Source organism: Physella acuta, unplaced genomic scaffold (genome assembly GCF_028476545.2).
Source record: "Physella acuta isolate Inbredline_101_S28 unplaced genomic scaffold, ASM2847654v3 ptg000087l, whole genome shotgun sequence".
In the NCBI taxonomy this organism is placed as follows: domain Eukaryota; kingdom Metazoa; phylum Mollusca; class Gastropoda; family Physidae; genus Physella; species Physella acuta.
In genome coordinates this window covers 569,039-641,127 of record NW_026731607.1, presented here as the reverse complement: position 1 = coordinate 641,127, position 72,089 = coordinate 569,039, and the positions used below count along the sequence as shown (strand labels likewise).

Here is a 72,089-nt window from a genome sequence, read left to right as displayed (position 1 = left end):
ATATGATATAAAAGGGTTACTGTATTTTGTAAACAACATCAGAATAACAAAAGGGTAAACAAGAAGTCTGCGAGTAAAAGAATTAAAATATATTGAAACTTAAGGGGAATGTCAAAGTAGGGTGAAACACGATTCACCAGGTTTTCATTGTTCGCAGAAACTTTCCTCGCCGGTGTGGGAGGTATCTTGATGGCACTGGCTGTTCTGTAATTTTTAAACAGAGCAGGTTTTGTGAATTATAGTCTGGAATTGGCCTGTTTGAGGACCAGTGTGAAGGCAACTGTATTGTTTATTACAAATTTGTTTTTCATGAGCTTGGACAGGCACGCGGTGCTGATGTCTTTGAGAGAAATTGCTGCAAACAGCTGACCAAGGTACGACCTGCGAAGTGACATTTTCTCACCTTCTTCTGTTCCATCGTCCACCTTCTTACAAAGTGAATTATAAAGTCCAGAATCTGCCTGATCCACACGTAATTTCCTGATACATTTATCTGGCTCAGGTGTGAGGTACGAGTCATCTGAATACGACCATTTTAAAATTGAACTAACGACAAAATCTTCGACAATACGAAAGTTTTTTAAAAGGTCTTTGAAATCTTCGAATGGAAATTCCATGAAGACGTCTGATCCGACTACCCTTGGGTAATTTTTCACGACGAACTTTTTGACTTTGGCTAATACACCAAACGAATTTAAAAGCTTTGCTGCTGCATAAATCCTGCAGTAGTTTTTCAACGTTAAGTTTTCACTTACGAATATCTGACAGACCGAATCTAAAAATTCGATCTGCAGTTGATTGGATGCACGCCACATTTCAACCATGTTTTCTTCGTCTAAAACAAGTGTTCCTTTGTAAATAACATCCAGTATAAGACCAAATATTTCTGGTGAGATGCCTTCTATGGTACAACATGATTCAGATTTTTCTTTAATATCTGATCTCAAGAGAGCCTCAAAGAAACCAGAACCGGAACTTAGGACAAACTTGTGACAACTGAATTGGAAGTCGCCAACTTTGACCGTAAAATCGGTATAATTTTCCATGTTCTTTTCAAAACATCTAAAGATGTCTCTTCCTATTTGCGCGTTGTAATGGCGAGCTTTGGATGTACTCTTATACATGATGGTTTTAGATTTTATTTTTCTGCAAAAATTGAACAGTGTTTTAAATTTTCATTTCTGTCTACTCATACGTCATTGGCTAAAATGGAAAAAAAACTTTAAAACAACATTAAATTTTAATTTCTGGAAGTGTGTCTGTATATATATATATATATATATATATATATATATATATATATATATATATATATATATATATATATATATATATATATAGCGTACCCGCCCCTCTCGCGTTGCCGCGGGGATAGAAGAAAGTTTGACGAAATATATTAGAAGGATTTCACCAACGCGTTACCAATCAAATGTTCTTAGACGCGTGACCTTCTTTTCTAAAAATGAGTTATTTAAAAGTAAACAAGGCACGCTCTTGGATCATAAATATCAGGTCACGGGATTACCTACCGCATGAAAACCTTGAGTGTACATTAATCACTCACCTAAATAATATGGTAGAACATACTTCGGTGACCGCTCATGTGTCAAAGACGTAGAGGCCCGCTCTCAGGAGCCCCCCCCCCCCCCCCCCGATTACACACACTACTGCATAGGTGCGGCGTACGACCCCTTTCTCCTTAAAACTAACAGGCGCCATCGTGCCAAATAGCATCCTGTTACAATGATCAGATTGCGTCATTCACTAAAGTGACACAAATGAACAGCATTTGTTCTTTTACACGTAAAAAATTATTTGACGCGTTTTAAACATCAGTGTGACTGATTCAACATGTTAGCGTTACAAATGTTATATTCTTAGATGCTCGATCTCAATTTCTGTTTGGATTATTTAAAAATAGATGCTAATTACATCATTGGCAAAATTGTGAGCCTTTGGGGGCCGAAACAAACATTTTATTTGCAGCCTAATCGGATTCTACCAATGAGCCAGAGGGCACGCCTGATTCAATTTAGTAAGCGTTTGTAACGCCCCATCCTATCCATTGTCTAGACATTGTTTAGACCGAACGTATTCACCATAGCGCTCACGGGAAAGACCAGGGCGCCAAATTGCACCCTCCCGTGGCGCCGCCCTTGCAAAGTTAAAAATTATTTTTTAAACAGAACACTTCCCGAGAGCGTTCTTATCAACTCCCTAGATTCTCATGGCTATTGGGAGAACGCTGTCAAACCAAAATAGACTTTTATTTTTATATGTCGTATTATGTGCGCCAGCCCTCGAATTTGAAAAGGTTTTTTTAGCGCAGAAACTTTTCCAGGAATATTCTCAACATCTTCCCAAAATTTCATGGTGATCGAGTGAACAGTGTCACGGCAATTCACTTTTATTATTTTTATATACAGTATATAAAGAAAAATCGCACTCTCCCGTGGCGTCGCCCTTGTGAAATTAAAAATGATTTTTATACAGAACCGTTTCCCAAAGTGTTCTAATGAACTCACCAAAGTTTGATGGCGATCAGATGAATGGTGTCAAACCAAAATCGACTTAATTTGTATATATCGTATATAGAGAAAAAACAAATCGCGCCCTGGCGGGGCGCCAGCCCTGCGAGTTTGATTTTTTTTTCCCGCAGAAACCTCCCACGGAAAATTCTCAACAGCTTCCCAAAGTTTCATCGCGATGTGATAAGAGGTGTGTAATGCATAAAGGACACACACACAGACAGACAGACAGACACATACATTGCATTATATATATATATATATATATATATATATATATATATATATATATATATATATATATATATATATATATTTATATATATATGATACTTGAAAAATAAATCATACATGGAAGAGCTTCTTAATTCCAATTACAAAACCAGGGCTGTATTGAATAAATTTCAACAGCCAAAATATGCACATAAGCTTAAAAAGATAGACTACAGATAATAAGACGAATATTCGATGCGCGGACCTTTGACCACAGGTGCTTTGACCAAAGAGGGTTTGACCATAGGTGGGGCTTTGTCCACAACTAGGCTTTGTCCACAGCGGGGCTTTGACCATCACGGTAATTTGACCAGAGGGGCTCCTTAAATTAAGGATACGTGTCAACTAGTTATGCGCCATTGAGGCCATTCACTCCGATTTCAGCCTGCTTTTCTTTTTGGATTTGCTTTCATAGCCTTTGTCCAATACATTTGTTAAAAATATTAGAATTATAATAATAGTATAAAAAGCTGAAACAACATTTAGAAAAATGTCCAAATCAAATCTGGTTCATTTTCATCACCAGGGAATTGTTTTTTAACGGAAACAAACTGGCATTAACTAGGTCATGTTAGTATTTAATATACGAAATACATATTTACAAATAAAAAAGTTGGGCCAATAGAAGTTAAGAGGGGTTTGTGGGTAATAAAAAGTCAATAAAAGTTTGTCTTTCATAATTTGTGATTAGTAGAGTAGAATATGTGAATAATGTAACTTGAAATGCAGACTAAAAGCAAAAAAAAAAATTAGAAGATTTAGATTTGCTAATGTATCGATCTTAATTTTTTTTAAAATGTCAAATTACCATTTCTTATTTATTATGTTTCAATTTTAATTTGTTTTATCAGTTGTATTGCTAATGGACTCCAGCAAGTTGGCGAGAATCCTTAAGTAATGTTGTTGACATGGAATAAAAATGTGCATTTTTAGATTTAGGTCTATAAAAATAATGAAAATAGAAATTTAAGACTAAAATTAATTCAGAAATTTAATATTTATAGAATCAATGCAAAAAAGTTGCAGATACAGAGAACATGAAAATAATTTGTTGAGTTTAAGGGTACATTTCTATTTATTTTCATCAAAACTAAGTTATTTCCCGATGTTTCACTTTCGCAAGACAAACATTGATTGGCTGTACAGGAACTCCGTAATCGATTTCTGACAGCCCCACTTTATATTTTTTTTATACATAACTCTGCAGATCAAGTTTTAAAATAACAATGAAAATTTAAACCCTATGACCTAGTTTATCTTTTTTTTAGCTTACAATGTGTACACTAAAATTTATGGCGGCCTAAAAGTGAAAACCAAATTGATTTGGCTTTTTTTTAGTTAGTTACCGAAAATATTAAAAACATCAAATACATCAAATCTTTAGTAAAGTCCGAAAAAAAACCAGACAGACAGGATTTTATAACCATATTAATTATAACTACACCGCGCAAGATTTTTAAATTAATTTATCTGCCTATCAAAAACCTTAGAGACTTTTCTCGCTGACGTCCATTAGAAAAATTGATAATTTTTTGGGTATAAGTTAGTTCAGCCGTCTTGCCATTTGTCATCGTATTACAAGAGTCATGTTTTCTTATGTAAGCTGAACAGTACTCACATTTTATTTTGTTTTATTAGCAACAATAACTTAAATAATGCTGGATAGTTACAAAAATTGTATGGGACAGTAAATGTTTATTAAACGCATTTCTTAGTCGCCATAAGTAAAAACAAACATGTTCATTTCCAATTGCACCAAATTGTAATGTGCAGCGTTTGGGAATACCCGAATATTTGGCAAATATTCATAATTGTTAAATAAACCGGGATTGATAGCCCCTAAACTTTTTCGAATCTAATATATAAAGCTCAATTCTGTGTGTAACTAACATGTAATAAGTTTGTTTGTCGTTGACATACTTCTATGGATTTAAGTGTTCGACTATTTACCGTGCTCACAGTCTAAATTTATGAGTTAAAAAAATTACTGTTGAAAGTGTTGGGAAATAATTTTCATTTTTCAAACTGATAGTAATAATTGTCGGCATGTTCATTAAACACAATTTTTAAAAATTATCATCTTTTACAAAAATTCTAATTATGTCTGAAAATTATTTAAATTTAGTCCTTTAGCACTTACTTCCCTTTGATAAATTAGGAAAGGTTACTATAGTCTTTAAGTGAATCGAATCCGGGCGTCCTCTGGTGCCCAGACAGGGTGCTATTTGGGGCCCCGGGCCTCCCGTGTTCGGTTTTGCGCCTACGTTTGTTTAAGTGAGTGCAAAAGACTATGAATAAGTTGGGGTTCTATAGTCGTTTATTAAGCTGAAACAGGCGATTCCGCCCCGGGCTAGACTGTGAGCACTTTGCGTTTATGTACGCGTTAGTGTTTTCTTTGTGTTTAGGTTGGGTTTGCGTTAGTGGTTGCGTTTTGGTTCGTTTTTGCTCTTTCTTTTTTGTTTTTGTTTGCTTTTTCATTTGTGTTTTTTTCTTTGGGTTTGTGTTTGTGTTTGGTTTTGCGTTTGGATTTGGATTGTTTTCGCTTGCTTTTTCGTTGTTTTTTTCTTTGTGATCGTATTGATGTTTGTGGTTGTGGTTGTGGTTGTGGTTGGGTTTGTTGTTAGGTTTTTGTTTTCGTTTGCTTTTTTGTTTGTTTTTTCTTTGTGTTTGTATTGGTGTTTGTGGTTTTGGTTTTGGTTGGTTGTGGTTTGGGTGGGCAATACCGGGTTTATGATGATTAATAAACACACAGGTTATGGTCTTTAACAGAAAGGTTTTTCACAGAAGCCAGACGAGGGCCTGGCCGGGACGGCTAGTCTAATACATAAAGTTCAATTCTGTATGTTTGTTTGTAACATGTTTGTAATCAAAGATTACAAAGGAATATAAGAAAAAACGAAAAATCGATACTTCCATGGATTTAAGTGTTAGATTGTTATAGTGCATATGGTCTAAATTTATGAGTTAAAAATTACTTTATTCCTTTGATTTGGAAAACAGTTATTTTCCTTTAAAAAAAACATTAAATCGGGGGGAGAAAGAGTTTACTTTTTATTACTTTGTTTTGGAAGAAAAATAATTATATAATTAGCAAGGAATGATTAAGTGCAATGTCGTTGGTATTTTTACTACTGCCTTTTATTTATTCCATACACTGAACATACTGTTTACTAATTACTTTTTTAAAATCAATAACAGTTAATAAGCCAGGTCCTACAAATCCTATTTGTTTAATTCTTTCCATTTTCGTAAAAGCTTGGAGTATTATAATTTTGTTCACTAAATTGAAACAGGCGCGTCCACTGGCGCCCCTCCACGGTTCGACTTGGCGCCCTGGGCTATCACGTGAGCGCTATGGTGCATAATTTCGTTTTAAACAGTGCGATAGACTATGAATAAGAAAGGTTTCTATAATCTTTAAGTGAATCAAAGCCGGGCGTCCTCCGGCTCCCCGACAAGGTGCTATTTGGCGCCACGAGCCTTCCCATGTTCGCTTTGGTAATTACGTTCGCGTGAGTTCAAAAGACTGTGAATAAGTTGTGTACTATAGTCGTTTACTAAGTTGAATCAGGCGTTTACGCCGCACGTCGTCATTGTGCGATTTGGCACCCCGGGCTAGACTGTGGACACTGAGTTTATATTTGCGTTTGTGTTTTCTTTTGGATTTGGGTTTGGTTTATTTTGGTTTGCTTTTTTCTTTGCGTTTGTGTTTTCTTTGTATTTGTGATTGTGTTTGTGTTTGCGTTTGCGTTTGCGTTTGTTTTTGTTTTCGTTTGTATTTGTGTTAGTGTTATGTTCGCGTTGTTGTTTTTTTTGGTGTGTTTTGGTTTTGTTTAGTTGTGTTTGGGTTTGTGTTTGCGTTTGGAATTGTTTTCGTTTGCTTTTTTGTTTGCATTAGTGTTTGCGTTTTCTTTGTGTTTGTGTTTGGGTTGGTCTTTGCGTTTATTTTTGTGTTTTCGTTTGTGTTTGTTTTGCGTTAGTGTTATGCTTGCGTTTTTTTGTGTATTTTGGTTGGTTGTGGTTAGGGTGGACAATGCTGGGTAAATGCTGATTACTAAACACACAAGTTATGGTCCTTTACAGATACGTTTTTCAGAGATGCCAGTGCAGGGCTGGCCGGGACGTCTAAGATTCTTATATAAAACAACAGGGGATGGTAATTCCATTTTAAATACTTAAACTTTTTAAAATAGAATAAAGTGTCGTAGAAAAAAAGAATTGCGCACCAAGTGAACGCCAAATAAAGATGTGCATAATAGTGCGCAATATTATTAGTACTTTATAATTTTACATGCGTTTTTTTTTAAATCAGAAATAGCGTATATTTGTACTTCAGTTCGAAGAAAATTACTCAAAATTTGACAGAAGTTAGAGAATTAGATCTTTTACTTACATGTGGTATTTCATTTATCTATCTGAAATAGTACTCAAGTTATAGGCTTTTGAATAATTAAAAGTAGAGAAAGTACCACTTCCGGTTATTGGAAATCGCTCAAAAGTTGAAACGAATCTACGATTTTGATAAAACACTTATATATTATATTTCATCAACCTAGCTGTAACGGTACTCAAGTTATCGTGTTTACACACAGACACACACAGACACACGCACAGGCACACGCACAGACACACAGACATATTGACAAGATTGCAAAATTATGTTTTTCTTTAGAAGTGATGTGTAAAACGGCGAGATTTGTAATAAATCTCGATTTTTTTTTTTGCACGATTACAAGATTTTCTCTGTACTTCGTATATAAAAACAATTGAATATTCTATGGTCCTCCAAAAGAAAGCTTCCCTGAAAATTTCAGCGCGCTAACTAACTGGGAAGTGCCAGAAATTTCGATCGCAAGATTTGATTGGAAAAACAAACAAACAAACAAACAGAGAAAGCAAGTTAAAGAAAACGTGGGAAAAAACTTTTTAATAACAAGCTTTGAGTACTAATGCACTAATAAGTAGAAAATACATGAGTTTTTTTTTAAATATATAGTAATATAATACACTACTATTTATATAACTTTAAAGAAAACCGTGGGTCATTATATTATCTATTGGATATTTTTACTAATATTTAGGAAGCGACCCACGCTTTTCTTTATAGAAAAATGAAAAATTAGAATAAATTAAAAATAAATCAACACAAAATGTTACAATCCAAACAATTAAACCAGAAAATTATTTTCTATTAGAAGTTTTCAACAACAACAAAATATCATCACCGCAAATATAGAAAATACTCTGAATACGATTGAGAAAATATCATTCAAGCAACACAACCAATCATTAAGGAGCAATTCCCAAGTTATAGGAAATAAAACATTCAGAAAGACAACGCTTTGTTTAGATGGAAACCAATGTGCCGCTCTTCAACGATTATGACCTTGTTTAGTATCCGCTAATGTATGTGGCTGGTGAGTTATTTAATTATTATTTTTATTACAAAAAGGTGAATGTCACTTTTGGTGTTCCTTTTCGGGATTGGTGTAGTTTCTAGTTAAGTAGTCCGCTATTATGGCGCTGATATGATTAGGATTTTAATATGGTTTATAGTTTCTTTGTCTTGTTTATATTTTGATGTTATTTATGCAAACTTTGTTTTGGGGTGTGGCTCCACTTTTCTTTATGTCCTGAATGTTAGTTATTGTTGTATTAGGGACTATTTTCTTGTGCGTTAAGTTTCCCTTTTAAACCTTACGGTCTATAGGGCAAGTGAAGTAGAGTTCACTTGTTTCTGTGACCTCGGCATATGAAGAGATAGTGTGGTAAGCACTATGCCAGCCGCCTTTACTTTCCCTAACGTCAGTTAGATACCCATCATAGTTAAGTGGACTCAGGGACGGTCTACTGGCTAGAACCCTGATTTGAACTCGAAACTTACGGGTTAGCAGTCCAGCTCTCTGCCGCTAGACCACTCCGTCCCACATGTGCGTAGTATTGGTTTTTAGTTGGTGAATGTAGTGTGTTGGCAGGGAGGTACATTCTGCGGGAATGTCGAAGCCAGTGTGTTGAAGTGTTTCTGTGTCACATGTCTGTTGTGTATGGACAGTAGACCGAAATTTGGTGTTTTGTTCCGTTGAGTTCTGTTTTGTTAAGTTTTATATGTCTTGGGAGTTTTTGTTTTGTCTAGTTTTTTTTTTAATTTAGGCTATATATTTCCATTAAATTTTGGCTCCATATTTTTGTTAAATAAATTTTATTAAATTGTTATAGTTTTTTGTTTTATTTTAGCGTAGACTAAAGTTAGGGTTAACCACCTTGGGTTTTTACCACAGTTGCATTGACCCGGAAAGTTTATTTAGGTAAGCCTAGGGAAGGGTAGTTTAGTAGTCATCTCCCCCAACAGGGCTTACATTTTGGTAGCACGAGTGGGGTAGTTAACAAATTTTTGTTTGAGACAATTTTTCTTCATCTAAATCAATCAACAGATGCAGTCACTAATTTCCTGCTCACTAACATTCGGCTAAACCCGGGGTCTTTTAATAAAATAATTTGCTTTTGATTGAAGGCATTCAAAAATGGAACGTATTTATTTCATATAACTTTAGTACTATTTCAGATAGATAAATGAAATTTCACATGTAAGTAAACGATCTAATTCTCTACCTTCTGTTAAATTTTGAGTAATTTCCGTTGACCGGAAGTAGTAATTTACGCTACTTCCGATTTCTCAAAAAACTAATGTAAATTTTTAAAGTACTAATAATATTGCGCGCTATTGTGCACTTTTTTATTTGGCGTTCACTAGTTCACTTGGCGTGCAATTATTTTGTCTACGAGATTTTATTCTATTTTTAAAACTTTAAGTATTTAAAATGGATTAAAAATCATGTCAATAGCCCGAGTTCCCATCCCCTGTTGTTTTATATAAGAATATTCGAGAAAGTTTAGGGGAGATCACTCCCGGTTTATTTGAGTACATTTTGATAATTAATTATGAAAATAATATTTATGTCACTCCACATCGAAAATCTGCGATTTCCTAGAAATCCTAAAAAAACTGGCCATGTGCCCTGACGGTACTTATAAGTCCACTTGTAAACATCGATCGAATACAAAGACAATTTGATTAAAATTGTATAACTAGAAGCAAAACGCGTTTGCCTGACTATTGAAGGTGCCAATAAAAAATATTTGGGTTTGAAAACTTGAAAAATAAGGTAAAACACAGGGAGTTCAGGAATGTGTGTGAGAGCTGTACAGTACAATTGTGAACTACCGATACAACAAGACACCGAAAATGGGGCCACACCAGAAATTTTCAAAAAACACCGATCCCTCCAACTACCAGAGACTCAGGTGAGATAATACTATTAATTACATCAATAATTTTAAAAATTCGTATTAAATTAAAAATAATACAGGCACTTAATTAAAGTGGTATTTATAAGTACCGTCAGTAGATAAAGGGTTAAGTCAATTTAACCGGAAACGAAAAATGACATTAAAAACGGATTTTTATCCAGAATCGGTAATTTCATAGGATTTAAGCTTGATCTCTACGTAGTTACTGCATATTGATACTAATGTTACCGTTATTGAATAAATAAATAAATAAATAAATAAAAGATACCCCAACTAATCTCAATCATGACAAAAGTCGTATTTAGAGTCTCTTTTAGGCGACTCTACTCTATTTCAAGTACCCCAACCCCACTCCGGTGAGGAAAAAGTCTGAAAGAAACACTGGTCGCATTTGTTGATCATACAAACTAAAAGAAGAACCTGGGAGGGGCTTCGCCCCAACCGGACTAGATGCATGAAAGAAACTGTGCACGCATATACAACAATCTCAATGTGACGTCAAATTTCGTTTTCGTTTTACGATGAAAGTTTTTATTTTGCTTGTGTTTTCTCTATAGCTTTCTTGTCAGATACATAGATACACAGATAGATTGACAGACAGCGAAACTATTAGTATAGATTATATATATATATATACTAGCCGTCCCGGCCAGGCCCTGCTCTGGCTTCTGTGAAAAACCTTTCTGTTAAAGACCATTACCTGTGTGTTTAGTAATCATCATAAACCCGGCATTGCCCACCCAAACCACAACCAACCAAAACCAAAACAACAAAACGCAAACATAACGCTAACACAATTACAAATACAAACGAAAACAAAAACCTAACAACAAACCCAACCACAAACACCAATACAAACACAAAGAAAAAACAAACAAAAAAGCAAACGAAAACAAAAACCTAACAACAAACCCAACCACAACCACAAACACCAATACCGACACAAAAAAAACAACGAAAAAGCAAACGAAAACCAACCAAATCCAAACGCAAAACCAACCAAAAACACAAATACAAACCCAAAGAAAAAAACACAAACAAAAACGAAAAAAGAAAGAACAAAAACGAACCAAATCAAAACGCAACCACTAAGGCAAACCCACCTAAAACACAAAGAAAACACTAACGCGAACAATAACGCCCGGGGCGGAATCACCTGTTTTAGCTTAATGAACGACTATAGTACCCCAACTTATTCATAGTCTTTTGCACTCACTTAAACGAACGCGCCTGTTTCAATTTAATGAACAATTATAATACTCCAAGCTTATCCGTAAAATATCTACAACATTTGCACTTGATCAATCCCCGCTAATTATGTAATTATTTTTTTTCCCAACACCAAAACAAAGTAATAAAAAGTAAATTCATTTCCACTAATGCAATGGTTTTATAAAGGGAAGTAATTGTGTTTTCCTAATTTATGAAAGGGAAGTAAGTGCTATAGGACTAAATAAAGACATAATTAGAATTTTTGTAAAAGATGATATTTTTTTAAAACTTGTGTTTAATGAACATGCCGACAATTATTACTATAATTTGAAAAATGAAAATTATTTCCCAACACTTTCAATAGTAATTTTTTAACTCATAAATTTAGACAAATGCGCACGATAATTGTCTAACACTTAAATCCATCTAAGACCACGACAAACATAAGCGTTACATACAGAACTGAGCTTTTTATATTAGATATATATATATATATATATATATATATATATATATATATATATATATATATATATATATATATAATATTACTCTTTATCTCTAAAGCTAGTATACTTAAAACGTTTACTGCTGATCTCTACATACAGGTTTTAGATAAAAAGTCTCATAATCATACACATTTTTTACAGTGTAAATTTTAATGTTATGAATTTCAGTCACACAAGCATAGATTAGACGATGTATACAACACACGAACTTGCTGATTTCTACGTCAATGAGTTTTTGCTATATATATCTAATATCTAATTTCATAATTTTACATAAGTTTTTATATATTTGATAATGATAAACAAAATAATAACAGTATTCATTAAATGACGTTTTTATATTGTTAGAAAGTAAAGTCGACAATTCACGGGTGCAAATAATGTTTTTAAACCATTCAGCTTTTAGACAATCTTGCATAAAGCATTTAATGAAACAAAATAAATAAACACAATGCACAGAGCTGCAATTAGTTGAAATTTAACGTATAATTTCTCAATGCACATTTAACTTCGTGTGTCCAGTTAAACAAAGAAGGACACACATAAAGATCATTAGTAAATTGTAGGTCTGAGTTAAGCCATTTGTCAACACTCACAATTGAGAGAATGTGACTTTACCAAGCCAGTAAATATTGAATCAATTGTTGAATATCTATTTATCAAAATCATCAAGATTTTTTAAAATCAATTAAAGCATTTAATCTTAGTGATTGTTTTTTAAGTAGAATGAAGTCCAGTTCAAAACTTTGGTGAGGCAAAAAAAAATGTGTGGGTTTATGTTGATGTTTGCTACAGTACCGAGGCATGCGATTTTAAAAAATAATACAATGTTCTAATATAATTTAATAGGGTTACTGTATTTTTAAACAATCTGAGAATAACAAAAGGGTAAACAAAAAGGCTGCAAGTAAAAGTATTAAAATATATTGAAACTTAGGGGGAATGTCAAAGTATAGTGAAACACGATTCACCGGGTTTTCATTGTTCGCAGAAACTTTCCTCGACGGTGTGGGAGGTGTCTTACTGGCACTGGCTGTTCTGTAATTTTTAAACAGAGCAGGTTTTGTGAGTTCTAGCCTGGAAGCGGCCTGTTTGAGGACCAGTGTGAAGGCAACTTTATTGTTTATTACAAATATGTTGTTCATAAGCTTGGACAGGCATGCGGTGCTGACGTGTGTGAGAGAAATTACTGCAAACAGCTGACCAAGGTACAATCTGCGAAGTATCATTTTCTCATCTTCTTCTGTTCCAACGTTCATCTTCTTACAAAGTGCATTATAAAGTCCAGTATCCGCCTCATCTACATGTAATTTCCTGAGGTACATGTCATCTGAATACGACCATTTTAAAATTGAACTTAAGACAAAATCTTCGACAATACGAAAGTCTTTTAAAAGGTCTTTGAAATCTTCGAAATGAATTTCCATGAAGGCGTCCGATCCGACAAACATTGGGTAATTATTAATAATAAATTGTTTGACTTTGGTTAAAACAACTAACGAATCCAAAAGTTTAGCGTCTTCATAGATTCCCCAGTAGTTTTGTAATGTTATATTTTGCTTTATAAATTTTTCACATCTCGAAATTAAAAAATGGATCTGCAGTTGATTGGATGCATGCCACATGTCAAGCATGTTTTCTTCTTCTAATACATCTGTCCCTTTATAAAGAACATCCAGTATAAGACCAAATATTTCTGGTGAGATGCCTTCTATGGTACAACATGATTCAGATTTTTCTTTCATATCTGATCTCAAGAGAGCCTCAAAGAAACCAGAGCAGGAACTTAGGACAAACTTGTGACAACTGAATTTGAAGTCGCCAACGTTGACCGTAAAATCGGTAAAATTGTCCTTGTTTTTTTCAAAACCTCTAAAGATGACTTGTCCTAATTTCGCGGGGTAAAGGAGAGCAGTGGATGTACTTTTATACATGGTGGTTTTAGATTTCATTTTTCAAAAATAAATAATTTTCGGGGTTTAAGTTAGTTCAGCCATCTTGCCATTGGTCATCGTATTGTTAGAGTCATGTTTTATTATGTAAGCTGAACAGTACTCACAGTTTACTTTGTTTTATTAGCAACAATTACTTAAATAATGCTAAATTGATACAAAAATTGTATATGACAGTAAAGGTTTATCAAACTTATATTTTAGTCTTCAGAAGTAAAAACAAACATATTCAGTTCCGATTGCAGCAAATTGTATTGTGCGGCGTTTGGGAATACCCGAATATTTGGCAAATATTAATAAATGTTTTAAAAAAACACATCTTAACATATTTATTTTACTTTTACTTTATTGTAAACGAAGTATTGAATTTAAAAAAAACGCTTTAATATCAAGCTTTTACGTACTAATGCACTAAAAAGTAGAAAATAAATGAGTTTCTTTAAATATATATTAATATAATACACAACTATTTATATAACTATAAAGAAAAGCGTGGGTCAATATATTATCTATTGGATACGTTTACTAATATTTAGGAAGCGACCCACGCTTTTCTTTATAGTAATATAAATAGTAGTGTGTTATATTATGTAACAGACTGTATTATTGGGTATGATTATTATATTGTATTTTAACATAAAGTTGCATGAATGTAGAGTACCTGGCTAACGGAAGGACTGTCTTAGCGAATCGTCATGTTTTTTTCCATGCTTTTGTGAGATCGCGCACTGACGTAAGGGGAGAGAATGTAAGGTATAAAGGGGGAGCGCAGGGTAAACTAAGTGTGCTTGCCTGTGTCTGTGTAGTATGATGTAAGATGTCACCACGTCAATTTGTTTCTTGTTTCTAGACTGTAATATGACTGACATTTCTTCTACTATGGATTATCGTTATTATTCTTGTGGATCTGTGTAAATAAAGTTTAAAGTTAAAATGTACTGTTTATCGTGTTCCTGAATGAAAGAACCCACAATAACGACCGTATTGTCATATCAACAAAATACGAGTTGTTACATGTAGCTTCTAGTTCTTGTATCATATTTCTTAACCTCCTTGTACTTTTGAGTTCAAGTATATCTTCTTTATAGTTTGACTCTAATTTTGTAAGTAAATCTTCTTTAGGTACGTACCCACTAATGTTGCTTATTTCGTTGACTGATTCTTTTATCATCATTAGTTTTCTGTGATACAATGGACTAATTTTATCTTGATTCTTGACATCCTCCGATGGACTTATTAGATCACCTTGACTGCCATTCTCCGATGGACTTTTTTCTCGTTGACTGACTTTCTCTAATGGACTTACGATATAACTTTTAATACTATTCCTGCGTACCTGCGTTTGAGTCAATAAAGAGTCAATCTTGAGACATTCTAATGTATCTGTCACCTTGAAATCATAATTATGTTCACCCACTATTTTATCCTTTGGTTTTAATTCTTCTTCTTTCTTAGATTATAGTTCTCTCACTACTTTTTCATGTGCTGTATATTTAAAGCAACTCATTTATTTTCTACTTTTTAGTGCATTGGTACATAAAAGCCTGTTATTATAACGTTTTTTTATGAAAACATTTTTTAGTTCTTTACATGTTATTTCACAATAGAGCTACATGACTAAAAATCATTGCCCGCCTATTGAACGTGATGACGCGCTAATGAACATGATGACGCGTGTAGAGTAGTTAGATAGAACTGCCTACTAATTCGGACACAATTTTAATTAATTCATTGAAAAAATTATTAGGCACCCAATTAAGTCAAATTTAATGTCACGATGCATTGTCTTTATGTCTTAACCAACAAACTAATTACAAACCGTATCTGTCAGTTACAAGTGCCTGCAATTTCGCTCGGCCGTTTCGAATTAGACAGACAGACTGACGACAGACAGAGGAGGTGAGTTTAATAAAAGCTTGTAATAAAGTATGAGAAATGTGTAAAAACATCGAAATCGAAATGTTAGGGGTTGCACACTTGAGTAGGAAAAATTTAGTGTATCGTCGTATATCTGTATGTTTTTGTGCATTTGAACACAAAACCGTAGTGCCTATTTAATTAGTTTAATAAAATGTCGTATATATATATATATATATATATATATATATATATATATATATATATAGGCCTATATATATATATATATATAGGCCTATATATATATATATATATATATATATATATATATATATTAGTATTTTGTAGCCTATATATATATATATATATATATATATATATATATATATATATATATATATATATATATATAATATATATTGTCCTGTAGGTGGTGCTTATTCTGCATCCGGTTGTACACCACATTCTTATAAAGTGTAGCCTATGTTATTTCTCGAATATATATTTCTTTTGGTCAATGCATCTGTAATAGAGTCATTTGAATTTATTTTTATATAAGTATGTACGAGAAAGTTCAGGAGAGCTCACTCGCGCTTTGTTTGACTTCTACCGACGTATGTTTGTTTGTTTGTTATAGATGTTCTGACACAATGGACACGTACAGTCTAATAGAGTAATAATATTTTTTCAATTATGGCAAGCGATAACATTATAGTTACATTTGTAAAAAATAAAAAAAATAAAAATCTTTTTTCTATGAGATTCTTAAAAGTTTAAGTAATTAAAGATCATGGCAATATCCCAAGTTATATAAGAATATTCGAGAAAGTTTAGGGGAGATCACTCCCGGTTTATTTTAAAATAGAATATAATCTCGTAGAAAAAAGAAATGCACACCAAGATAACGCTAAATAAATTTGCATAATACTGCGCAATATTAGTAGTACGTTAAAAATTTACATGCGTTTTTTGAGAAATCGGAAATAGCGTAAATAAGTACTTCCAGTCAACGGAAATTACATAACATTTGGCAGAAGGTAGAGAATTAGATCTTTTACTTACATATTCAAATTTCATTTACCTACCTGAAATAGTACTCAAGTTATTGGCTTTTGAAAAATTCAAAGTAGAAAAAGTACCACTTCCGGTTATCGGAAATCGCTCAAAAGTTGATACGGATATACGATTTTGATAAAATACTTATATATGAAATTTCATCAACCTAGCTGTAACGGTACTTAAGTTATCGTGTTTACACACGGACACACACACACACACACACACACACATACGGACAAGATTGCAAAATTATGTTTTTCCGTATCAGTGAGATGTAAAACGTCGAGATTTGCAAAAATCTCGATTTTTTTTGCACGATTACAAGACTTTCTCTATACATCGTTTATACGAGAAAGTAAAAAAAAAAGCGGAAAATACTTATTAATTAATAAGAAAGTTTGAATTTATTTGTGTGTATCAAAGTTAGGGTACTTAAAGGAAAATATTTAGAACAGAAATGATCACACAATAAAGTGATAGATGAAACTGCTCTTGGTATCTTAATATGAGATAGATGAAAGACAAAATTTCTCACCCCATACGTAACCCAAACATAATTAATAATTGCTGAAAAAACAGTTGACTCAGAGGTCCAAATATTGATTCTGCTGCCAAAAAAAATCAAACTAAACACGAAACCAACAAAAAATGTTACAATCAAAACAAGTAAACCAGAAAATTACTTTCCATTAGAAGTTTTCAACAACAAAAAAATATCATAACCGCAAATACAGAAAATACTCTGAATACGATTGAGAAAATATCATTCAAGCAATCATTCAGCTTTTAGACAATCTTGCATAAAGCATTCAATAAAACAAAATAAATAACCACAATGCACAGAGCTGCAATGAGTTGAAATTAAACTTATAATTTCTCAATGCAAATTTACTTCGTGTGTCTAGGTAAACAAAGAAGGACAGCATAAAGATCATTAGTAAATGTGTTGTTTACATGGCGGTAGGTCCGAGTGGAGCCATTTGTCAACTCACAATTAGGGAATGAGAGTTTACCAAGCCAGTATATATTTAATCAAGTATTGAAAATCAATTAAAGTATTTAATCCAAGTAAATGTTTTTTAACTAGAATGAAGTCCAAATCAAAACTTTGGTGAGGCAAAGAATGTTTGTGGGCTTATGTTGATGTTTGCTAAAGTACCCAGAAATGCGATGTTAAAAACAAAATACAATGTAGGCCTACTAAAATGATCTAATTGTTACTTTTTTTTTTTTTTGTTAACAACCTCAGAAAAACAAAAGTGTAAAGCAGAAGGCTGCGAATAAAAGAATTAAAATATATTGAAAGTTAAGGGGAATGTCAAAGTATAGCGAGAGAAAATTCAACAGGTTTTGATAGTTCTCAGAAACTATCCTCGCCGGTGCGGGAGGTGTCTTGGTGGCACTGGCTGTTCTGTAATTTTTAAACAGAGCTGGTTTTGTGAATTCTAGTCTGGACGCGGCCTGTTTGTTCACCAGTGTGATGGCGTCTTTATTGTCTATTACAAATGTGTTGTTCAAAAGCTTGGACAGGCACGCAGTGCTGATGTCTTTGAGTGAAATAGCTGAAAACAGCTGACCAAGGTACAACCTGCGAAGTGACATTTTCTCATCTTCTTCTGTTCCAACGTCCACCTTCTTACAAAGTGCATTATGAAGTCCAATATCCACACGCAATAAACCGATACATTTTTCTGGCTCAGGTGTGAGGTACGAGTCATCTGAATACGCCCATTTTAAAACTGAGTTCACAACAAAATCTCCGACAATACGAAAGTGTTTTAAAAGGTCTTTGAACTCTTCGAAAGGAATTTCCATGAAGTCTTCGGATCCTACAACCTTTGGATAGTTGTTCACGATGAACTTTTTGACTTTGGTTAATACACCAAACGAATTTAAAAGCTTTGCTGCTTCATAAATGCTCCAGTAGTTTTGCAACGTTATGTTTTCATTTACAAATTTCTGACAAGCCGAAACTAAAAATTTGATCTGCAGTTGATTTGATGCATGCCACATTTCAACCATGTTTTCTTCATCTAAAACATCCGTTCCTTTGTAAATAACATCCAGTATAAGACCAAATATTTCTGGTGAGATGCCTTCTATGGTACAGCTTGATTCAGATTTTTCTCTCATATCTGTCCTCATGAGAGCCTCAAAGAAACCAGAGCAGGAACTTAAGACAAACTTGTGACAACTGAACTGGAAGTCGCTCACGTTGACTGTAAAGTCAGTAAATATGTCCATGTTTTTTTCAAAACATTTAAAGATTTCTTTTCCCATTTGCGCGTCGTAATTGTGAGCGGTTGATATACTTTTATACATGGCGGTTGTAGATGATTTTTTATTTTTCTGCAAAAATTTTAGTGTTTTAAATTTTCAATTTTGCCTCCTCAAACGTCATTCGCACAAACGTAAAAATTTTACAACAACATTAAAACATAATTTCTGTAAGAATATATATATATATATATATATATATATATATATATATATATATATATATATATATATATATATATATATATATATATATATATATATGCTATTGGAAATATGGATTCGAGAACCTGTAAATTCGAAATCAAAACCTGGACTTTAATGGATTTCGTATGTCTGTTAACAGAGCAGAATTAAAATAATAGTAATAGATTTGGTAACTAAAACAAAATAAATGACAAAACAATCAGGTTTAGTTTCGTCCCTGCGCGATAGTTTAAAAAATAGGAATTTTAATTAAGAAATAAATATTTACAAATAAAAACGGTGGGCCAATATAACGTTGAAGGGGGCTCATTGGTAAGAAAAGGTTAAGTTTGCCGTACATATGTCATTCGTTGAGTAACATATGTGTATTTCTGTAAATTAATTAAAGCTAACACATTCTTAAGATTTTAGATTTGCAAATTTATCAAAATTAATATTTAAAATGGCAAAATATCATTTCTTATTTTTTTCTGTATAAATTTAAATTATATATACATTGTAGATCTGGATCTAGATCTATGGCTAATCAGAAAAATTAATATTCTTTACGTCTAGGTCTAAGTCAGGGGTCGGCAACCTACCGCTTGCTAGCCGCATGCGGCTCTTATGGTGTTTAGTTGCGGCTCTTCAGCTCCATGCACAAATATTAATAATTATTTTATTTTATTTCCAAAACTCATAAAAATATTGTCCTGCAACAATCGGTAATAAAAAAAATATATATAGTATGATATTTGTTTTGGATTATATATATAAACCACTAAACAGATATACTATTGACATAAAAATGTTAGTAGCTCTTTAAAAACCGGGTAATGTTGTGAATTGAAACTTTCGGCTCTTTCGTCACAAAAGGTTGCCGAACCCTGGTCTAAGTCAATTAAGCCGTCTTGCAATTGGTCATCGTATTGTAAGAGTCAAGTTTTATTATGTAAGCTGAAAAGTACTCACAGTTTACTTTGTTTTATTATCACCAATTAATTAAATAATGCTGAATAGTTACGAAATTGTATAGGACAGTAAAGGTCTATCTAACTAATTTCTTAGTAGCCAGAAATAAAAACAAACATGTTCATTTCCGATTGCACCAAATTTTAATTTGCGGCGCCGGGAATACCCGAATATTTGGCATATTATTATTTTAATAATTAATTTAAAAAAAACACCGTGTCAAACGTTGTTCTTTTATTTTACTTTATTGTATGCGCAGTATAGATAATGTATTTGAAACGTATAAAAACATCGAAATCAAATTGTCCAAAAAAATCTAGGGGCTGCACACCTGAGTCTTAAATAATAATCATTAAAAAAGTTAAAAAAAACCCACGTTTTCTGATTGAACTAAAAGTAGAAAATAAATGCTATACATCACAATAGTGCAAGCGACCACTCTACTATAAGCGATGAAAAACGTGGGGCGCCGAAGTAAAAGTTATATTACTATTGATTAGATAATACTATTGACTTTTATTAGGGAGCTTGTAGAGAGTCAACAGTATTAGAAACTGTAAGAAAATCACGGCGCCCCACGTTTTTGATCGCTTATAGTAGAGTGATCGCTTGCATTATTGTGATGTATAGCATTTATTTTCTACTTTTTAGTTCAATCAGAAAACGTGGGTTTTTTAAAACTTTTTTAATGATTATTATTTTCTACTTTTTAGTCTTTGTCTGTTTGTTTGCATTAAAATCTTGCTATCGATTTTATCTTTTCACTTTTTTTGGGTAAACGAAGACAACTCGTAAAAAGACAACTCGTAAAAAACACGTTGTGTGAATACGTTACTGACTAGAACACATAGATTTGAACCCGTGTCGAGTGGGATAGCAATCGTGTGCCCAACCACTCGACCATATCGTCTCCCTCATACTGGCCACCAGTTGTTACGGTTGTTTGTACACAAACACCGCGTGAACACTACTCAGTAAGCAAAGAGGGAGAGTACCGAACCTTGTTTTCATCAAATTACAGTTACTGGGTTATGTCCCTTTTCCCCCACGTTTTTACTACAATTATATAGCGCTCTAAAATGCTCAATAAAATGTTTCCATGGATCAATTTAGTAATAATAACAATTGAATATTCTATTGTCATCCAAAACAAAGCTTCACTGAAAATTTCAGCGCGCTAGCTAACTGGGAAGTGCCAGAAATTTCGATCGCAAGATTTGATTGAAAAAACAGAGACGAAAGCAAGTTAAAGAAAACGTGGGAAAATGTAGTGTATCGTTTTTACATCTCTCTGTATTTATACATTTGAAAAAAAAAACAACTTGAGGGCCTTTTTGTTAAGGTTTTTGAAATGCCGTGTATATATATATATATATATATATATATATATATATATATATATATATATATATATATATATATATATATATATATATATATATATATATATATATATATAAATGGTCAAGCATGAAACGGATAGCTTATCGACATTTATAAATGAAATCAGGTTGTACATTATTTACTTATCACCCTAGGCTTTAGATAAGAATAAGCAATCATCTTCGTTCAGCAAGCGACTGAGGCTAACCTAAACTATCCGAGTCTAAATTTAGAAAAAAATAATTATATCTGTTTATAAACCGTTTGGCATTTACTGTATTTAAAATAATTTTAAATTAACCACAGTATCGAAATAAATAGCCTTAATTTTATTTATTGATTTTCTTTGATGAAATTATTGGAACGACTAGAACAGTTATGTTTTAAATAATGAGTTCAAAACATGTGATTGTTTTTTTATATCCGTCATCAACATTTTAAATTCAATTTTTTTTTTGCAATGGAACAGAGCCCCTGTACACTACCAAGAGACGCCCCTTGAAAATGTCATAGCAAGCCTAAATCAATTACAGATGTATAAATTAACATACTTTTTGGACATGGTGATTCATGGGGAAGTTTTCTATCCGGCTAGCTTTCCACTTACGGGACACTTGTAGAAAGATTCGAAAGTTTATTTATAACTATTTAAAACGCGAAGTATATATTTTTGTAAATGTTCGAGTGACAAAAGCATTGAAAATGCTGTTAAACTTTCTTCATAAAATGAAACTCAAGCTACATATTGCAGAAAAGGAGCTTAACAATGTATTTTTGTCATACCCTAATGGTATTTTTTAGATGCGTGGCGTGAAAACCAAATATATAAATAAAGACTTCCAGATACGGATCTGGGTCCTACAAATTACATGTCTGATGTCTGATGTCTGATGTCTGATGTCTGATGTCTGATGTCTGATGTCTGATGTCTGATGTCTGATGTCTGATGTCTGATGTCTGATGTCTGATGTCTGATGTCTGATGTCTGATGTCTGATGTCTGATGTCTGATGTCTGATGTCTGATGTCTGATGTCTGATGTCTGATGTCTGATGTCTGATGTCTGATGTCTGATGTCTGATGTCTGATGTCTGATGTCTGATGTCTGATGTCTGATGTCTGATGTCTGATGTCTGATGTCTGATGTCTGATGTCTGATGTCTGATGTCTAATGTCTGATGTCTGATGTCTGATGTCTGATATCTGATGTCTGATGTCTGCACAAAAGAATGTAAAACATTAATTAACATAATCGGCCTTTAAAAAGATTTGCTTGGCAATGAAATGGTAAAAAAGTCTTAGTTATTATTGACACGAGATATATTCCGCGACTTTTCGAAGGCAGCCCTGGTAAAAGAGAAAGGGAGAAAGGCGGAGGGGAGGTGATGGTACCCTATTTAAGATGCCTGGGCAATATGTGGGACTGGGCTAGATTTTGTTTACAGAAGCATTGAGGGCATCAGAGCACTGGACTGGCAAGGCGATGCGAAAGAGCCAACCTTGATACCCAACATCTAAAGGTCTGAAATGGTGTAATATACTAGGTTTTCAAAGACTCGTCCTGTATGCATACAACAGAACAACAATTTAATTCAGGTGTTTAGCAAAGCCATTTAGAAATAGTCAATGAAGTAACATATTTCAGGCAAATATTAGAAAATGCTCTTATTTATCTTCAACGGTATTAACCAATCATTTCTTTCCATCAATACAATATGCGGCGACTGAGGACCAAAACTATTAATGTACTCAACACGCCAAATATATTGATCATCAAGCCAAACCTCAACGTTTCAAAACATTGCATTCAAATTATACGGGGAGGCGTGGTCTAACGATAGAGAGCTTGGCAGCAAACCCAAAAGTCTCGATTGCGAATCCGGGTTCAAATCAGTAGAACGTCCCTGAATCCACCCAGATATGATGGGTACCTAGCTGACGTTTGTGAAACAAAGGCGGCTGGGCGTAGTGCTGACCACACTGTATGCCGAAGTCATTAAAACTGATGGACTCTACTTCATCTGCACTATATTAGTCACAAAAGGGAAAACGAGTGAGAGAGAGAGAGAGAGAGATTATTTTAAAAAGACTATGGCTTAGTAAATAAAAACTATATTTACATTACATTTTTCGCTGAGGTGGTTATGATTAGATAGATCCTTTTTTTACTTATTGGTAGAAACGTGCGATGACTTATTTTCATTTCCATTACTGGACTGTGTAGAACCGGTAGAATTATTGAAAGATTTTGTTTACATCATGTCAATGTTATATATTATTTTAGAATGATAAAGTTGCTTATCGGGACTAGGCGCTACACAAGGCAGGCGAAGTAGAGTTTACCTGTTTCTGTGTCCTCGGTATATGAAGAAATAGTGTGGTCAGAGCCATGCCCGACCGATTTTTTTTTAAAATAACAAAAACATGTTTTCTGAGACTTGGCGGGACACTGGGCAGGTAAAGTAGAGTTGGGTAGGTGTAGAATTCACTTGTGACACCAATCAGAGGCGTAGTGAGGTGGGGCGGGGGGACATATGTCCCAGGGCGCCGACCATAGGGGGGCGCCAAATCGAAAGTTTGAGGGGGGGGGTGCAAACCAAAAGTTCGAGGGGGTGCAAATCGAAAGTTTGAGAGGGGGTGCAAACCAAAAGTTCGAGGGGGGGTCGCAAATCGAAAGTTTGTCCCCGGGCGCCGGGAAGGGTCGCTACGCCTCTGACACCAATATATGAAGGGATAGTTTTCAGACCCATGCTTAGCCGAAGTAGGTGTTTTTAAAAGACAAAAACGTCTGAGGGGTGTGACGGACGTCTTTATTAATGTGGGGTCTGTTTTTTTATGACGATAAGTTACAGAAGTGATGTCATTTATGTAATCAATCAAGGTAATGAATGTTGTAATATATAACCACCTAGAATTGATTAAAACAAGGTGGGGGCGAAGTGGAGGTTGAGGCTAAATTAAATTTTCTAATCTAATTTTAAAACACGTCTGCTCATTTTTTTTACAATGACCATAAGCAATAGATAACACTCAAGCAATTAATTAAGCAAAGATTCTTTTCTTATGTGTTTGAAGCTTTGCCTGTATATCTTTCTCTAGAAAGTTTTTATTTATCGATGTTTTAAAACATTTTGATCTGCTTATCAGTGTATGTATTCACATGTAATAGCATCTATTTGTTTAAAGGTTGGATAAAATGGTTTGTGGGCTGGACGTTGAGCTGTAGTTGTAAGCTTAGTTATAACTATAAGTTGATTTTTTAAATTTTATGTTGACGTATAATTGTAAGTTAAGTTGTAATAATTGTAAATTGAGGAGTAAACGTTTGTAAAAGTAAATTACATGAACCACAATGAAATAAAGCAGTTGATAAGATGATTCTTGATAAATGACAAGCAGGACTTACACGTGACATGATGGGCACTGACAGATCACATAGTGGACACCAGTTGGATACTGACAAGTTGGATACTGACTAGTTCGATACTGAACAGTTGGACACTGACCAGTTAGATACTGACCAGTTGGGTACTGACTAGTTGGACACTGACCAGTTGGACACTGACCAGTTGGACACTGACCAGTTCGATACTGACCAGTAGGATACTGACCAACTGGATACTGACCAGTTGGGTACTGACTAGTTGGACACTGACCAGTTGGACACTGACTAGTTAGATACTGACCAGTTGGATACTGACCAGTTGGATACTGACCAGTTGGATACTGACCAGTTGGATGCTGACCAGCTGGATACTGACCAGTTGGATACTGACCAGTAGGACACTGACAAGTTGGACACTGACCAGTTCGATACTGACCAGTTGGATACTGACCAGTTGGACACTGACCAGTTGGACACTGACCAGATCGATACTGACCAGTTGGATACTGACCAGTTGGACACTGACCAGTTGGACACTGACTAGTTAGATACTGACCAGTTGGATACTGACCAGTTGGATACTGACCAGTTGGATACTGACCAGTTGGATGCTGACCAGCTGGATACTGACCAGTTGGATACTGACCAGTAGGACACTGACAAGTTGGACACTGACCAGTTGGATACTGACCAGTTGGACACAGACCAGTTGGATACTGACCAGTTGGATACTGACCAGTTGGATACTGACCAGTTGGACACTGACTAGTTGGATGCTGACCAGTTGGATACTGACCAGTTGGATACTGACCAGTAGGACACTGACAAGTTGGATACTGACCAGTTGGATACTGACCAGTTGGACACTGACCAGTTGGACACTGACAAGTTGGATACTGACCAGTTGGATGCTGACCAGTTGGATACTGACCAGTTGGATACTGACCAGTAGGACACTGACAAGTTGGACACTGACCAGTTGGATACTGACCAGTTGGATACTGACCAGTTGGATACTGACTAGTTGGCTACTGACCAGTTGGATACTGACCAGTTGGATACTGACAAGTTGGATACTGACAAGTTGGACACTGACCAGTTGGATACTGACCAGTTGGCTACTGACCAGTTGGCTACTGACCAGTTGGCTACTGACCAGTTGGATACTGACCAGTTGGATTGACCAGTTGGACACTGACCAGTTGGACACTGACCAGTTTAACGCTGACAAGTTGGACACTGACCAGTTGGATACTGACCAGGTAGACACTGACCAGTTGGACACTGACCAGTTGGCTATTGACCAGTTGGATACTGACCAGTTTAACGCTGACAAGTTGGACACTGACCAGTTGGATACTGACCAGGTAGACACTGACCAGTTGGATACTGACCAGTTGGACACTGACCAGTTGGACACTGACTAGTTAGATACTGACCAGTTGGATACTGACCAGTTGGATACTGACCAGTTGGGTACTGGCCAGTTGGATACTGACTAGTTGGGTACTGACCAGGTAGACACTGACTAGTTACAAGAGAATGACATTTAGCTAATTTTAGATTTTTATTATAATTTAATTTTTTTTTACTGTGTTTGCTTAGGGTTTCAGTTAGATTCAGTCTTTAAGAAAAATATGTTGATCAAATGACAAAACTAGAACGAAAGAAAATTAGCTCGTCTACCACGTCATATTAAAAACCCACTAAAGTCTCATTTGAACAACAGACTGACAAAACCCACTTGTAATGAGATTTTAATCAGTTCCTTTTTCACCAGTGCTGTGCTAATGAGAAAACGCAAGGGTCTCTCTTCATGGCTTAAAACGTCTATTTTTATACAACGCTTTGCTTTAAGATCCTGTTGGGAAATATGTATTTTAAAATGATCGTTTCTAGTTGAAAAAAAAGGAAATAAACAACTATAGTCCTACACATTTAAGCTCTTGACAACGGTATGTAAGGGAAAACGATGTTATGTTGTTTGTACATCCACGTGAGGACCAGGTTGTATACATATTATGTTGAAACAAATCACCCATGTGAAGCAACATAATGGCAAACAACACTAAAACCTGTTAGCATTCATAATCATAATTTCTACGCACTTGCACTAAACAATTCAGTCAGACAGGACAGGATTAGGTATTGGCAACATGCCAGTCTCTCACTGACAGAAACAGAACCTAAGGCCACAGAAACAGAATATAGGTCACTGAAAAGGACAACAGATGACCGTACATATAATAAATATCTAAATGTTGAATTTACAAGACTTACAAGAGGTTTACAAATGTAGCACAGACAAGGATGTGTATTGGTACATGGTCCACTCCACTTACTGCCTTGTTGATAACGCCCACTGAGTTAGGCTGTAAGAAAAACCGTTTTAAACGTCAGCGGTCATTTCTTAGAATTGATCAACCGTGTACAACAGACTTAGGTAAGGTTTGTCATGTATTCACGGCAGCAGGTTTTGTATTACTCATTTTTCTAATTTGCTTATAAAAAACATAAATTATAGTATATATTATTTCAAAGTGTTGGACAGTGATGATATCAATTTTGCATTTAAAATTTCGATTGAAATCTATGGAGAATTCAGCAATTTATTTTAATATAAATTTTAAATTGATACGAGGTCTTTGTGTTTACAGAGCCAATTATTAAAACTAGGATCAACTTACACGTAAGCGGATATAAAAGAGCCTGAAAAAAATGCAATTGATGTTTGCGACACATGTTATGGACTAAACAGTAGTGTACGCAGGGGGGGGGGGAGGATGGGAGAGACGCCGCTCCCCCTCTGCGCATTTTCAGCAAAGTGGCGCCTTTTTGGAAACTTTTAAACTCAAAGAAACACTGATATTTGTTGAAAAAAAAATATTTTTTATTTTAGTTTACTAGATCTAGACATATATTATTTTTGAATAATTGAATTTGTTTATAAAAAAAAACAAATAACAGCTCAATTTAAACTAACACTGGTCGCACAGTTAATTATTCGCTTAGCTCAGCCAGTGGCGTAGACGAGGGGGGGGTGGGTGGGGTTTTTTGTTTTCTTTTTTTTTCTGTTTGTTGTTCTTTTTTTGTTTGGTTTTTTTTTTTTTTTTTTATTTTTTTTGTTTTTGTTTTTTTTTTTTTTTTTTTTTTATTCTTTTTTTTTATCTTTTTTTATATTTTTTTTTTATTTATTTTTTTTTTTTTTTTTGTTTTTATTTTTTTTTTTTTTTTGTTTTTTTTCTATTATCTTTTTTTTTTTTATTTAATCTTTATTTTTTTTTTTTTTTTCTTGATATTTTTCTATTTTACGTTATGTTTTTTTTTTTTTTTATTTTTCTTTTTTTATCTTATTTTTTTTTTGTATTTAAAGGGGGGGGTTACAACCCCACCCCCACCCCCCCCCCCACGATACTTTGTTAATTCCATGGAGGTCGATACTTTGTTAGTTCCGTGGGGGGGAGGGGCGATAATTTGTTAGTTCCGTGTTGGGGGGTCGATAATTTGTTAGTTCCGTGGGGGTCGATAACAGGTTAGTTTAGTGTGTGGGGGGCTGTTAGTTCCCAATGTTGGGCTTATTGTAACGTGGGAACTTGCATGGCGAGGGGACATAGATTTAAACACAGGCCGGTCAGAGATTCGTTGGTCGGGCTAGTCAGAGATTCGTTGGTCGGGCCAGTCAGAGATTCGTTGGTCGGGTCAGTCAGAGATTCGTTGGTCGGGCCAATCAGAGATTCGTTGGTCGGGCCAGTCAGAGATTCGTTAGTCGGGTCAGTCAGAGATTCGTTGGTCGGGCCAGTCAGAGATTCGTTGGTCGGGCCAGTCAGAGATTCGTTGGTCGGGCTAGTAAGAGATTCGTTGGTCAGGCCAATCAGAGATTCGTTGGTCGGGCCAGTCAGAGATTCGTTGTTTGGGCCAGTCAGAGATTTGTTGGTCGGGCTAGTAAGAGATTCGTTGGTCGGGCCAGTCAGAGATTCGTTGTTTGGGCCAGTCAGAGATTTGTTGGTCGGGCCAGTCAGAGATTTGTTGGTAAAGCTTAGTTTTGCTAAACTGAAGAGTCCCGCATTTAAACACCCGTGCACATGAGGCTCGATGTAGGCTGTCGCTTGACCTACTTCTGTTTACCGTCGTCATTGAAATGATGGCTGTCGAAAACGACATTCGTTGTCATTTCAGAAATATATTTTTATAAACGTTATTTCTGCGTATTATATTTAATATAGATATCTAGATCTACTAGAATCTAGATCTATGTGAAAACCCTACAGTCATAGTACTGTACTTTTGTAATAGTGAATCTAGATCTATAGATGCATTGTGTTGTCAGAAACATAAACTAAATATGTAACTAAATATGTGACACTCTCATCCTATAGATTACAATTTATTGCAGAAATTAATGCTCTTTTATTTCAAGTCTTTAAATAGTAGGCAGTATTTAGGCAGTAATGTTTTTATAAGCACCTCATTTAAAATTGCTAGGAAACAAAAAACGATTTAATAATATCTTAGGTCTATTAACCTGTAGCCTGATCAATGATAAAATGAAACTTAAAAATCCTAACATAATCAGGGCTTAATATCATTCAGTTGCTAAGTTGATGCAATAGGAATTAACATTATTACAATTAATATATTTCTTTAATTAACTTCCCATGCAATCCTATAACTGTTACCTACATTTCCAGATAGATCTAGATACAAACTTTTCTCCCCTGTGTTGCAAACATTTGACCTGTTCAGGTTACATCACAATTATAAGAAACATGTTGTGTTCTTCTTTAATTGTTTATAATTCATCATAAATATTGTCATTTTGTAGTTCTATGCTAAACAGTTCCATCATAAATATCATTCTGTACTTCTATGCTTATGACAGTTCCATCATAAATGTTGTCATTCTGTAGTTCTATGCTAAACAGTTCCATCATAAATGTCATTCTGTAGTTCTATGCTAATGACAGTTCCATCATAAAGGTTGTCATTCTGTAGTTCTATGCTTAACAGTACCATCATAAATGTTGTCATTCTGTAGTTCTATGCTAATGACAGTTCCATCATAAATGTCATTCTGTAGTTCTATGCAAATGAGAGTTCCATCATAAATGTTGTCATTCTGTAGTTCTATGCTAATGACAGTTCCATCATAAATGTCATTCTGTAGTTCTATGCAAATGAGAGTTCCATCATAAATGTTGTCATTCTGTAGTTCTATGCTAATGACAGTTCCATCATAAATGTCATTCTGTAGTTCTATGCAAATGAGAGTTCCATCATAAATGTTGTCATTCTGTAGTTCTATGCTAATGACAGTTCCATCATAAATGTCATTCTGTAGTTCTATGCAAATGAGAGTTCAATCATAAATATTGTCATTCTGTAGTTCTATGCTTATGACAGTTCCATCATAAATAATGTCATTCTGTAGTTCTATGCTTATGACAGTTCCATCATAAATAATGTCATTCTGTAGTTCTATGCTAATGACAGTTTCACTATAATTTGATTTCTCTCTCCAGAGCCTGAAGGATCTTCCATAGTGGTGTGTGCTGTCAGATGTCTTAAAGTCAAGTGGGGAGTTCAAAGGTCAGTTTCACTCTATTATGTATTGGTCTAAGAATGTATTTAATCTTAGTCTTCTAACGCTGATCCTCATGCTGAATTCTGTTTTCCATATCATTGACCAGTGGCTATTGTTTTGTAGTTTTGTTACCATAGAGTTTTATTCACCACTCAAAAATTCAAGTGCCCCACCCATTAATTACCATATAAATTTATTTCTTTGAAAAGGTCAAAATATTGTTAACTAAACAGATTGACTGACATCTGCTAAATGTGATGTGAAGGTCAAGGTTATTTCAATCAAACAGCTGCCACAGATGACCATAAGACTACAGTAAAGGCCAGTAGAGATCTGTCAAATCAAGTTACAGGTAAGTTTGTTAATTATCTTTTAACTTAATCAAGCGCACAGCCATGGTTTAGCGCTGATGTAGACAATGTGTCAAATCTTTGTGTTGTGGTTTATTTAACAGGAATTAACTTGGATAGTCTAGATGACCACAACAGTATGGCCAGTGGAGAGGATAGTCTAGATGACCACAACAGTATGGCCAGTGTAGAGGATAGTCTAGATAACCACAACAGTATGGCAAGTGGAGAGGATAGTCTAGATGACGACAACAGTAAGGCCAGTGGAGAGGATAATCTAGATGACCACAACAGTATGACCAGTGGAGAGGATAGTCCAAATGACCACAACAAAATGGCCAGTAGAGAGGATAGTCCAAATGACCACAACAGTATGGCCAGTGGAGAGGATAGTCTAGATGACCACAACAGTATGACCAGTGGAGGAGACCTCTCAACATATTTTACAGGTAATGTCCATTTGTTTTGGGAAAAAATTGTTCCTAATGCTTCCAATTTTTTTTGCTGATGAAGTCTTTATGTTGGAACATTCTGTAGTTTGAAATGTTTACTGGATGAGTATCTTAAGATGGTGATGGTTGAGATGGTTGTGACAGTTGGAGGTTGAAGATAGTTTTTCATGTTTGTCAAAGTTTAACAGCTAATGAAATGTTTACAGTAATAAAATTGTTTTGTTTACCTGTACAGGTACACATGAAGTACAAGAATGTCTTGAAGGTCAAGGTGAGGCAGATCTACTCAAACATATGAAAAAGTGCAAGAAAAATCCTGGCCATAAATATTTTGTACCTGTAAATCAGTTAAGTCTTGAACATTTTCCTTCTGGTTACCATGACAACGAAGTGTGTGAACTCACAAAAGCCCTGGCTGACCTAACTGTCAGGGTAGCCGTTAAGTTGACCAGTCCAGACAGACCAGAGTTTGTACCAGGCACTAAAGATCTATATCCTTGCTACAAGACCAGGGGACAGAACTCACTGAGGACAGGGACTGGGAGGGTGAAGTGGGTGATCAAGTACACAGAGGGGATGGACCAGACATTTGAGACCTACAGAACTTGTCCATGTCCTGAATGTGACCACTCGGACACACCCAGCAAAGTGTGGTGTGAGGTTGGTGTGGTGACAGCCAGACATGTGGTTTTTGATGTGAGTGAGGCGAGACAGTCCACATGTAGGTTGTGGTTTGATGATGATAAAAGTCCAGTGGTCAAGATTTATGGGTGGAAGGTGGATGGGTCATACACTGAGAGAGACGTGTGTAGGTTGTTTTGTGTGACACATGACGTAGATGTAGGTGATAAACTGGAGGAGAGCATGGGGCGGTTTGATGGTCTACATTATAAAGTAAGGAACAAATACAAGAGTCGTATAGATGTGGACAAGCTGACCATTATAGTGTCACATCCTCATGGCTGTTCTAAGAAGGTCTCTGTAGGTCACTGGGTACACAGGCAGGTGGTAAGGGGTGACTCCACCAGGTACACGTACACTACGTGTACCTGTCCAGGTGGCAGTGGGGCTTGGGTCTACAGACTAGGTTGGAACTGGTCAAACCATCCCCACAGTGGAGCTAACCCTGGTGGATTAAATTATAGTGGGGTGTGGCTGGAATTGTAGTTGTCTGCTCTTGTGTAGAATGTAAACAAACATGGCGTCTGTTGAATGTCTGGTCTTAAAATATTTCTTGTCTATATTGTAGAACTTTTAATTAATTATCTCGTTATTTTTATCATAGAAAAAGTTTTTGATTGATTGGGATGGCGAAAAAAATGTCTTATATTTCTTGTAAATATAAACATAAATAAAGTTTTAAATCAACTCGTTTTCTTTTTTATTTTTGTTTGAATTTTGGGTCTAGCGACTCTCAATATTGCCGCCAAAGTTTGGAACTAACGACTCTCAATATCGACGCTAAAATTTGGAACTAGCGACTCTCAATATTGACGCTAAAGACTTTAGCGTCAATAGTAAAGTTTGGAACTAGCGACTCTCAATATTGACGCTAAAGTTAGGATCTAGCGACTCTCAATATTGACGCTAAAGTTTGAATCTAGCGACTCGATATTGTCGCTAAAGTTATATCTAGCAACTCTCAATATTGACGCTAAAGTTTATAACTAGCGACTCTTAATATTGTCGCTAAAGTTTGGATCTATAAAATGTATTAGTGAATTGTAAATGAGTTAATTTTCACATCTTTTAATTGTTTCAATAGCAACCTGAACTTCTTGAAACATCTTTCAGCTATTTTGGTCTATAAAGAAAATTATATCAACATATGGATACTTTAAAAACCATTGAACATATTAAACAAAAACATTTTTTTTATGTCGTGTCTGTTGTAAAACAGACATGAAAGCTTGAACCAACGAGTAGGTGGGTTAAAACCGTGCTGTTAGCGGTCAAAGGGAAGTAACAATTAAAATAGAAAACATCTTTAAGAAACATGAATAATGTACCATTAAATAATTTAAAATAGTGTCCATGTAATTTTGTTTTCTGTCACACATAGTCAAATATCTAATTTTTATCAAATAAAGTAATATATCTAATTGTTACTACACAACAGAGGCGTCGTGAGGCGGGGGTGCAGACCGCACCGTGTGACACCAATTGGGGGCTGACACCAAGACAAAAACTTTGCGAAATAAATAGAAGAAAAATGATTGATTATTTTAAAAATGTTTCACGTTTTAAATTGACAAGTTGTGGGGGGGGGGGGGGCACATAAAATGTTGCATTGTTCGTTTTGAATTAAAATAATGTGTTTACAAGTTCACGCGTTTTGGCTAAATGGGAGAGAGGGGGGGGGGCTCACACTAAATGTATTATATATATATATATATATTTTATATATAGCTCATAATTTTTCTAATTTCGATGGGGGGGGGGGGTGGCACCAAGAGGTGCCGCACCGGGTGACAACCGACCAAACGAAGCCACTGAATTCACATTGACTTATAACACTCAACAAGACATCATATCCATGTGAATTTGTTGCATGTGCTTTATTTTGTTTTTAACTTACTTTATATCAATGTATGTAAATAGATCTTAAAAGCATATATATATATATATATATATATATATATATATATATATATATATATATATATATATATATATATATATATATATAGTGTCTTGTTTGTGATACTTACTCTTCCTCTGGTTTTACACTAAATGTTCAAAAAGTGCAGCCTATGTTATTTCTAGAATCTATTAGAATCTATATTTCTATCTATCCATGCTACTGGAAATGTCATCCAAATTTTCTGTTATATAAGAATGTACGAAAAAGTTCAAGGGGAGTTTACTCCCGCTTTGTTTAACTTTCACCGATGTTTTTTTCGTTTATAGTAGGCCTACATGTTCTGACACAATTGTCCCAAACTTTCTAGTTTCCCATGATATCACAGAAAAACTATTTATATTTTTTAAACTAATTTACTGAATTATAAATATAAAAACAAATACACTGAATTTTAAAAAAAAACGATAGTGTTACTATTGAATAGCATGGTTGGATGTTTGAGCTTGTGATTACTAACTCTAATGCCTTGAGTTCGTATTTGGGCTTAAATCCTCAGATTTTTAAGTTCCGCTCAGTACTTCATTCGCGTTAGGTAAAGTAAATGAGAATAGTGCTAAACGATTTATCTCTTTAAATGCCGGTGTAAACGAAGAGAGTAAACTCTACTTCAGCTGTCCGGCAGAACGTCCGGTTTTAAAGAGTAAATTTACTTTTTACCATACTAGTGTTACAATAATGCCTACTATCACTTGCGGAACTAGTAACACCCCCCCCCCCCCCCCCCCCCCCCAAACACACACACACCTACTCTGCTGAAGAAAACACGACGACACGAATACAATCACAACAACTACACAAAAACATTCTCTCCTTTTGTAAATGTAACTTATGCATATAATGCCCTCAAGGCTGCTAAACCGAAAAGTCTCGAGTTCGAACCCTCAGGCAGATGAGGCTCGTTAGCTGGGGACAGCCACTCTTCTAGGAGAGACAACTCCAAAATCAAACAACTGCTGCCTTGTAGTTTGTTCTTGGTTGGACAAAGGCTATGGAAGCAAATGCAAAAAGAAAAGCAGGCTGAAATCGGAGTCAATGAATGGCGCATAACCAGTTGACACGTATCCTTAATTGTGTTGGAGGGGGATCCCTTCAGACACTAAAATTAAGAACGAAGAAGAAAAAGAAGCCCTTTGGAAAACACATTTTCAAAATAAGAAAATATATTAGCATTAGATTTGATGGCTTATAAGTACTATATATTATTTCAAACTTTCATAAAATGAATTAAAGTAAAGTATCAAAAACTATTTTACTTAAATCTTTATTATAATGATCACATTTTATCCGCAAGTTATCATTTAATTAGTAAAATAACACACTTATAAAAACAATATCAAAATTTTGGACCAAGATTGCATAGTCCCAACATACATGTTTTCGTTGATCAACCTTATGGACATGGACGTACTCTTTAGTGCCAAGTTACATCCGATGTTCTCTGATCCATGCAAGCATACAGTCAATGAGATGGATCACAGTCAAAATGTTCTCACTTCTTTGTTTAAAAGTGAACCGTTTGTTCTTTAAATGTGTTCACTTTATGGTTAAAATTTGTTTACTTCTTTATTTAAATGTGTTAACTTCTTTCTTTAAATATGTTCACTTCTTTGTTTAAATGTGTTCAGTTCTTTCTTCAAATGTGTTCAGTTTTTTCTTTAAATGTGTTCACTTCAAGGTTAAAATGTGTTCAATTCTTGATTCAACATCGTGTACTAAAATTATATATTATCCTATATTGCACAATTCAATTTTTATGCTATTGTTTATATCACTGCTAGTATTATCATAAAACCAAAGACATTGTTTGCGACTAAACGTGATTGCTATCCTAAAATGGCAGCTTATTACACAGTTCTATGTATACATATAAACGAAACTATATTAAAATGAGCAGCGGAATCAAGTAATACTATCAAAATGGGTTGCTTTTCCGGCAGCGTAAATGCATCAGTTAAAGTGTAATTAAAAAACAGAACTAAAGTGAAACTTACAACGAATCAACCTACCCATGATTGAACAAATTAACACCAAACATGCTATGTTTAATAAAACAATGAAAATCCATAGTAAGGTTGTTTTTTTTCAAAATGGGGAGAAAAAACTAAATGTCTTTATATGTTGTTACTTATCTTTAGGGCTAAAGAGACTGGTGTTTCAATATGGAGTAATAGTAAGATGTGGGTATGAAAATTTGATTACGTTATGGGGGATGTGTCTGTTGTGGTGGTTGTTGCTGTTGTTGTTGTTGTGATTGTTGTGGCCGTTATGGTGGTTGTGTTTGTTATGGTTATTGTGGTTGTTGTGATTGTTGTGGTTGGGGTTGTTGTGGTTGTTGTGGTAGTTGTGGTTGTGGTTGTTGTGGTTGTGTTGGTTGTTGTGGTTGTTGTAGTTGGGGTGATTGTAGTTGTTGCTGTTGCTGTTGTAGTTATTGTACTTATTGTGGTTGGTGTGGTTACTGTGGTTTTTTTTTAGTTCTTGTGGTTTTTGTGGTTTTTGTTGATCTTATGGTTGTTGTAGTTGTAAATTTTGTGGCTGTTGTGATTATTGTGGCTGTTGTGGTTGTTGTGGGATTTCTGATTTTTGTGGTTTTTGTGGTTCTTGTGGATTTTATGGTAGATGTGGTTGTTGAGGTTCTTGTGAATGTTGTGGTTGTTGTGGTTGATGTTGTGAATGTTGTGGTTGTTGTGAATGGTGTGTATAGAGTGGTTGTCAGCAGACAGTTAAACTATAAATTGCACTGTCGGTAGGTTACATTAATAGTCACCTTTAAAATTAAACAAATAAATTAATAAGCGATCATAAGGCCTAGTAAACAATAACATCCAAATTCCAATCCACTGAGAGTAAGTCTGACGACTGATTTTACAAGTTTGTATGCAGTTTGATAATATCCATCAACTGATTTCGGTTGATTTTTTTTTTTGCTAGTACTAAAAGCAGAGTAAGGTAGAATTATGGGGGGGGGGGGGCAATTTATCTTCGGAACTTGATGAATCTAAATCCAGATTCATTTTTTATAATCAATATTTTCTTTCTCTTGCTTAATGTGACAAAATGATATTCGTTTGTTTCTTTGTCACTAAATCTTGTAGCAGCGGCCTTGTTTACTATAGGTTGCTCTTCTGTCATGTCATTTATCTTATAAGGAAATTTAAGTAGTGGTTGTGTGATATAATCCAAATCATCTTTATGACTTGGTTGTGGGATTTTGATCGGTTTTAATTTTCTTTCTGGAGTAAATCTTGAAGCGACGACCTTGTTTACACGAGTTATGGCATATACATTCGCCAAGACAAATTTGTTGTTCATAAGTTTGTTCAAACATTCGTTGCTTGCTCTCTCGAGAGGAACTAAAGCAAATAAAGGTGCAAGGTATGATCTTCGACGTGCTTCCATAAACTTGTCACTTTTCGAAATGTTTCCTTTTCTACAAATTGACTTTAGCTGGCAATTATCTGACTCAGTGTTTGGTGCTTTGATAAAATATTTTGGCTCATGTAGAAGGTAAAAATCATCTGCATGTGCCCATTTTAAAACTGACTCTACGATAATATCGGCTGAAATGGACCAATTGTGATTTAAAATGTATTTAAAATCGTCAAAAGAAAGGTGCATGAAATCGTTTGATTCAACAATTTTCTCAAAATTGTTCACTATAAACTCTTTTACTTTAGTTGTGACGTCAATAGAATCCAGCAGCTTAGCATCACTAAGTATATCCCAGTAGTTTTCTAAATTTACTCTTTCTTTCACAAAGTTTGAACATAATGAAACTAAAAATTTGATCTGCAGTTGGTTTGATGCGTGCCACATGTCAAGCATGTTTTCCATGTCTAAAACATCCTTCCCTTTATAAATAACATCAAGTATGAGACCAAATATTTCTGGTGAGATGCCCTCTATGGTACAGCTTGATTCAGATTTTTCTCTCATATCTGTCCTCATGAGAGCCTCAAAGAAACCAGAGCAGGAACTTAGGACAAACTTGTGACAGTTGAACTTGGTGTCGCCAACGTTGACTGTAAAGTCGGTAAAGTTGTCCTTGTTTTTATCAAAACATCTGCAGACTTCCTCAGCTACGTGCAAGTCATCGTCTTTGTGATAGTCAGCTACAGAACTACGATCGGAATGAAACATTGTAGCTATGGATGTTGGTTTTCTGAGGAAAACAACGAGAAATTTAAAAAATATTTAAGACATCTCATGCGAAACAAAACGTTTTATATAAGAAAGAAAATGAGTTTTTCTTTCTTATTTTCAGTGCATTTAAAATCTTGTTATACATGTTGTTAATTTGGTTTTGTTTTTTATATAAAGTCGCTCTACTGCTTTATTAAGTTTATGCATTTGTGGTAACTCGCGTTTAGTAGGCGTTTGGAACTCTCTAATAAGAATTACACAAACAGTTGTGTCGTAGACTAGAAAACCATTTGATGTCATCTTGTGTGTGAGAAAAATATTTTATAGTTAGTTATACATTATTTAAACAAAGTGTAGAAGAAAATGGAGACGACTGACTGACTGAGTTCAATGTCTCCGATGCTTAATGTTGATATTTTTTAATTTTTTTGTTCAAAACAACCGATTTTTTTTTTCTTAAACTTAAACCTGGAAAGAATCAAAAATGCAATATGTTAATAATTAATACAACAAATGTTGCAAATTATGAAAAGAATGTGAAACATTCGGGAATATGTTTCTATTGCAAACTTGGCCAAATTATTTTTAAATCAAAATAATTACTTCCCAGTCAATGTGTTATTAAGTATATAGTGTGCTACTGCTATTATAAATACTATATTTAAAAAATGTCACTGCGCAAGTGCAGTATTTCCTTGTGATTTAAATGTATGATAGCTTAATTTAGCAGCAGGGTTAGTTTCAGTAGCGTACACAGGGGGGGGGAGCAGGGGGAGCGGCCGCTCCCCCTCTGGCCATTTTCAGCAAAGTGGCGCCTTTTTGGAACTTTTTAAACTCAAAGTTTTAAACAATGATATTTCTTAAAAAAATATTTTTGGTCGGCACATCTATGTAAATCACAAGATTTCTTTTCATGCAGCAATTAAGCATTATTGTACTAGTCTAGTAGTGTCTACGTTTACAACACGTATTAACAGCTGCATCCGTTTGCCATTCTAAAAATAACCATTATGATGCATTGCAATGTTTAAAAAACCTCTACGGGTAGTACCACATGGCAAGAGGGGTGTTAAGTTTAAGGCAACTGTATAATGTATTTCCGTACGAATAATTGAAGTAGAAAATGTTATACATAAAACTTAACACATAATTACTTTATATATACAGTTTGAATCGTGTGATTATTTGTTTTAATTACAATACAGAAACAAATACAACTAATGTGGCACCTCTATTTAAATTTACTTATGAGCAAAGTGCGTAGTGGTGGGGAAATTTTGACAAGGTAAACAACGTCATCACGATGAAGTAGTAGTATTCTTGCAGTTTGGGCGATAGTGATTACGATTTCAAATTATATGAAACAGTTACAACCCCCTCCCCCATGGACCCCTCTGTAAAAAAATATTGTCATAATACCACTGCTACTTATTTAAATCTATTTCTGTAAAATATATATTCGTGTAATATATATTTGTGTAATATATATGTATGTTTAGAACAGTCATCTAGAAACTGACTGAGTTGGTTATCTCCCCCCCCCCACCTCACCAGCACAAATTGTGTAGAGCGACATTAATGTCACACCTAGGTATACACTGGGTTGGATAATCGACCTAAAGTGAGCGGACAGTGGTGAATGAAGTTGAACCCCCCCTCCAACCTACCCCGAACTGATCTGTTAAGTATATGTAGAAAAAAACGTAATGATGTACCTAATTGCCATGCCGCCAGAAAATTAGCTTTTTAAACGTAAAACTCTGTGAATATTGTTTTTTTCAATTACCAGTAAAAAGGTTTGTGATCAATACAGTGATCTAACCCATACCTACCACTATGTTAAAAAAATTATCTTTAAAGAACACAAAGAAGCAGTAGTTAATTAAAAATATATGATCTGAACTAATAGACCGATATATAGTAAAATGTAGGCTGTTATTCCGAATGTTTTCTATTATATCGAAATGCGTGGTTTTATACTAACTATGATTTTAAAAACTTTCATTATGCTGAATACTTTAGCATTTATGATGACGATATATTAAATTCTGATTATAGACAAAAACATTTTGTAAACACGAATAGTGTTAAACAATTTCATTATATTCTAAAGTAATTATTTATTTGTTTTGACATTTATAATTAAATGTGTAGATATATACATATTTATATTAAGAGAGTGATGATTTCCCATATTTCACTTGTCTTAAATAATTTCCCAGGAATTATTATGTAAGAATTTTTTTTACAAGAATTCCAAAACAGATTGTGTTACGTTCATTGTTTTTGGTTGTAGTGTTTGTATTATATTTTTAATATTTTTTTTTAGATTGATACAATATTTTTTGTCGGCCTAATTGTGTGTTTTTTCTTTTTCTTCAGAGTGCTACTTTCAATTGATTTTACATCATAGCAAAGTAATGACATACAGCTAGTAATTATATATATATATATATATATATATATATATATATATATATATATATATATATATATATATATATATATATATATATCTATAATATAAGCGGGCTGTGTCTGTCCTTCCTTCCGTCCGCCATCGCTATAGATTTTGGAACCATAAAAGTAAACATCGCACCATTTAGTGCTTTGCAGTGCATCGCATTGTCTTACTATAAGTATTAGAGTAGGGTCTGTTTATATAACGACATAGAGCTATTTTATAATTTCCACTGTTTGTACAATTTTGCATAACGTAAAGAGAATATTAAATACACGCACATTGCTAAAACATATTAAAAGGATCAATGTCAAATATCGTTTTCGTTAATATTCCTAGAAAAAGTGGATACATTTTTATAACATAATAACTGTAGGTTAGAAAAATCTAATTAAACTGTTTAGTAATTTTGCCAAGGGAGGTATTTTAAAAAATAAATTGAACTCACGCTAAAAATGTGAATGCAGAATCTGCAAGAAGGAATAATTGTTGGAATAATATAATTAGCAAAATGTGAATGCAAATTATGCAGACGTGTAAGAGTACATTATTGTTGGAATATTATAATTAGCATTGATTGATAAAAGGCTATTTTTTATTTATTTTATTCACTGAATGTAATGTTTACTACTTATAATTTTTAATCAACTAATAAGCACTATTATAGACGCGTCATCACGTTCATTTGGTGCGAAATGGTTTTAGTTATGAAACTAATGTAAATTTTTAAAATTTAAAGTACTGGGAAAAAAATGCGTGAATTGATAAAGTGATATAATATGGTAGGTAAAACACGGATATTTTAAATACTGCTGGGGGTTTTATAGGAGAGGCGTAGAGAGAGGGGGGGGGGGAACATATGTCCCCGGTTGCCGACCTAAGGGGGCGCCAAAGTGGGTTGGAAAAAATTGCGGGGGGGGGGGTGGTGGAAATCGAAAGTTTGAGGGCGGTGGGAGGGTGCAAATCGAAAGTTTGAGGGGGGTGCAAATCAACAGTTTGAGCGGGGGGAATTTCAAACAAAAGTGGTGGAAATCGAAGGTCTGAACGGGGGGGGGGGTGAAAATCGAAAGTTTAAGGGGGTGGGGTGGAAATTGGAATTTTGAGGAGAGGGGGTGCAAATCGTCAGTTTGAGGGGGTTTGGGGAGTCAAATCGAAAGTTTTTCCCCGGGCGCCGGAAAGGGTCGCTACGCCTCTGTTTTGTAGTCATTCACTGTGTCAGACGCGTTCGGCGGCGCTCGGAAAGGGCGCGATTTGGCGCTACGGGCTAGACTGTGAGCAATGCCTTTATGATTGCACTTAAATTGTGTTTATGTTATGAGTGTTATGTTTGTTTTTTTCGTTTGTTTGTTTTTTTGCGTTCGTTTATGTTGTGTTTAGTTTTGTTCTGTTCCCAAGTTGGTACATTTAAAAAAGATTTACCGTGGCGGAGCACGGGATGCAGCTATTATATAATATAAGCGGGCTGTGTCTGTCCTTCCTTCCTTCCTTCCGTCCGTCCGTCATCGCTATAGATTTTGGGACTATAAAAGTAAACTACGCACCATGCTGTGCTTTTCAGTGCACCGCAGTATCTTATTACAAGTAATAGAGTAGGGTTTGTTTATATAACGGCATAGAGCTATTTTATAATTGCCACAGTTTTTACTTTTTTGCATAATGTCAAGAGAATATTAAATACACGCACATTGCTAAAACATATTAAAAGGATCAATGTCAAATATCGTTTTCGTTAATATTCCTAGAAAAAGTGGATACATTTCAATAACATAATAACTGTAGGTTAGAAAAATCTAATTAAACGGTTTAGTAATTTTGCCAAGGGAGGTAATTTAAAAATACATTGAACTCACGCTAAAAATGTAAATGCAAAATCTGCAAGACGGAAAAATTGTTGGAATAATATAATTAGCAAAATGTGAATGCAAATTATGCAGACGTGTAAGAGTACATTATTGTTGGAGTGTTATAATTAGTATTGATTGATAAAAGGCTATATTTTATTGATTTAATTCACTGAATGTACTGTTTACTAATTATAATTTTTAATCAACTATTCTCCATTACTATATTAAGTCATCACGTTCATTAGGTGCGCAATGGTTTTAGTCATGAAACTTTATTGTAAATTTTACAAAGTACTAAAAAAATGAATTAATTTATAATGTGCAATATGGTCTGTAAAACACGGATTTTCTAAATAATTCCTTTAATTTATTTTATACCCTGAACGTATTATTTACTAATTATTATTCTATCTTTCGGTTTGCGGACAAGCTGGGGATTTTATAGCAGAGGGGTTGCAAGAGGGGGGGGGCATATGTCCCCTGGCGCCGATCTTAGGGGGCGCCAAAATGTGTTGGTAAAAACAAATTGAAAATTTGCGGGGGAGCTATTGTTTAAGGGAGTGGGGTGGAAATCGAAAGTTTGAGGGGAAGGGGTGCAAATCAAAAGTTTGAGGGGGGGGGGGGGGGTTAGGAAATCGAAAGTTTGTCCCGGGCGCCGGGAAGGGTCGCTACGCCTCATTAACTGTGTCAGACGCGTCCGCCGGCGCTCGGAAAGGGCGCGATTTGGCGCTACGGGCTAGACTGTGAGCAATATGCCTTTATGATTGCATTTAAGGTGTGTTTATGTTATGAGTGTTGTGTTTGTTTTTTCGTTTGTGTTTTTTTTTGCGTTCGTTTGTGTTGTGTTTTGTTTTGTTCTGTTCCCAAGTTGGTACATTTAAAAAAGATTTACCGTGGCGGAGCACGGGATGCAGCTAGTATATATATATATATATATATATATATATATATATATATATATATATATATATATATATATATATATATATATATATATATATATATATATATATATATATATATTTGTATATATAATACACGTATATAGAACGTGTTAAAAATTCGGCGCCTTTTTTTGCTCTTTTCGCTCCCCCTACAACGAAAACCTGGATACGACTCTTGTTAGTTTGTTTATGTCTTCATTACTATGTGAAAGTCCAAGTTGCTTTTGCCTTTTTAAATTTTCTTTATCCACAAAAAATAGGTTCAAAAAAGCCAAATTTGTTAAATCTGTAGTAAAATCCGACAAAAACAAACAATTACAATTTTAGGATCATATTTTTTGTAATAACATTTAACATCGTACGCAGTTTCTTAAATATTTAATGCAACATTCGAGACTTTACATTTAAATAAGTAGATCTAGATTCTGGATCTATATCTAAATCTAAAAAGTCTAAATTCACACTAAAAGCGACACATGATGTTTTACTCAAACTCTACTTATTAACTAACAAAATGATTTATTTGTTTTTGTGCGCATTTGTAATGCTATAAATCTACCTTTCTTAAACAAAGTTCAGAAATCAAAAAAAATTCAAGTATGTAGATGACATTTGTTGTTAGTTAGTCTCGGGCGTCAACAACAGTATGTTCAACTAAAAGTTTGCACAAAAACTTAAAGAACGCTGTATTGGGAATCCCCGAAGTAATGTTATTATTAGATTACGACATCATTTAAAGCACAGCTCAATGTGTATAGAACGCAGATACTAACATAGTCGTGTGTAAGAAACAGATCTCCAATGACTAAACGACAATATTTTTTGCTAAATGGGTATTATTTATTGACAGTATAGAGTGAAAAATGGTACGGCGGTAGAGAGCTAGTCAGCTTAAGTCAGTAGAATGTCAAAAGAACGTCCCGAATCCACCGAGCTCTTATAAATAGGCCTAACTAACTCACGTTAGTGAAAATAAAGGCGGCTGGGCAAAATGCTGACCACACTATCTCTTTATATGCCGAGGTCACAGAAACAGATGAACTCGACTTCATCTGCCCCATGGGAACGAACGGGAAAAGATGATGATGGTGATTGATTAATATATACTATGGGAATATTAGCTTGAGGGTCTCAAGTAGGCAAATAAATTCCACGGAGGAACGATGGATTTCAAATTGTCACATCCGTTATTATAACGCAAACTTTTGATTTTCCACTAACTGATTTATTCTTATACGATGTCTTTGAACTATGCACGTTACGCTTCTAAAGGCTATACTATCAAACGAGATAATTCTCAGTGGAGTGATTAATAAATTCAATAATCCTGTGTCATATTTTAAAACAAAAGTGAGTATAAAACGTTCTGAGTGAAATTGTATGACTTTACAACTTATCGAATTATATGGTATTAGTAAGAATTTAGGTATTTTTTTTTAAAATTCAAACAAACCAAAATATTACGGTCTATTCAGGTCTCGGCACGATAATGTGATATAAACTAAACATACTAGCCTTAACTAGGTCATATTGAAATTCAAGAAAAGAAACAAAAATATTTACAAATAGATACGTTGATTAAAGAGAACGAAAAAAATGGTTTCTGCGTAATAGATAGCCAACCACAGTTTGTCTCACAAGTATGATACGTAAAGTAAATATATGTACATGTAACTAGACATGTCTCATTAGGCTAAAAAAAAATGATCAACTTCATTAACTTTTCTAATTTGTCAACATTAGTTTTTTTATTATCATTTTGTTATTTGTTGTTGATTTGGGTGTAGTTAATTTCTTTATAAATTGCATGACAAATCAGAAAAACAAGGTAATTAAAAAGTGTAGTGACAATTTTAGCGCAATTTCCTTGTTATCTAAAAATAGCTCTGTCGTAGCGTAAATCAAGAGCAGGGTTAGTAAAACCATTGGTTAGTTATTAAAACGTTTTTTATTAATTTTTTTTTCAGTATTTTACATGTTTTATTTACAATAGAGTTACATGACTAAAAACCATTGCGCGCCTAGCTACTGAACGTGATGACGCAGCCATTGAACGTAATGGCGCAGCTATTGAACGTGATGACGCGTGTGGTGTGGTTGGATAAACATGCCTACTAATTCGGTCAAAATTTTAATTAATTAAAAAAAAATTTTGTGACCAAACGAAAGGATATTTTTGAAAACTTTCTTCGGCAATATTGTTCTAAATTATGGCAGAAATCGATTGGTAAATGTTTCAAGTCGCTAAGTCGTCTGGTTGCCGAGATATGGGCCAAAAACTGCATTTTTTTCGAGGTTTTTTTTTTGCATTTCCGGGAAATCCATGAAAGAAACCCGGAATTTGTTTGGCCCACTATCATCCCGGTAACTTGCTTAACATAATTGCTTTGGAACTAGTCCTCGATATTGCTTCGTTGAGGAGGAGATACGACTTAAAGCTGCGGACACACATTCATACATTCATACATTCACTCATCCAGAAATGACGAGTTAATAAACGCAATTCTCCAGAATGGAAATTGCGCTAAAAACTATAAATATGCAGGAGAGTGGCTAACACTTTAGATGGATTTTTTTTTCAAATATGTTTTCCCCAACAACTTTAGATATCTCTATACCTCCCTAAGACATTGTATAGGAGTTTCCTTTGTGGAAGCCTCGCCCTCCACCTCAATTGATCAAGTATTTACAATATACTTGTCATAGACTGTGACTAATTAAAACTAAAACAAAAAAATAAATCTAGACGAGGCACCGTGTATTATTTATAAACAGCTGTATAAATTGGCTTGTATCAACACATACTCCCAGAAACTCAAACACCCACTAATTAATTGCTGTGGCCTTGTTCACCAAACACAGTGTTGCATAATAACCCTTTCCCCCCCCCCCAACCCCCCCCCCCCCCCCGGTTTCTAACCCCTCCTTCACTGGAATGTTTGCTAGGCAGGCAGGGCAATACTATGTTGGAGGCTCATAGCAATAGATTGACATAGATATTACAGAGGTGCTGTTTTATTGGACCAGATGAGCTATACTGTTTTAGAGGCTCATAGCCATAATGACATAGATATTACAGAATTGCTGTTTTATTGTACCAGATGAGCTATAGGCCTACTGTTTTAGAGGCTCATAGCCAAAGAATGACATAGATATTACAGAGGTGCTGTTTTATTGTACCAGATGAGCTATACTGTGTTAGAGGCTAATTTCAATTACACTGGAATTGTTACATTGATACCAAATGAACAATACAATTTGTCTGTAGAGCCTATTCCTTCATTCTTATTGTAAAGTTGAACGGTATTTCCTCCAACACAATTCAGTAATACTTGTCATAGACGCCGTTGACTCCAATTTCAGCCTGCTTTTCTTGTGTAGTGCCTACACTACTAACCACGTCAACTATTTTAAGGAAAAAAGTCACGTCACTTTTCACTTAGCTCTATGATAATACATCCAACTTTTACCTTTATGTTCAACCTTAGCATCAAACTTATCTCAAAACTAATATGATGTTAGATTTGAACCGGCGGGTAGTCCTTAAAGGACGTCATGAGATGTAATCGATTTTAATTTTAGCCCCAAGCTCTCTCCCAAGTGACCACACACACAAGAAGTTAACGACAATAAATTATATGATGAATTTTTCTAATATCTTTTTTCAATGAAATTCAAAATGTATACTGTCGGATATCTTACGCTCCCACCCCCCCCCCTCTCCTTTCCCTCTGTCTTCCCACGTAATATGACGTCACAAAATTCAGCTACCTCCCCACGCAGCGTGTCGCCACAACACTCAGCTCCGTCCCCTCGCAATATGTCGTCACACAAGTTAAACCCCCCCCCCCCTTTCTCCTTAGTAGCATGACCTCATTTGTCGACGGCTCGCATACACGATTCAACAAAGGGCAGCAAATGTAGATTTGTAAACACAAAGCTAGCAAAAAGCCAAGGTTTGCCTTAACACATTCTATATTTTTTTTTTCTTTTAAATGCAAACATTCACCATTTAGTCACACATCAAATACAGACGTATACCAAGCATAGAAATATGCCTTTGAAGAAATCCACCCCCCATCCCCTCAACATCCCCAAAATAATCAATCCCTCTCCCCTCAACCTCCCCGCAGTAATCAAACCCCCTCCCCTCAACCTCCCCAAGTAATCTCCCGTTCCCTCAACCTTCACGCAGTTATCCCCCCTCTCAACCTCCCCGCAGTAACCAGCCCCTCCCCTCAACCTCCCTGCAGTAACCACCCCCTCCCCTCAACCTCCATGCAGTAACCACCCCTCCCCTCAACCCCCCAGTAATCCCCCTCCCCTCAACCTCCCCGCTGTACTCCCCCTCCCTTCAACCTTCCACCACCACACGAGTTCCTGTCATGCGGATGTTTGTTATTACAGATGTGTATATCATAGGTATGCTGGTACAGTTAATCCCATATATAATGACAGCAAAATACGACACAACGTATTTAGCCTTACCAGTGGCTTATCCCTTGTTGTATCAACATACCTTAACAATAAGCCTACAAATCTCCGGACGTCTTAATCCTAATATTGGGGTTACAGGAAAGTAAACAATGCAAATGGATATTGCCAAGCCAGTGACCTTCAGTAGATTAGCATGAGCAGACCCGGTAATACTCTACGCTCCATGCAGTGTTTCTTTCTGACTTTTTTCCGGGGGTGGGCAATTGATATTTTAGGAGGGGGGGATGACTAAATTTTTCTGGAGGTGGGGAGGGGGTTTAATTAAAGTATATATGTTTTATGAAAAATTCCATTTCGTTCGGGATTGGGGGGGGGGGAAGAGAGGCGGGGGGGGACTTTATTCGCCCCCCCCTCCGAAGAGATGCCTCAAAGTAACTCTGGCTCTATGTTATGTATATATATATATATATATATATATAATATATATATATGTGTGTGTGTATATAGGCATATATATTTAGCCTGTATATGTCTATACAGCCTATACATCTACATATCTCTGCCACTAATGTCAGATATAAACGATCGAGATGAATGTTGTGTAGGCCACGCTGAATAGGTAGAGAAAAACACTTAAGCTTCAGTGTCTTATCTTTAAGATAAATTCCAAATAACTCGTAGTGATGCCTTTGTTCAAAGGCAGAATGAACAATAATTATTTTGGAATGGAGTTCCTATCTGCTAAATTAAGTGACATCAAAATATTCCTTCTTCCCTATTAATACACACACACGCACACCATCCATCTATTCGTTCTCTTTAAGTCCACATAACGGCTTTCATTGTTCTAGTCTATATTTTAATCTTTTTTATTATATAAAAAAATACCCCGTTTTTTTACCATCTTGTCAGAAGATGGATGCGTTCATTTTTTTTCTCCCTTTCTAACACTTCCTAACTTTTCCTTTTTAGCTGAATGGCACTTCAACATTTCCTAAACTCAGCACAATTCCTTCTAAAGCCATTGAGATTTTCCTGTGTTATTGTTCTATTTTCTTTCTATACGTTCGCATTTTACCAGCACAATTCCTTCTTAAGCCATTGAGATTTTCCTGTGTTATTGTTCTATTTTTTTTCTATACGTTCGCATTTTACCATCCTACGCTTTTGTCACGAACTCTCATTTCAGCCTCGGCTACCCACCATTAATCAATTTCCTCCATTCAGCAGGGATTTGCCATTTTCGTGTGTGTTGATTAGTACTCCTGCTGAGTACTCCCATTCGTGTTTTGTTTTTCTTTCTCTCTACCGTCATCCCACCCAGAGGCGTAATGACGGAGGGGGGGGGGGCGGGGGGGGGGGGGTTACATATGTCCCCGGGCGTCGAACTTAGGGGGCGCCAAAATGGGTTGGAAAAACAAATTAAAATCTCATTTTAGCTCCAGTTTTGCATTATAAATATAAAAAAAAAATGGGCGGGGGGTTGCAAATTGAAAGTTTGAGGGGGGGGGGGGGGGGGTACGAAACCAAAGTTTGAGGGGGTGGGGGTGCAAATTGAACATTGAAAGTTTGTCCCCGGGCGCCAGGAAGGGTCGCTACGCCTATGCTCCCATCACACGCGTTAAGAGAGGCACTAGCCCCTCTATTGATGACAAAAGTTGCCAGATAAATGACAGGTTTTTATTTTAATTTAAATTCCAATTTGCTATTTACTACATTGAAGCAGACTCTAGGTATACGACATTATAAAGATATGAACGTTTTTAAAAAGTGAAATATGTTAACAACAACTGGTAATTAAATTCTAACTAGTGGGAAAAAACTAATATGTACGGCTTTGTTATTTGAGTAAATGAAACGAGCATTTTTTAAAAATCCCCTTGTGAAAACTCGCATTCAAGTTGAACTATCATAAAATTATCTTATCTATAAATATCCCCCCCCCCCCGAGGTGTTTAGTTACTCTCCTCCCCCGTGTAGCCACATGAAAAAAAAAACTAACAACGAAAGAATAAAATGTATCAGATAAAGGGGTCATGCTTATATTGCATTACGCGTAAGGGTGGGTGTTTTTATAATTTAGGTAGGGGTTAATATGTTATTAATAAATTGCTTTTTATTTTCTTGAATCTCATTGGTACAAAATGTCTGCTTGTGAACATGATTAGATGGGGGTCATCCATAAATGACGTCACGCTTTTTTTGACGATTTTTACTCCCCCTCCTCTCCGTCACACGTCGTCACAAAAAGCCAGACCCCCCCCCTAAAATGACGTCACACCGCAGCCTACAACCCCCTTCAAAATTGCTGTTGAATTTTTCTTAAAACATCGATATTTTTCCAAAATCTTATCAGAACTCTGTCAACATAGAGTAATTTGAAATATTCCTATTACAATTTATTGAAACCGTTTTCTAAAACGCGAAATAACGGCTAAAACTCGTTTTCTAACATTGCAATTTTATAATGCAAAAAGTGACGTCACACCATCTGACCCCCCCCTCCCCCTCATCATACACCATCACAAAAATATTACGGACCCCCCTCCCCCCTACGAGTGTGACGTCATTTATGGACGACCCTATGAGTAAGTAAATGTTAATGATTATATGTTCTCTATGCGTTGGCACCTAATAAAGTATAAAGCGTTACAATACGTTGAATAAAGATGTAACAGCGCTTCTGTGTGTTGTGATATGTGTAGGGGTGGGGGCAGGGCCGGCGCTACCTATAAAGCGAACTAGGCGGTCGTCTAGGGCGCCATTTTTATGGGGGGGGGCGCAAAAGGTTCAATCGCTATTATCAAACAGTACCTAATAATTAATAACTTTTATAAAGGAGTAGCGATCTATTTCGGCACCCAGAACAAACTCTCAAATTCGCACCCACCCCAAAATTAGGTCTATATAGGCCTATATTTATTCGCGATGGTGGAAATGGAACTAGTCCTCGATGTTGCTTCGTTGAGGAGGAGATACGACTTAAAGCTGCGGACACACATTCATACATTCATTCATACATCCAGAAATGACGGGTTAATAAACGCAATTCTCCAGAATGGAAAGTGCGCTAAATATGCTTGTACAAACCACTTTGTAATTTGTTTGTTTTATAAAGATCAATACATTATTAATGATTTCAGCCATCTTGCGATTTCTAATTATATTTTAATAGTCATAGTTTGTTTTTATAATAAAAACCACACTCAGTATACATAGTCTTTTTATCAACACTTACTTATGTGACGCTCAATAGTTAAAACAATTTAAATTCATAAGTTGATTCCAACTTTGTCTTATGTCGCCATTGATAAAAACAAACACGTTCATTTCCGATTGCACCAAATTTCAATACGCAGCGTTGGGAATACACAAATATATGGAGTATGTAAATAATAGAGCCCCCAGAGTAAAAAAAATAGATTCATACACCATTCGAAACTATTCTAAAACATATTGAGATAAAACGAGACTAATAAGCCCTATTAAAATTTTAAAAATATTGCACGTGTTTTACAATAAAGGACAGTGACTGGTAAAAAGCGCCCCGACCTTTGCAAATGAGGGAGGTGGGGGCGTCCCAACCCACAATGCCGTCCCAACCCACAGTGTAACTTAAGATGTAGGAAAAAGTTCAGGGAGATCACTCCCGCATTATTTACATTTTACCGACGTAACTACGCCTGTCTGTGATTTTGATGAAATAGTTGCCAGCGCACTTGCGTCTGATAACAACACACAGAAAAAAAAATTTAATTGTTTTATCTGATAGGACATTTATTTTACCATTAATATAAAACGACTATACTCAATGATAAAATGCATCTAAGATAGTGTTACTGTGAAACGGCGTGGCTGGACGGCAGAGCGTAAAAATGTTAACCCTAATGTCTTGAGTTCGTATTCTGGGTTTAATTAATCAGGACATTCTGCTCTGATCGGTACATAATTCACGTTAGGGGAAAGGAAAAAGCGATTAGGCATGATGCTAAACACGTTATCTCATTTCATGAAAACATAAACTCTACTCCAACTGCTGAGCGGACTGTTAGGTTGGAAACTTTGTAGTCTTATCTGACTACATTTTAAGTTTCCATGCCGGTTGTGATGTAACATAAATAGCAAGTATTTAACTATCGTCGATTGCAAGCTAACGATTCATTTTAAACAAAGTCCAAGCTTTACACAAGACGTCGGTTATCTAAGAAGGAAATATAAAATATTAAACATTTCAAAGTGATGATTGACACTAACTTGTGAATGATTTTATCGTAAACGAAAATGATTTCATTGGGTTTGAATTCCGGCCTATTAATTTTGTTAATAGCTTCGTATGATTTTAGAAATATAAGTAATAGATTGAGGAGATGTTTGTGTCAATAATAACTTTTTAGTTATGATCTATGAATCAGAGTTATATTATGTAATCCGTGAAAACAATGTTTGGAGAAACATATCATGATACACGTCGTTGTAATAAGATTTTTTATTGTCAGTTTACACGCGATGTTATGTGAATCGTGCAAACATACAGTCAATGATGTAGATCACACTCAAGCATAGAGTCAATAATGTAGATCACATTCAAGCATAAAGTCAATGATGTAGATCACGTAAGCATACAGTAAATGGTGTAGATCACACAGAAGCATACAGTCAATGATGTACATCACACTGAAGCATACAGTCATTGATGTAGATCACAATCAAAATGTGTTCACTTCAGTGTTGATCAATTCCTTATATCAGATACGCTTATTTCATTGGGCGTTGTGTATCCTTTAAATCAGTTCTATAGCACTTAAAAACAAATACTAATCTTTTATGGCGAAACTTGATTGACGGCCTAACTATGACAGCTTATTAAATAATCATGTTTACAAATTTCATGAAACAAATCTACAAATTTTGGGCCATAAACTTAATTGAATAATATAAAAAGTGTGAATTTGTGTGTGTTTACATATGCGTTTTTTTTGTCTGTGAATATATAGGTTTTTAATTACAGTAAAGGCAGTGGTCAAGTTTCTATTTTAACTGTGCCGTTAGTCAACTTAGCTTGAGAAATACTTATGAGTGGTTCCAAATACGTTTGTACATGTTTACTATAAAAAAATTCTACGTTGTAGTTTTCAAAAAGGAAAACAATCAAATTATTGTTTTTAAAAATATAAAATCAAATGTTTAGGCCTAATGATACTTGTGCTTTAGAAAGTAATTGCAATGGGTAGCATTTTTTTAAATATCGATAGGTTTAGGGGTAGATGGGGGGTAGTTTGTGTATGGCAGCAGAGAAACTTGTTGTATTATAAACAGCACAGTTAGTATGTTAATTTAACACTTTAGCAGCACTGAAAACCAAAAGAGAAATTCAAAATGTACAGAACAAATATGAAGAATAGAAATCCATCAGCTGTCTTAAAACGTTGATTCGCCGTTTTGGATTCTACGTTAAGAATTTTTGTTTTTGTGGCGACTTCTCTAATAGATGCGACCCTGGTTATTTGAGTTATGGCACCAAAATTTGCCAAGACAAATTTATTGTTCAAAAGTTTGATCAGGCACTCCGTGGAAGTGTGTTTCAGTGGAACTCGAGCAAACAACTGACCAAGGTATGACCTGCGGAGTGTTATGTTATCCTGGTCATATGTCGAAGCAATCTCTTTCCCATGTGACGTGCTGGAACATTTATTAGAAGAACTAGTCAGATGAGAGTCATCTGAACACGTCCATTTTAAAACTGCCTGCACGACATAATCAGTTCTAAGACACCAATCGTGTTTTAAAATATATTTCAAATCATCAAAAGAAAGTTGCATCAAGACGTCTGATTCAGCAATCTTCTGAAAATTATCCACCATAAACTCTTTAGTTTTCTTCAAAACGACGACAGAATCCAACAGCTTAGCTTCAATAAATATTTGCCAGAAATTTTGTAAATTTATTTTATCTTTCACAACTTTTTCACAATCCGAAATTAAAAATGTGATTTCCAGTAGAGTAGACGCGTGCCACATTTCAACCATGTTTTCTTCAGTTAAAACATGCTTCCCTTTATAAAAAACATCCAGTATAAGACCAAATATTTCTGGCGTTATTCCGTGTATGATACAACTTGATTCTGATTTTGATCTCTTATCTGTCCTCATGAGAGCCTCAAAGAAACCAGAGCAGGAACTTAAGACAAACTTGTGACAGTTGAACTTGGTGTTGCCAACGTTGACGGTAAAGTCTGTGTAGTTGTCCTTGTTTTCATCGAAACATCTGCAGACTTCCTTAGCTACGTGTAGGGCGTCGTCCTTATGATAGTCAACTACAGAATGACGATCGAACAAAAACATGGCTGGTTGTAGAGTAGAATTTAGATTTCTGAAAACACAAAAACAAGGAATTATTAAAATGTTTTTGCTATTGCTAAGAATACTAAGAGAAAGGAAACAAAAATTTTAATTTTAATGAGTTCGCTGTAGTTATATAATGATATATAATAATACTTAAATACAAGTTTAGTTTTTTTTGTTTTTTAGTTATTTTTTTATTTCTAAAACTGAAGTATTTGCGACTATCATTCGGTGTAATTTAGCTTAAAAGTTGAGTCCCAATCATTTTTACTTCTATTTTCAATTAAAACAATTAAAGTCAAACATTTGTTTGTAAACGAATGTCGTTGGTGACATAATTATATACATAGTAGAATAGTCAGAAAAATAGTTATTTACATAGTATTCATCACAATTTGTGCAGTAAATAAACCGGGAGTGATCTCCCCTAATTGTTCTCGAATATTCTTATATAAAACAACAGGGGATGGGAACTCGGGATATAGTTAAGATTTTTAATCCATTTTAAATACTTAAACTTTTTAAAACAGAATCTCATAAAAAAAAGAATTGCGCACCAAGCGAACGCCGAATAAAGATGTGTATAATAGAGCGGAATATTATTAGTACTTTTTAAATTCACATGCTTTTTTTAAGAAATCGAAAAAAGTGAAAATTACTTCTTCTGGTCAACGGAAAGGCAGAGAATTAGATCTTTCACTTATATGTGAAATTTCCTTTAGCTATCTGAAATAGTACTCAAGTTATAGGCTTTTAAAAAAATTGAAAGTAGAAAAAGTTTCTGTTTCGTTTATCGGAAATCGCTCAAATGTTGATACGGATCTACAAAGTTGATATAATATCTATATATGAAATTTCATCAACCCAGCTGTAATGGTACTCAAGTTATCGTGTTTACAGACACACACAGACACACAGACACACATACACACACAGACATACGGACAAGATTGCAAAACTATGTATTTCCGACTCATGTTGCACGATTACAATAATTCGTAGATAGGAGAAAGTAAAAAATGCAAAAGGAAAAGGAAAACATAAAATAACAAGCGAATAGACGTTGGTGTGGGGGTGAATGGGGGGAGGGTGGGAGCGTGTAAGAATCCTCCAAAGGTACTTTTTTTTTAAATTTCTTTTTTTTTTATTTTATTTTTTTTTTCGCCTCAGACATGTAATTTACAGCGTCTATTGGCCGTGCATGTTCGCTTTAGTTTTACAGTTTTCATCATCGGCTTGTGAGGACTGATACAGCTTAACAATAGTAATACTTCTTTCTTACTTGTAGCCAACTTTCATTCATTTGAGATGGTTTACTTATACATAGATCTAATACAAAACGTCTATATATATATATATATATATATATATATATATATATATATATATATATATATATATATATATATATATATATATGTATATATATATTATACGTGTCGATTTCCACTTTTCGTATGGCGTGGAATTTGTACATGGTACAGTAGTACTTTTCATTTATTTTATAAGTCAATCATACGGAGTCTGATTTTTTTTGTGTGTTCTATTTTTTTTAATCAAAGCCTATAAGTCAAATGGGTACAAATAAGATTGATATCTCCGATTATTGTTGTTGACATGAATAAAAAAATCATGTTATTATGATATTCACTTTATAACTATGATATTCTCTTTATGTCTTGGGAGATGTCAAAATTAATAGCCGAGGATAGGAAGAAATGGAAGGAAATGGTGGAGGCCCTATGCTCCATAAGGAGCAAAGAGGACTAAGTCAAGTAAGTCTTTATAACTGCGCTAAAAAAACGAAAGTCTGAAAAAAAATTAGAAAAATAATTTTACAGAATCTGTAATATAAAAGTTGCAAATGCAGAGAACGTGATAGATCTATATGTAGGAATAAGTTTCCTGAAATAAAGAACTTTCCAAAATAAATCTGCTCATATTTTAATTATTTTTTAATTAAGTATATTAACTTCTGGGTCAATTAGTTTTAATGTTTGGCGTCTGCTACTGCTAATAATAATATTATAATATTATAAATTCTTTGTACAAGTTTGGCGCTTCCTTATAATGTATACTACCCTATAAAGCAACAAGATGTCTTTTATAAGGAATTCATTCCTAAGCGACGATAAGGAAAAATCAAATTGTTTTTATATATCTGTTTTTTAGTTCAGTTACAGAAAACACTAAAAATTCAAATTCATCAAATCTTTGGTCAACATAAAAATAATCGATTACACTGTTTGAAGCACGATGTTGTAATAATACTTGATTGTTAAAGTATTTGATTTGGCATTCGAGACGAATAAGCCCTGTAACTTAAGTCTTAAGGATAGATTTAGGTCTATAGACATCTATTATCAATTATTATTATGATTTTTATAAATGGCACACGTTTTTACTCAAATCTTCTTAACAAAATTATTCGTCCCTTTGAGTGTGCGGTGGAAATATCTTATAATTCTACCTTTCACGTAGCATTTCGAATCTAAAATGACATTCGTTTTAGTTTACCGCCAGAAATAACAATAGCTACGTTCAACTAAAATTGCACCGGAAACAAAGGCGCTTTATTGGGAATTACCGATGTTAGAATATTATTAGACTATGACCGTCTTACACTACAGCTCAAGTTGAATACAACACTTTGTGTTTTTGTGTAATAAACAAGAACAACTGCAATTACTAAACAACATCCATTCACTAAGTGGCCACTATTCATTTACAGTGTAGTGCAAAAAAACTAAATATATCTGAATAGGAATATCTAAATAAAACTTACTTGGGTCGAATTTAAAAAAAAAAGTATAACTATACTATTGTAATACAGAAACATGTAAATGGTGGTGATTGGAAAATGAGCAACGGAAATAATTGAGCACAAAAAAAGTGCGCAGCGGCATTTTTGTTTACTTAATTTGAGCTTTTATATATAGACATTAACAAAAAGTGACTACATGTAAATTATAGCTTAATAAAACATATTTCAACGAAGTTTGAAACAATTTAAGAGTATTAGAATAATTGGTTTGCATTTGTGAATTTTTCTTTTTGCGCAGTTTTTACTTTCTCGTATATACGAAGTATAGAGAAAGTCTTGTAATCGTGCAAAAAAAAAATCGAGGTTTTTACAAATCTCGACGTTTTACATCTCACTGAAACGGAAAAACATAATTTTGCAATATTGTCCGTATGTCTGTGTGTCTGTCTGTCTGTGTGTCTGTGTGTGTGTGTGTGATAACTTGAGTACCGTTACAGCTAGGTTGATAAAATTTCATATATAAGTATTTTATCAAAATCGTAGATTTGTGTTAACTTTTGAGCGATTTCCGATAACCGGAAGTGGTACTTTTTCTACGTTGAATTTTCAAAAACATATAACTTGAGTATTATTTCAGATAAATACAGGACATTTCACATGTAAGTAAAACATCTCATTCTCTACCTTCTGTCAAATTTAGGGTAATTTCCGTTGACCGGAAGTACTAATTTACGCTATTTCCGATTTCTCAAAAACGCATGTCAATTTATAAAGTTCTAATAATATTGCGCACTATTATGCACTTTTTTATTTGGCGTTCACTTGGTGTGCAATTCTTTTGTCTACGAGATTTTTTTCTATTTTTAAAACTTTAAGTAATTAAAATGGATTAAAAATCAAGTCTATAGCCGACTTCAAATCCCCTGTTATTTTATATAAGAATATTCGAGAAAGTTTTTGGGAGATCACTCCCGGTTTATTTTATAGCTTATTTTTCTGGGAACCGTAAATGCACATTCAGAGACACTCAGAGAGACTCAATAGTACACTGATCAGACTAGCTGTCTAACTCTATACCTGTGATAATCAAAGTCATGCCTCAGCCTTATCCCACCGCACCTCTGATAACGTTATATAACCTAACTAGAGCATACTCACTTAACCTCACCAGACCAAAGCTTTATTATACTTACCTTACATAACCTAACTAGAGCATACTCACTTAACCTCACCAGACCTAAGCTTTATTATACTTACCTTACATAACCTAACTAGAGCACACTCACTTAACCTCACCAGACCTAAACTTTATTATACTTACCTTACATAACCTAACTAGAGCATACTCACTTAACCTCACCAGACCTAAGCTTTATTATACTTACCTTACATAACCTAACTAGAGCACACTCACTTAACCTCACCAGACCTAAACTTTATTATACTTACCTTACATAACCTAACTAGAGCATACTCACTTAACCTCACCAGACCTAAATTTTATTATACTTACCTTACATAACCTAACTAGAGCATACTCACTTAACCTCACCAGACCTAAACTTTATTATACTTACCTTACATAACCTAACTTCTCCTAATCTACCCTATCTTACCGCAACCGTTCCTGTTTACTAACAATTAAAGTAAATAAATTTGAAAAATTGAAACACGCATATCCTTATTAACTAAAAAATCGTATTTCAAAGTGTTTTGTTTTTCTATTGCAATGTACATATAACATGCATTAAATATGTTATCTTTTGAACACATTACGAGCAAACTATTGCATCAATTGTTAACTAAAATAAAACTAAAACTCCAACCTTCAGAACTGAGGTGCTCATAACGTTAACTTTTTATAACATTTAAAGAAACTAGCTCAGCTAAATAAATCCTACAAATGTATTTGTAGGTGATTTTTCAAAATAGGTCGTAAACTAAATTCTTAATATGAATAAAAAGGTTAACATTTTTTGAAACATGTTTATTAGTAGATTATTCATACAAAATATAGCATTATTAAAATAACTTAATGTCATATATTCCCAGCATGCATGCGTTCGGTGATACACCTAATACACAAACACTTACTCTTCGGTGTTGATTTATATTTGATGTTATATGAGTCATGCAATCATACAGTTGATGATACAGATCAACTTTCACTTATACATGAAATTATATAGATCAGTCAGAATGTCTCGACTTCTTTGTAAATCAACATGTACTTAAATTATATGTTATAAGAAAATGCATATCTCAATGGGTTTGAATGTTTAAATCAATGTTTCTTAAAAAGAAATGTATTTATGTTTAAACATGATTGTCAATCTCTAATAAAAGCTTATGGTGCACACGTTTGTTACCTATTCAGCGAAACACACCAACACATTTTTTGTAATGAACTGACGTAATGGGACCAATGGTGGTGAAGAATGGCACTGAGATAATTAGCAGTTCTGTAAAAAAAACAATTGTTCTATTGTGGAAAGATTTTTTGGTTGTATTTGACTGCATACCGTTGTAAAAACACACAGCTGGTAGGAAAAGCAGACGTGATAATCATGTAAATAACAATGGCCATCATAAAGGCAATCACAAGTGCAGCTCCATAGAGGCAATATTTGCCTACACGTTGGCGTGTAGTTTTAGAAGGTTTGTTTTCTGTAGATTGCGTCGAATCTGAGTTGAACATAAAGCCGTTTGTAAAAGTCTGGGTTTCGTTTGTTTTTTCGTTGAAACTTTTCGTTTCTCCGGCATCGAATCTTGTAGCGGCTATCTGGTTCACAAGAGTTATGGCATCGAAATTTGACAAGACAAATCGGTTGTTCATAAGTTTAGCCAGGCAAGCGTTAGTTGTGTCTTGGAGAGGAAGTACGGTCAGCAGCTCACCAAGGTGTGACCTGCGCAGTGTGATGTTGTCCTGGTCCAATGTCACCACGTCAACCGCGCTACGAGACGGTTTTAGCCGATCAAATATTGTCTTGACCATATCTGTCGTGCTTAAACATTTCTTTGGTGTAGCCGCGAGATAGGAATCATCTGAACATGTCCATTTTAAAACTGACTGCACGGAAAAATCGGCTTCGAACAAGAAGTTATTGTGGTTTAAAATGAATTTTAAGTCATCCAAAGAAAGTTGCATGAAGACATTTGACTCTAAAATCTCCGAAAAATTGTTCACCATAAACTCTTTTACTCTAGTCGTGACGTCAATAGAATCCAGCAGCTTGGCATCGGTAAATATTTCCCAGTAGTTTTCTAAATTTACTCTCTCCTTTACGAAGTTTTCACAATCCACAATCAAAAATTTGATCTGCAGTTGATTGGATGCGTGCCACATTTCAAGCATGTTTTCCTCGTCTAAAACTTCCGACCCTTTGTAAATAACATCAAGTATGAGACCAAATATTTCTGGGGAGATACCCTCTATGGTGCAAGTTGATTCAGATTTTTCTCTCATATCTGTCCTCATGAGAGCCTCAAAGAAACCAGAGCAGGAACTTAGGACAAACTTGTGACAGTTGAACTTGGTGTCGCCAACGTTGACGGTAAAGTCAGTAAAATTGTTCTTGTGTTTTTCAAAACATTTGAAAACTTCCGTAGCTACGTGTATGTTGTCGACCGTATGCTCGGTGTGAGACATTTGTGTGTTGGATGTTTGCTGCCTAGAAAAAAATTAGAAGGTTAAATGTTTTTATTATATTTAACAATATTAAATAACATAATTTGCAGTTAGGCATGGTCAAAATGTAAAATAATTGTAGTTTAGAGACTTAACTGTATATCTAAAGTACATACAACAACCGCAAATATTAAAGTTAGACAAGAATTTGATTTAAACACGAAAATGACATTCGTTTCCTGTTTTTTTTAGTTGTTTTTTTTAGTGGACTATATATTTAATGATCTTTAACGCCTTTTGAGAATGTGTAAGTTTACACTTAAAATATTACGTTAAGGGGCAAACGGTTCAGATTGTAGCGAAACTCAAAATTGAAAATGTATGACTTTAATTTTTAAGTGCTTTTTTTCGGTAAAATCACGATATAGTGTCCTTTCATTATTCCGGAATTGTACAGCAGTAAAAAACAGTAAAACCATGACGTAGTCTGCCGAGCCGTTCCGAAAACACAGAAAATATTGTAAACCATCATCTATTTTAATACATAATGTTTAAAAATGTGCATGGGTTGATTTTAGTTGCATTTTAAATACTGTTTTGCTAATCATTTTGTATTTCTAATTATTTTAAGTGTATATGCTAATTGTTGCTGCTACTAAACATTGTTCTAGTTCTTCTAACTACTTTTAACTTTAGTAAATCGAATCGTCTTATTTTACTAGATCTAGATGATAGATCTAGTTGTCGCAAGTCTTCTGCAGGTGTTTTTTTTTTGTTTCTTAAAAAAAGTATTGATTACTTCACTCGACTTTATTGATAACATTTAGATTTACTAATGTTATTAATTTTCTGCCAATTAAACTTTAAATTAAGTTTAACCATTAATTTAATGCACATGACTTTATTTTTATTTTAACGGTCAAATAAACTATGGTTTACGGTAACGAATTTTTACGAAACTCAACAAAAATCACCGGATAATTTAGGACGCTATATCGTGATTTTACCTTTTTTTCTTTTAAGGAGATGAGCTGAAATTACAAAGATTATTTTAGAAAATTTTAATCAAATCGAATTTTAGCTGGGTTATTCATTCTCTCTGACAAAGCTTAGACCAATACAAAAATATACATCAAAACATCTATAAACATAAAGCAAAGTGGTCGGATGCCGATTACCACTTGTTCAGATGGGGCAGCTGGACGACATCATTGACCTTCGACATTACCGTGCTATTTATTTGCTGCAGTTTTTTAATACAAACGTTTAACCAGCCTATACCGGAAACATGCGTGGTAGCTTTTATGCTTAATTACACCAGTTTTTTACAAAACCCTTATTAACACATTGATTGTATCGTTTCTGTACGCATTCACAATGTCTTATCGCTCCAACGTCTTATACAAACTTCTGAAAGCAACCGAATTTAAGCAAATTAAATATTACCTTTCGTTGTGTAGCCAGTGATAACAACGAACACGGTCAAATATGACTGCACCGAAACAGAATGGCGCTGTATTGGGAATCCCCGATTGGTATTATTACAGCGCAAACTTGTTTCAGCACCGCACAAGGTGCGTAAAATGTAATGGCTGGCTTTGTTGTGTCCAACAAACAGAACTACAATAAATAAAAGACGTCCTTTTTAAAATGATTGTATGTTATAAACTTGATAGTTTTTCAACTCGAAAAACAGCACGGTGTAATTGGATATGAAGCATTTCCTTAGCTGTACAGTTTGTTATTGAAGAATCATTTTGACTGTTAGGAGTTATTTAATTGTGGCATGTTTTCTCTACGTTGTCTTCGTCTTACAACATTGGCTTGACGTACAGTTTGTTATTGACGAATCATTTTGCCTGTTATTACTTATTTAATTGTGGAATGTTTTCTCTACGTTGTCTTCGTCCTACAACATTCGCTAGACTTATTGACTTTCCCGTCATATTGTCTCGATATCGCTTAAAACTATTTTTATCTCCTTCTATTAGCAATTAACAACGGTTTTTTTCTAATACAACTGCTATACAGCGCTTTTGAGTTTTGGCATTTCACTGTTGGTTGCCGCAGTTTTTTGTGCAAGTGTTAATGTGCTAGCTCGCGTTTAGCTAGGCGTTTGATAGATTCTGTAATAAAATACATATTCAGAAATGTACTATTTAAAGCATTCATGATGATAAACTTGCAAATTATTTCACCTTTTTATAATTTTGTTTAGTTACCGAAATGTCCTAAGAGTCATATACGCGAAATATTTAGTTTAAAACGAAAAAAAAAGTCTCGATTTTTATAACCAAATTTGTTGTAATAAAACCTAAACCTATTTTTAAAATATGTAATAGGACATTTGGGACTTTTTACCGTGGGGTCCATTAAATTAAGGATGTAGATTGTAGATCTAGATAAAAATGTATAAGCTCATGAGGTACAACACACGCTTTTTAGTCAAATTATATTTAAAAAATATTTGTTTCTTTCTGTGAGCAATAGTTATAGTTCTACTTTTCTCATACAAAGTACAGAAAATAAATTTTTATAAGTAGGTCTATATAGGTCTAGAGTCTTAACTGACTTTCAATTTTAGTTTAGTTTGTCACCGACACCAACAACTATGATTGCACTAAAAACTTAAAACATTGGGAATCCCCGGTTATTGGGTATTATTAGATTAATACCTTCTTAAACCTTAACTCTAGGTGTATAGATTTTGCATGCCTGCATGTTACAAGCAGATCTACAAAACTGAACCATTCCGTTTTGTTACATTTATTTACAGTATAGCACTTCAAACTAAATAGGTATACAGTTGAATAAGAGGGAAAAAGCTTAACTTACTTGGGTCTTCATTAAACAATTTAACTTATACTGGGTCTCCACTAAATGATTTTACTTACTTGGGTCTCCACTAAACAATTTAACTTACTTGGGTCTCTACTAAACAATTTGACCTACTTGGGTCTCTACTAAACAATTTTAACTTATACTGTGTCTCCACTAAACAAATTAACTTATACTGGGTCTCCCCTAAACAATTTAACTTTCTTGGGTCTCTACTAAACAATTTAACTTACTTGGGGCTCTACTAAACAATTTTAACTTATACTGTGTCTCCACTAAACAATTTAACTTATACTGGGTCTCCCCTAAACAATTTAAATTTCTTGGGTCTCTACTAAACAATTTAACTTACTTGTGTCTCTACTAAACAATTTAACTTATACTGGGTCTTCACTAAACAATTTAACTTATACTGGGTCTCCATTAAACAATTTAACTTATACTGGGTCTCCACTAAACAATAATTTAACTTATACTGGGTCTCCACTAAACAATTTAACTTATACTGGGGTTCCACTAAACAATTTAACTTACTTGGGTCTCTACTAAACAATTTAACTTACTTGGGTCGCTACAAAACAATTTAACTTCGCATCTGCAATGCCGGTATACATAATTCTACACCTGCAGAAACGCAATAGTGTACCGATCTTACAAGACAATGCCCATCTTTAGGCTTGGCCTAGCAGTTGTGAGCGAGACTGCTAACTCCAAAGTCTCGATTTCAAATCCGGTTCAGTAGGACGTCATTGAGTCCACCTATCTCTGATGGGTACCTAATTCACATTAGGGAAACAAAGACATGGTGCTGACCACCATATTCACTTAATCGTCGAGGTCATTGAAACAGATAAACTCTTCTTCTGCTGTCCCATGTGTCTTGGACACAAACGGGAAAAGAGGACGATTACTGGTCCAACATAAATCATTGTAAGGTTAAAGTTTGCATCTCAGTTTTGTTAAGCTTATCTATTTAACAACGCTTAACTAAAGTTACCTTACCTGACCTTAACGCACCTAAATTCACCCTCCGTCTCAGACTAAGCCACACTGACCCAGCTTAATAAATCCCACAAATCTGTTTTTAATTAATCTTCAAGGTTCTAAACTGCAAAATTAATGGTATATAAAGATACCGTGTGCTTGAATAATGCACTTAAAAGTAGAAAATTAATTATTTTCTGTTAATATATAATAAAACTCTACTACTTGAATAACCATAAATAAAAGCGTGCGTCTCTTCCAAAATCGACAATAGATAATATCGTGAACACGCTTTTCTTTATAGTCATTTAATTAGTAGAGTGTTACTGTAAATTGAAAGAAAATCGTTTTGTTCTGCTTTTTAATGCATTATTACATAAAAGCGTTTTATTAAAACGTTTTTTATGTAATTTTGAAATTATAAAGAAACAAACACAATGATTTGCGGCTAAACTTGATGTTAATCTAGTACAGCAGAATACGACACAATTAGTTTATATTTTATAGAAAATAAACGAAACAAATTGTAAAAAAGAGCTAAAAAAATTAAATCAAAAATTTGTTTTTTTTCCACTTAAGTAAAGGTATTGGTAAAATGTGTGTGTTTTAAAATGGTCTCGAGATAAATTTAACACTGACCAACGACCTACCTCTAATTAAACAAAATACAAACAACGTATGCATATGATCAGTGCTACAATCAAAATCGATAATGTAGTTAAATCAAAACGTTGGCGTTATTGAGACAGGTGGTATTGAATGTAATTGTATTGAATCGCAGCTCTGGTGATTGCCATATGCTTGTAGTAACAGATCGATTGTTTTTAGATGAGGGTGTGTTTGTAGTTCAGACATGTTACATAATTTCACAAATGAGTAGATAAATCAACATTAATGCACATGCACACCAAACTACCATACTTATCATTAAAACGAAAATTAGACAATTTTCTGAAAACAAATCACTGGATCGATTAGAATGTTGGATCGTAGGTTGATCATGACTATTAGTGAGGCTCTGAAACAAATATCTGATTATATTAAAATTGTAATCTGATATAGATGTGCTTCCTGTGGTTTCATCAGATTCATCCTCGGAGCTTGATTCTGATGAATGTGAAATTGATGTGGAAGGTTGAATAATCGTTTCTGATTTTGTGGTACCAAATTTTGTGGTACCAAGTTTTGTGGGACCAAATTTTGTGGGACCAAATTTTGTGGGACCAAATCGTGTGGAAGCTATCTTGTTGACAATGGTCATGGCTTGTACATTTTCAATAACACATTTATTGTTCATAAGTTTGGCTAGGCACTCGTTGCTTGTTCTCTGGAGAGAAATTAATGCAAGTAATTGACCAAGGTATGATCTTCTAGACGTTAAATCCCCCCGTTCATCAGTTGTAGAGTTCACCTTTCTACAATTTAATTTTAGTGAATCAGTTCCTGTCTCTGGCGAGTGAATCATGCTGGAACATTTCTTCGGCTCGTCTGTGAGATAGTCGTCATCTGAACATGTCCATTTTAAAACAGATTGCACGAAAAAATCAGTTCTATAATACTGGTACCTACAGTGATTTAAAATGTATTTAAAATCGTCAAAAGAGAGTTGAACGAAGGCGTCTGATTCTAAAATCTTCTGAACATTCTTCACCATAAACAGTCTAACTCTAGTTATAACATCTAAAGAGTCCAACAGCTGAGCAGTTAAAAGTATATCCCAGTAGTTTTGTAAATTTACACTCTCTTTTACAAAGTGTTCACATAATAAAACTAAATAATAATCATTAAAAAAGTTTTAAAAAACCCACGTTTTCTGATTGAACTAAAAAGTAGAAATTAAATATTATACATCACAATAATGCAAGCGATCACTCTACTATAAGCTATCAAAAACGTGGGTCGCCGAAGTAAAAGTTATATTACTATTGATTAGATAATACTATTGACTTTTATTAGGGAGCTTGTAGAGAGTTAACAGTATTAGAAACTGTAAGAAAATCACGGCGCCCCACGTTTTTGATAGCTTATAGTAGAGTGATCGCTTGCATTATTGTGATGTATAATATTTATTTTCTACTTTTTAGTTCAATCAGAAAACGTGGGTTTTTAAAAACTTTTTTAATGATTATTATTTTCTACTTTTTAGTGTTTGTCTGTTTGTTTGCATGTAAATCTTGCTATCGATTTTATCTTTTCACTTTTTTTTGGGTAAACGAAGACAACTCGTAAAAAGACAACTCGTAAAAAGACAACTCGTAAAAAACACGTTGTGTGAATACGTTACTGACTAGAACACATAGATTTGAACCCGTGTCGAGTGGGATAGCAATCGTGTGCCCAACCACTCGACCATATCGTCTCCCCCATACTGGCCACCAGTTGTTACGTTATGGTTGTTTGTACACAAACACAGCGTGACAACTACTCAGTAAGCAAAAAGAGGGGGAGTGCCGAACCTTGTTTTCATCAAATTACAGTTACTGGGTAATGTCCCTTTTCCCCCACGTTTTTTGGTACAATTATATAGCGGTCTAAAATGATCAATAAAATGTTTCCATGGATTAATTTAGTAACAAAAACAATAGAATATTCAATTGTCATCCAAAACAAAGCTTCCCTGAAAATTTCAGCGCGCTAGCTAACTGGGAAGTGCCAGAAATTTCGATCGCAAGATTGGATTGGAAAGACAAACAAACACACAGAGAAAGCAAGTTAAAGAAAACGTGGGAAAATGTGATCTGCAGTTGGTTTGAAGCATGCCATATGGCAAGGATATTATCGTCATTTAGAACATTTCTCCCTTCATATATAAAATCCAGTATGAATCCAACTATTTCTGGTGAGATACCCTCTATGGTACAGCTTGATTCAGACGTTTCTCTCATATCTGTCCTCATGAGAGCCTCAAAGAAACCAGAGCAGGAACTTAAGACAAATTTGTGACAGTTGAACTGGAAGTAGTCAATGTTGACTGTAAAGTCAGTAAAATTGTCCTTATTGCCTCGCAAACACTTGTAAACTTCTGTAACTACGTGAAAGTCAAGGTCGCTATGTACAGAATTTTGTTTCGGATTGAACATGGCGACTGTGGATGTTAGGATTCTGAAAACAAAAAATAAGAATTTTAAATGTGAAGACCACTAAGTCTGGATACAATTAGACATTATCACGCCCAGATTTTTTTAGAGCTAGATTATATATATATATATATATATATATATATATATATATATATATATATATATATATATATATATATATACATAGATTAGTAAGTTAGTTGGCAGAATTTTAGTATAGGATCTTATGAGGAAGTATCGATAAGGATAGAAGCATGCTTCTTTGACTTTCAATTTTTTAAAAAAACCTTAAGACTTTATCGTTAAAGTTTCATGCGTTTAACGTACATTAAAATGAGCGTAATCAAATCCTTTATCGATTGGTATAAGTTTTAACGTATAACAAAATTTATACGGACAAAAAACTTAAAAAAAAACCTAAAACTCAATTAGGCCGACAAGTTGATTTTTTCGATTATTTCCCTTGGTTTAAATTCAGCAGTAGAAATAATACCTCGCTGCGCGCTCAAAACACGACGCGGCTATATAGAAAAAAGGTTTCTCTTTTCGGTAGACCATGCTTGTTTAATATTTTAAATGAAGATTTAATGTGAACAAGCATACAAACATACGGTATTTATAAAGACCCTAGATGAACTTAAATAATTTTAGTGCATCATTTAAATTAACTATAGCCAAATACAATAATGAAATACAAATTACAACTTCTTAAAAGCTAGAGAACTAAAATAAGTAAACAAGTAAATATGCGGAGCCTGTGTCTGTCGCTTACAATTAAGGTCAAGTTTGATTGACTTATTTCTTAAGAACTCATTGTACAAGAAAGTAAACACTAAACCATTTAGGCCAAAAAATTAACTCAATCGAACCATGACGAATATTCGCTACACGGGGGTGGGGAATTGTGAGAAAGTAAGAGAAAAGGGGGTGAGTCGAATTTTTTAACGATCTTGGCTAAAGCGGTTAAATATTTAGACAGCGTAGCTTTTTTTAAGAAAACATCTAAAATGATGAAAAGTTTTAAATCGAATTAAGGTGTAAACGTACTTGTAGATTTAGGTGTAAGGGTTGGTGTAGATACAGGTGAGGTTGTAAATGTAGGAAATAGTGAAAACAATGATGTAATTGATGTTGTTTTGGAAGCTGTAAAGTTGTGAGTGTAAGTGTAGGGGTCGATGTATGGGTATTACGTAATGCGATAAGTATGCGTGTGAGTGCGGGTGCGGGAAAGTCGCGGATTTGTGTGTATTTTTTATAAAATTAACTGGATTAAGTTTCCGTAAGTCTATTAGATAAAGTAAAAACGAATTGTAAAAAAGTTGTAAACATTGCATTCAGAGTTGTTGAAAGAATGTGTGTACTTAAAATGTAGGTGATTGTGTGGGTAGTGGTGAGTTGTGCAGAGGGGAGGGGGGTGAGGAAAAAATCGAGTAGTTGTGGGTATTTATTATAAACTTTACTATATTATATTATTTCCATATGTCTATTACATGAAGCTTAGATAAATGCGATAAGTATGCGTGGGGGTGCGTGATAGTCTCGTAGTCGTGCGTCTTTAACTGTATTAAATTATTTCCGTGTATATAAAACATCAAAAGTTTTTAAAAATATATTAAATGAGTTTAAAGAACCCATATAAATTGAAGTTTCACGCTTAAAATATAGATCGATATTGTAGTATCTAAAAGAGTATGTTTGATAATATAGGTGCCAATGATACTTGTTTCCATACAATTTGTTTGAGAACATGGTAATGCCTATTTATAAATCAGGAGGTTATTTTGTTTTATATAGGGGTAACAAGTTATGTCATATTAATGCTTTGTTAAAGGGGGTGGACAAGGCTGCCGTTGAAGCAAGACGTCAACAATACCAACGTGATCAGTCAAGGCTGACATAGGAAAGGCCCTCGGCAAAACAAAACACTGTGCAACATTTCTTTTACAATTAATTTTTCTACCAGTTAATACAAAAAAAATGATTCTCTCTAAACTAAACATTTGATGAACGAGTCAGACGAATATTGTGTATTTTCAGAGACAAAAGTCTGGCAAAATGTCTTGATCTATGCCCGTGGGTTAGTAACACCTACCCAACAAAGTGACGGTGGAGGGAGGTGGGGTATGAAACCACAGCGAGCCACTCGGTTACCGTACGCCCCCGCCCCACACCCTTTGACCTTCCTCCCATGTTTGAATTTTTTTCCAATAAGTTAGCCTCCATCTCCCCAACCCTTCCTCCACCTGACGTAGGGGCTATCGAAAAATTGCGTTGCAAAATTAGAGTACAATTTTTGTAATTGTGTGTCCGCCCATCTCTTCCCTCTTCTCCCCCGTGGAAATTCAACATGGACACAATATGAACGGACAAGGCCGACTAAGAAGAAACCTAACAAGGAATGGCATAAAAACAAACAAGCAAAACACAATGATAATTTCGTTTATAATTAACATTTCTAGAGCGCATTTAACTATATTCATAGGATCGTATATATAGAGATTGAATATTTTTTTTCCTGTTCAACTCGTTCACCCCGACCCAGAGTCGTAGCGACCCTTCCCGGCGCCCGGGAACAAACTTTCAATTTGGAGCCCCCTTCAGGAACAACCTTTCAATTTTCGATTTGCACTCCCCCCCCCCCCTCAAACTTTCGATTTGCACCCCCCTCATATATTTTTTTATATTTAAAAAACAAAAATGCAGCTAAAATAATATTTTCATTTGTTTTTCCAACCCCTAAGGTCGGCGCCCGGGGACGTATGTACCCCCTGCCCCCCCCCCCCCCCCCCGTCCCCCTTTGCTACGCTTCTGCTCCGACCCCCCCCCCCCCCACCCAATCAACAGGCGTCTGCAAAAGTCGAATTTTTTTCGGACTTCCCCTTCCCTCGTAGCGTGAAATTTTTTCATACGCCCGCATACTTCCTGTGGGAGGTGGGGAGGAAGTGTCGAGAGAGATAAGGGTTGTTGCATTGGAGAAAAATTGACCCATGGTACTAGAAAAAAAAATTAGACAGGTACGAGGGGGGAGCGGTGGGGGAAAGCTGGCGTATGGAAAAAAATTCACGCTAATCTAGGAAAAGTTGAAGCTGGTACACTCGTCTGTGTATAGCCAAACACAGTCACTGAAACACGTGCTGTGTTAATTGTAATAGGCCTCCTGGTGGGCTTACAAAATACACAAGCCTACTACTTGTATAACATTGGCCATATATAAATCTATGTTATACACCTATAACTTAATACTCTATCTTGTGCAAGTTTAAAAAAAACATTATCTTTCAATGTTTAATTTATCGAAAGAGTAAATTATCATTTTTATTTGATTAAAAAATATAACATATTTGTAATGGGGATACAAATTGAGGGCAGCAAAGGTGACTGAATTATTGTTGCGACAAGTTGAGGACAACAATCATAATAACTATTTGTTCTTCCCATTTCCACATTTTCCGTATGCCAACCAATCTAACTTAAAATTTTGAAACCTTGATGTACCACTCTATGTAGATACAGCAATTTTCTATCGAGGGCCTCCTTTTTCCCTTTATTCTTATTAATACGCAATAGACGCTAGCGAAATGCTAAAACGTTCCTGCTCCCGTGAAGGTTTAATTTGACTAATTTAATTTATGGCAATCTTGCTTTAATAATGATAGTTTGTCAGATTCAATATACCTACTGATTACTAAAAGTCTGTTCAAAACCCCACCCGTAAGGGAAAATGTTTACACATTTGGAGGGACGAAGCTGTAGTTAAATTGAAACAGACAACCTTGCTGAGGGGATGCGGGGCCGGGGGGGGGGGGGGGAAGGATAAGGGTTGGATGACTTGTAGACTATTGAAAAAAATTGACACGTGGTATTAGAAAAAAAATTCAGACAGGTACGAAGGGGGGGGGGGGGGAGGGGAGCGGGGGAATGGAAAAAAACATCCACGATTGCGCTAAGTGGTCTTTCATTTATAAAGACAACTCGGGGGAAGGGGGTAGGTCCGTAAAAAATTCGACTTTTGAAGACGCGTGTGGATTGAGGGGGGGGGGGGGGCGGTGTGAACGAGTTGAACAAGAAAAAAAATCACAGAGACAAACACAGAAAATAGTCAGGTTTTGTTAGGAATAAAGTCACAGTAAAAACGAATATACCTGCTCATTAGTAATCGCTACCATTATACTAGAATGCATGCTATGTATACATGCGGTATGGTGAAAAAAAATTGACATTTTAATCTAACCGGAATCGAACCTCAACACAGAGTACATTGTATCTCTAATCGCTGCCTAGTCTATACAATTGTAATAAAATTTGTTTTAAGTCTAGATAGTACATAATTTTTGAAAGCATACTGGCCTCATACGAAATAATGGTGAACGGAAAAAAAGTCACAGGAAAAAAAACACAGAAAAAAAGTCACAGTTTTTGTAAGGAAAAACAATCACAGAAAAAAAGTCAAAGTGGTAAAATTTTATCGGAAAAAAAGTCACAGAAATAAAGTCACAAAAAAAGTCATAAAAATCTTTTTAGAAATATTTTTATTTATTTGTTAACAATTGTAAAATTGTGTATGTTTATTGTTGCGGGCTGTATTTTTTGATAGCATAAATTATTTATAGACGTTAAAAGTAGTAGGATTTATAACAATTGTAAGTAAACATACTCTAAGATAATTAACACAACAATCTCAACTTTTGTTACGTATTTAGT

At 34.7% G+C, this 72,089-nt stretch overlaps 4 protein-coding genes and 1 long non-coding RNA gene across 5 annotated transcripts; 1 reads left to right on the top strand and 4 right to left on the bottom strand.

Moving 5' to 3' along the window:
• Positions 1-236: 236 nt before the first annotated feature.
• LOC131927189 (kelch-like protein 40b) lies at positions 237-1,124 on the bottom strand. Its single transcript, XM_059282917.1, has one exon. The coding sequence runs from the start codon at positions 1,122-1,124 to the stop codon at positions 237-239; it is 888 nt and encodes a 295-aa protein (XP_059138900.1).
• Positions 1,125-17,943: 16,819 nt separating this feature from the next.
• On the bottom strand, positions 17,944-18,942 carry LOC131927180 (kelch-like protein 24). Its single transcript, XM_059282904.1, has one exon. It carries the CDS (start codon positions 18,940-18,942, stop codon positions 17,944-17,946), a length of 999 nt encoding a protein of 332 aa, XP_059138887.1.
• Positions 18,943-30,417: 11,475 nt separating this feature from the next.
• On the top strand, positions 30,418-31,046 carry LOC131926920 (uncharacterized). Its single transcript, XR_009383578.1, has 3 exons — positions 30,418-30,486; positions 30,691-30,833; positions 30,936-31,046. It is a non-coding gene; the product is annotated as an uncharacterized LOC131926920 (long non-coding RNA).
• Positions 31,047-52,323: 21,277 nt separating this feature from the next.
• Positions 52,324-56,609, bottom strand: LOC131927225 (kelch-like protein 40). Its single transcript, XM_059282978.1, has 2 exons — positions 56,565-56,609; positions 52,324-54,122 (listed from the first exon to the last, which is right to left on the bottom strand). Exons 1-2 carry the CDS (start codon positions 56,576-56,578, stop codon positions 53,096-53,098), a joined length of 1,041 nt encoding a protein of 346 aa, XP_059138961.1. The 5' UTR covers positions 56,579-56,609; the 3' UTR covers positions 52,324-53,095.
• Positions 56,610-58,901: 2,292 nt separating this feature from the next.
• On the bottom strand, positions 58,902-61,968 carry LOC131926944 (kelch-like protein 40). Its single transcript, XM_059282556.1, has 2 exons — positions 61,933-61,968; positions 58,902-60,529 (listed from the first exon to the last, which is right to left on the bottom strand). The coding sequence occupies exon 2, from the start codon at positions 60,505-60,507 to the stop codon at positions 59,341-59,343; it is 1,167 nt and encodes a 388-aa protein (XP_059138539.1). The 5' UTR covers positions 60,508-60,529; positions 61,933-61,968; the 3' UTR covers positions 58,902-59,340.
• Between the last annotated feature and the right edge of the window lie 10,121 nt (positions 61,969-72,089).

Excerpts from the sequence above, each read along its gene's own strand:
- LOC131927189 (XM_059282917.1), bottom strand. The coding sequence starts at position 1,124 with ATGTATAAGAGTACATCCAAAGCTCGCCATTACAACGCGCAAATAGGA.
- LOC131927180 (XM_059282904.1), bottom strand. The coding sequence starts at position 18,942 with ATGGACATATTTACTGACTTTACAGTCAACGTGAGCGACTTCCAGTTC.
- LOC131926944 (XM_059282556.1), bottom strand. The coding sequence starts at position 60,507 with ATGTCTCACACCGAGCATACGGTCGACAACATACACGTAGCTACGGAA.